Raw genomic sequence first — 72,089 nt, forward strand, 5'->3', positions numbered from 1 at the left:
CACCCAATTCACTGGCAAATGAGGGGGTGTTGATAGAGGTTTTCTTCTGACTCTTAACAGCCAGGTTTCTAACAGGATGGCAATCAACTGAGCTTTCCCGAGAACAAAGGTTTCTGTTCTGCTTATCCCTGATACGTGGACTATGTGAGGTTGTCAGGTCTTTACTTGCAGAAGTATCACTGAGTTCTTACAGGACACTAAAAGGTAAACTCACATCCATTTTCAAGATCTTGAGCAGAGAGCTAATTTACTTTGGGCTCTGCTTGAACAACTCAGAGTAGTTACCTATTCAGGTTTTAGGTTTAAGAAAACTCATAAAGACTCTCCAATGGTTCCTGAAAAAGTATGCCTCCATCAAAATCATATTATTTTTACCTCAATTAATTAGCAGATATTAGGTGCTAAAGCATTAGAAAGGAAGATTAAACACCCTACTTCTGATAAAGGTCATAACCATCTTTGCCTGATGTGCCAGTTGTTTTCCCAACCAGTGCCTAAAACCAAAAATTCCCTTTGATATCATCTTCTCTCTTCTCACTTCCCTCTTCCTCCAGTAGACTACGATTTCTGTATCAAATAAAGATTTATTATATGTGAGCCACCCATCTCAAAATAACAACAATAACAATTATTAACATCTGATTTTGTTGTTGTTGTGAATACAGATGCTTGACAAGGCTATCTTGTTAATATTTCCTGTACTTAATAAATTCACTGAGAACAACTTACTGCATAATCAAAATAGTGGTCTTTAAAGGAACCAACATTGTTATCCACTGAACAAAAATGTCTTTTATGGCCTTAAAAAGGTCACCTTGAAATTTACAAAAGCAGTTGCATGGCCAGCTTAAATTGGCAGTTAGAAAATTACTTCCACAGTCAAGACACTAGACTAAATTAGCATGTTATTGAAGATCCATTTAAGATTCCATTTACTACTCTGAGAAATAATTTGTCATTCCTATTGCTAACGAATATACAAAGCTTATTCCTGACATAGCAGAACTCTTTCTGCACCTCACCAGCAATATGCACCAGCATGACAATCCTGCTTCTGTCAAGCCTCTACCTCAAAGTTATCTGTTTTTTAGAGCTTTTTTAAAATAAGTTACTGAATTAGGGACTAAAACTTGCACAATAGCCTTGTTCAGCAATATAGAAGTAGCTTTACAGATTTTGATGGAACTACTTGTGTTTAAGGTACTAACTTTGTTAAATATTTCTGAAGTCCAATCTACTTGGACTGTACATATTTCCCTTAGGTACAATGGAAATATAGTTCATAAAGGCTGAAATATTTAAATCATATCTATTTCTATTTTAATTACCTGTCACAGTCCTAATAGACAAGCTAGGATTGAAAAAGTTTCACTTAATCTGCAGACAGATAACATGACCTGCTGAAGGTATTACTTAAATTATGCTGAAGTTTTTAGCAGGGGAAAAAAAAATAAAGACACATTTTCTTTCTGAAATACATGTGACGCTCTGAAGATACAATAATTTAATGGAAATTGGGAGCTTTGTCATCAGCTTCAGTGGGAGTGAACAGGATATCATTACAGAGCTGTAGGTACTTTCTGGAGAGTTTCTATCATAGTCTGAACAAGATGACATTTTATTTCTAGAATATTTTTTTTTATTATCTGATTCACTATAGTGCAGTTTTATGTTCCTAAGTGTACTTTTCTCCTCTGTTCAAAGAATTAATTAACAAGTATTTTATGTGAAATGCGTACTGTAAAGCTATATATACATACTGATCAACAGTAGCACATCACGATTTGGTTTCCTTCCTGTCTTTTGCATGTTACATGAAGGATAATTTTTCCAAAGCAGATACTTGACTTAGGAGGTTAAGTTCCATTTTCAGAAACTGCTTATGTACTTAGGCTCAGTGACTTATAATGTAACTTGGACTATAAGTCCATTTGGAAAAATACATCTGAGTGCTTTTGAAAATTACAGATGAAGCCAATTATCTCAGCAAAAACTGAGACTGAGACAGGGAGAAAAAAACAAACAAAGTATTATACAAAGAGATGAATGAGTAGATAAAAGAAAGTGCATGAGCTGAAAATTAGGTATAAAAAACATCTCAATCAATTAGAGGAACTAAATGCAGGATAACTGAAAAAGAGGAAAAAATGTTGTGTTGTTATTGATTGGAACTAGCACTTGAAATTTCCTGATTTTTTTTTCAGACTTTTTTTTTTTTTTTTTTTTTAAATCTTAATTATCTCTTCACACTGACGAATTGAACTTGGATTTTCTGGGTCAAACAATTGCTTCATAAATGTAGACATGACAAGTAGCCATCTTTAGAAATGCAGTATATTTGTTTCTCTGACTTTCTAGGCCTGTGCTCAGAAGTGGATATTCTTGAATTTGTCTTGAGGTTCCTATTCTTTGTTTAATCGTAGATATTGCCTTGAAAAATGTTTCAGCCACATTGATCCCTGCTGCTCCTTAGCTACATGAACTCAAATTTAAATGTTTGATGTTAGAAGCAGTGAATTGAGTAAATGGAGGAAAATGGATTTGTGTGGGGGCTTTGACTGTATCACTTACATAGATAGGATAGGGTGTATTTCACCAGTCCCCAGCCATTCAGGTATAATGTATTTCCAGAACATGCTCAGAACATACAGCAGAAACAAAGGTGGTTTATGCATGCATAGAAAATAAAGTAAAATAGCACTGAGCTTCCAATGGCACATCTCCAGAGTGAAAAACTGATGTGAAGTACTGCCAGACAAAGCCACCTGTAGGGTATAACATCAACCTGGTCCTAAAACACTTTCATCTTCTGTCTCCAGGCACATAAATATTAGCAGATTGACTACAGCCAGCTGTTGAATGTTCCTGTGAAATCCATGTGGTTCCCCACTAGTGTCCTCCATATATCTGCATTTGGCACTGTAATTTTAATTTAGGCAGTCTATTAGCTTTGTGGTGTAGAGCCAAACTGGGGGTCAAAGCCCCAAGCGATAAATTAACAAAACTGGTGCTTTTATTTTGCTGGAGACTTTAAAGGGAATAACATGCGCAGATGTGTGGAGAACAAAATAGAGAGGTCATACAAAAGAGAATAGCTAACTGCATACACTCAGCCAAAACAACTGATTTATTTTATTATTTATTTTTTTTTCTATAGAAATTCGTTGTTCTTTCAGATGCTGAAGGGAATAGTATTACACATGAAATGTAGTCAGCTAGACTTCTCCTTTTCCTTGGAAAATTAAATTTTCTTCACTTTTCTTTACAATGTACAGATTTCAGGTCTGAGTGGGACTGTGAAGACCCATTTTGATGGAGAGGCTGGGCTAGATGACCCCCAGAGATCCCTTCAAATCAAAGTTTCTGTGATTGTAAGACCATCTTTGTGCTGCTGTTGTTAACATAAGGCATAAGGTATTGAAGATAAGCAGTGCCTCAGTCACTCAGAGCTGGAAGATCAGAAAAGGAAAAGGCATCCATTCCTTCCAGAAACACTGTACTTCTCAGATGTGTGGCAAGCTACCTGTGAACTTTGTTGTGGAATTTTTGGCTGGTTTTGTTGAGCAGTTCTTGAGAGGAAAGGTCAACAAAGTGAAAAAAAAGACAATGTATATGAATTGATAAAAGAGAAATGACAATATTTTGCAGGTAAAATACTGAAAATCAATTGAGAATGCATATCTGGCCATGAAATTAAGACAATTGTATGCAGAAACAGAGACACCTCTATCGTAAGTGTTACTGGCTATTACACTAAGGATTGGCATTATTACAGGTTTCTTAAATTGATCCAGGAAGAAAAAGGTTTACTTGAACCACATCTGTTTGATCAATTCAGTTTATACTTGTATGTCTGAAAGTTTTTAGGTCTTAAATTTAAAATGAATTCTGTAGAAGTAAGGAAGCAGGCTGGAGTGTGTAGATTTCCCCCCCCCCCCCCAATTAATGTGACAAACTGTTGTCTTGAATCGCCACTCTTCTACAGGTGTTATATAACCTGTTTGTTTTTCTAACATTTAATGTTTTTTAACATTTAATTCTGGTTGCCCAGAAGTGAGCCATGAAAAACTGCGTATATGCCAAAGACTGTCTTGTCTGAGTGAGGATTCTGCGTACTCCTTTATCTCTTCAGAGGAAAACACACATGAGTTCTGTGTTCCTGGTGTTGGCTTTCACAGAGTTAATTGGTGATAACTGCACGTCATACAATTTTTCCTTTTTTGCCTCTTTTTTTTTTTTTCTCAGAATACCATCCAGTAAAATTGATTTTATCCTCTTAATAGCTCCATTTTTCTTTCATTTCTGTAGCAGAAGCAACTATAAAAGCTGATTGGTTCCCAGTTAGCGTAGCCTGTAAGTTAGCAGAGAGATAAGAAACCTCCCTATCTTTGTAGGATTGGCAGAAACAGGAATTTCATTTAAAAAGAAAATGCATTTGAGATAAAAAGACTGAAATGTTTTAAGGGCTATTAACTGTGTTTACTTCCCTGTCAGTCCCATTATAAGTGATAGGAATTCCTTCTGTTTCCAAAGTCCAGAAGGAGAATAATTCAAACATGTGTATATGTATGATGCTGTTAGTATATAAACATATAGGTTATATAGGGGCTGTGCTTCTGGGGTTTAGTTACAGGGGCTGGGAAATATGTAGTTGTTTATTAATGCTCTGTAAATGCCTAATATAATCATTTATATACTGGATTTGTGGTATTTGCCCTGAATATTTAATGTATTGATTACCAGTTAATTTGTTGTTAACAAGTTGATGTCCTGCTTTGATCATGAATTAAGTGACACGAACTGAGATGCTTTTTTTCCCTGCAGCAGTAACCATTGGAGACGTGCTTTGCTGAGCCAGCAGCTGGAGATGAGATTTGGCCTGGAGAGTCAGGAGTTCAGGTGGGATGCCCCAGCTCCATTGTGGAGCACTGCAGAAGTTAGAACATGCACTGTCCTTAGGAAAGGAGAAGCACTGCCCCTGCAAGAATATGGCTTCTCCAAAAAGGCCAAATCACCCTTTCCACCCCCTCATTCACTCCTCCTTTCTCTTGCACCATTCTATGTCAGGAGCTGGGAGGTGTGCATATTTTTTACTTCCCTTTGGTGAATACATCACTCTAAGCTCATCTCTAGTGAAGTTCGTAATTCCCATCCACAAGTCTCTTTGATGTTTGATTTGGCTAAGGGAAGATTTCAGTATCCCATTGCATTTTTATTAACTTAACAAATCCGACTTTTAAGAGACTGTACTGTGTAGGTCACAGGAAACAACACAATTCATTATCTGAGAGCAGCTTCTGCCTAGCCAAGGTTTTGGGTCAGTCTGAGTCCTTACAGAGCTCTCTTGCTTAAAAAGATTTTTGAGGATAACAAAAGATTTTCAGCTTATAAGAACATCAGATTTCCATTTTTACTACAATCGCAGGTCTACCAAAAACTCAATGGTCATCTTTATTGCTGGAAATTAAATCTATGGCTTTTTATTCACCTTGCATAGGAGCCATAGTGTGTGACACACCAGCTGTCTTGTAAATAATGAGCATTCTTTTCAAAACACAGCACTTATTTAACCAAACTTTGAGTCTCTGGCTTTGTGAGAAATGGAGTAAAATACTAACTTTCTGATACTTTAATTCCAAGGAAGAATAATCCATGTTGACTACCCTCTACTTCAAAAATTATAAAGCAGATCTCCAGCACCCTATCCTGCATTATGTGCATAGACATGGTTAAAAAAACAAAACACAAACTAGCTACAAACTCTTAAACTCCTAAATGTAACTTAAAGTCCTTCCTTAACTCATTGCTTGTAAATTGACCAGTGGCTAGGTAAATCCCCTTTAAAAAAAATGGTGGGATCTACTTCTGCATTCTCCATCGTGCACCCTTTTTTTCCCTGGGGACTGCTCACCATCTTTCAGCCTGATCAGAACTGTCTCCCCATGGGTGTGGTTTGTCCTTGCAATTATCTTCCTTGAGTCAGTCCCTAAGAAGATATCAATAAGTTGGATATTAACTATGGCAACGTCTACTGCAGCTTTATTTGTTTTATTACTTTACCACCTCAGAGAAATCTGAGGTAGGTCTGAATTGTAACAATCTTAAAAATGCACTTGCAGTTTCAAGTAAAATGGAGTGATATCACTGACCTGTGAAAGAGTTGATCGTGATCATAAAGGCTTGTTTTTGAAGCACACTATTTCAATTTCTTTTGCAACTACAATTTGCTGTTCATGAATATTGGAGTGATCACAGGGCAGTAAAAGCTCATGAGTAAGTACTGACACAAAGTCATATCAGAAACACATTGTTCCTATTTTTCCTATAAAAAAAAATGTCAGTCACTTCAGGGACTGGAATGTAAGCTATGTAGTATGTAACAAATTTCTAAACTTGAATACAGAATATCAGAAAAGGATGATTTGCCAGATGGCTAAAGTATATCAGCTGATCACTGAGGATGGTGTGAAAATATAGAACATTCCCCAGTTCTAAAACAGCAGGACTACTAATGAAAGAGGTCTATTTAAGCTATTTAAATTGAAATTTTCAAGTTTCAGCCAATACTTTTGAACTAGTAATACTTTATTTGTTTACCTTATTGATGCTTCTGTTTTGTCTGTATTTTTTTTTCCCAAGCTCCCCCATTTCCTTTCTTAAAAACGCTCTGAAAAAAACTCCACTGAAAGAGAGAGATCAGATTCACTATCTTCCAGTACAGAATTAGCACATCCTAAAACTCCAGAAAGCTTAAAGCCCAACAGTCTGGTTTGTATACCCTGGCTTACAAACTTATCCCCAGCAAGAGTAATGGGCATGTTTAGCATAAAGTTAAGTTATAGAAAATTCCATTTCTTTTGAATCTCTGTATTGTAATAACATTTTAGCCATGATGTTTGTATATCTTTCTCACAATATATGATTCCTGCCAGTATTTCTTACAAATGCAGAGGTTTTATACGCTGGAGGAGAAGAAAATGAGCTATACAGTTTCATAACTGCTCTCAACAGTTTGTCAGGGGAAAAAATGCAAACATGACAGAAAATGCATACTTTAAAAAGTAGGAATATTCAGAGATAATTAAATATAACTCTATGTAAGGAAAAACTCTTGTATTTCAGTAAGAAGTAACCTTTCATATGAGAGTGTCATTAGTTCAAAAATCAGCATTCAAAGTATTTAAAGAGTAAGTTATTACTTACAATTTGTTCATTACTGCTCAAAGACAGAACTTATAGACACAACTCATATTAGTTTTAATAGGAAAGGAATGCCATGGGGGATTTCAGAGACAGTGACTTCCTCCTCAAGCAGGGAGCCCCACAGTCATTAGTAATCTCGCTATACAAAATATTGTCACACAGGGGCCACATTTCAGACACAGGCCAGGCTATGACAAGTTTGTCAGCTTTTGATGAGTGTTTCAGCACTTATAACCAGTGAGACACAGCTGGCAAATCCATCCAACTCAACAATGTGCAGCCTGGAGAGCCACATCATCTGACTGTTGTTCAGACCAAGTGAGAAGCACTGGCATGGGAGTTGTGAGAGTGGGTTCAGAAGGGTGATCTGCCCTTCATCTTGGAGTCATCCTCATTGCCTGTGCAGGCAGCAAGCTGTTGGCAAGTACGCCTGTACCCTTGGGGTCCCCCATCCAACAGCCAGAAAGGAGGGGGTAACTTGCATGGGTGAACAGGGCTGGCAGGTCAGCATGCTGCCAAACCCTCCCACATGGGCTGCCTGGGAAGGCACAATGTGGCCAGAGAACAGTACATGCAATGTACTGCCCTGAACAGCTGCCAAGTACAGTGAAGACAGAGGCTTCACAGTGAGTTCTTGGGTTTGGAATTTGTCCCTTTTCCTTCTTGAATGCAGCTTTTGAAGGTGCATGCAGTTGTGTTTGACAGAATTATGGCTAGCAATGACCTTGTGCCTTTATCTCATACATTCTCAGAAATTCATGGCATGATCTATGAGGGGTGAGCTTGAATATATTATACATAAAGCATAAACTCTGCCACTCATAGGATAGATGAACGATGCTGATTTTGTTGCATTTGTCAGCTCAAAGAGACACAAGTACATCGGAGTCCAGGCTTACAAGTAGCAACGCGTTGCATTGGAGGGCTATACACCTATGTTCAGGAGAAAGTACAGAAGCTCATTAACACTTCAGTAAAACAGATGCCAAAAAAAATCAGTGCTGTCCTTGGAAAATGACAGCTCCTAGAAAGTCTAAACCAAGTAAAGTAGCAGGCAAGAGGACAATTTTAATAGTGTCATACTTTTGTCAGTACTCACTGACAAAGCAAGGTGAAATCTGAGCCATAACTTTCAACATGATGGAGAGGAGGAAAAATCACTTTGCAAGGTGCAGAAAAGTGAAATGGTGTTGATATAACAAACAAATATTGAAAACGTCACCTATCTTTCAGTGTACAGTATACCATGTACATTTATATTCCGTGTTTTCACTGGAATTATTACTATCTGAATCACAAGAGTTAAATCAGTAATTTTCTATGTTCTTGGCATCTTGTTTTTCTGCTCCTTCTGTTGTATCCAAACATCTCAACTGTTCTCATTTTTGTGGATAAAGATTTCAAAAGCAATAGCAATTCACAGTGGGATGGATTTTTTCCCCTTCACTGAAAAATCAAAACAAACCCAATGTGATCCCAACATTTTCTTCATTGCTCTGGGAGACAGCCAAACCCTATCTACTGAGGCTATTGATGAGATTCGTATATCATAATCAAATGGGAGAGAAAATAATCTGTGTTCTTCGTAATACATTGTGAAATACTGGGATAAACAAAGAACAGCTTAGAAGAGCTATTAAATCATTTGCACCACCAATAAAAAGAAAAGAACATTTAACCTTCCTCTGACACAGAAAGCCTCTCTGTCTGTACTGTTTGGCAGAAGGTTACTATGGGTAATGAACTAAGCAAAATGCTGGTCTAGCTGCCTGGAATGCAATTTTATAATAGCATCAATAGCAGAAACTTTGTTCAACCCAGATGAAGGAAATAGGCTAGATCCAAGTAAGGGCAGATGACTTCTTTATACTGCGGGCACTTGCATCCAAAACTACAGACCTTTGCTCAATTTCTTGTGCTCCACTCCCCACCTTACCTGAAAATTCCCTTTTTGTGCCTCATGCAAATGACCCTTCTACTTAATGTATAGGAATGAGATATGACATTAGGTAGATCAATGAGTCAAAGAAATATATTCTCTCTTTTTAAGAAGAGTACTTATTCTTTAGGAATAAGAGATACTGGCTATAAAGGAAGTTATTGCCACAGCTGATGATGTTCTGTGCCTTCTACAGCCACAAGGGGTTCAGGGACTTACACAATACTTATGCATGTATGTGCCTTTAAACACAGAGACAGTTAGGAGAGAGAAACCAAGCTCATGCTGTTGCTGATTCTCCTGTTAAAGTGGCAGCACTTCAGGGCATCAAGCACTGCAAGGAGAGGCTTCCACTTCAGGTTAAGATTCTTAGATTTTTATGTCCACACGTAGATGTTCATATGCATCAGATGCTTAAGTTTCTGCTGCTCTTGCTGGAGCTGGAGAGAATTTAAGCTGGCCAGCCTGTGAGCTCCTACTTTAGGCTGAATTTTACTTCTCTATGTTTGTTTAGCTGTTGGGAGCAGGTCCCCACTGACTGGAGGTTCGGTACCTTGGACACTACCAGAAAAGACCACAAGAGCAACATGCTTATACATGTAGCATTTGGCTGGGAAGGTGAAGTTCCTATGCTTTTTTCTTTTCTTTTCTGTTTTTTTTTTGTTTGTTTGTTTTTTTTTTTTTTTGTAAAAACCTCACTGTTCCAAATGAGAAAGAGGGCACTCTACACTTAGATAAATGTTCTCGGATGAAAGAAGCCAGGCTCCTTTTTTGTGTTCTTTCACAACAGTTTTCTTCACTATTGTGTCTGATCACCTTCTACATGCTTATTAACTGATATGACTAGGACCTGACTTACACAGCTCCTTTATTCTGCATTTTTTCACTGGAATAAAATTATAAGCAATCAAATGTCCCTTATCTGGTAAAAGCAAAATACCTTTTATTTCAAATGAAAGTTGCAGACATTTGTGATCAGGTCATGGTTTCTAAACCCATTCATTTCATTACTGGAACAGCCCTTGAGAAACCACTGTCTTCTGCAGACAGAAGTATAACTTCATAGTGGTAGCTCCATTGTGAAGACAGAGTTTTTCAGAGTGAAACTGTTGAATTCAAGCTTTGTTTTAGAGCACAAGGGTCTTATTTCATGTAAGTGCCAGGTAGCTCAATTATTAATTCATGGTTTAATCTGGAACATTTCCCATATTACTTACCTATTCTCAAATACTTGAACAAATGAGTAAAACAAGGAAATTAATTAGAATGAGTAAATAACCAGTGAACAGAGAGTTCTTTCTCAAAAAACTGTGGCTGGTATCCCAGGTCACTCTGATAATATAGATTCTTTCCAACACAGTCATGTCAGCTAGAAACTTGGCAAGGATATTTCTGTTTGCTATTCTGTAGCTCACTGCTGTATTATTGCTAATTTGGACTGAGGAAGTGAAAAGAATACAAAACTGAAAGAAAGAAAAAAAAAAGGTTTTCAGCTAGTATTGTTAATTGGAACATTTGATAGTCTTAGAAGAGTTTCAATCCATGTTATAGCTTAATCTAGTCAACCCTTGGAAAATGTAATAGTTTTGCAGTTGTTATCTATCTTTGCATAAATATAATTGTTTTCAAGTTCTTTTTTCTCTGCCAAGAGCATTGATAAAAATGAAAAGTTCCTCTGCAGAAAACAGTAATACTAATGCATTAAGGAGGTGATCTTTAAAAACACTGCTCTCTCATTCAAATTATAGAGAGGAAGAGCTAGTTTTGCTAACACAAAAAGATGTAAAATATAGTTCCTGCTGTGGGAATCTCATCTTATTTCTGTGTGTTCAGTATTCATACAAGAATCTAGTTTAATTTGTAATAGGTCTCTACAAATACCTGGCTGTCAGAGCAGTGTGGATTCATATATAGGTATATAGGTTTTGGCCAGTATGGGCAGAAACAACTGCTTTCTGAGATGCACAAGTGTCAAGCTTACCAGACACTGGAGTGGTTTTGAACCACTCTTGACTTGTTATCAGTAGAATTTTTCTTTGCCTTTCATCCACAAGGATTTTACTGTCTGGAAACCTACAACTGCCTGTCTCACAGTGTTCTCCACCTAGCTGCTCCTCTATTCTGTCTGCTTTTTCTGATTATAAAATAATGATGATTCAGACTTTATCCAGAAACTGAGATGGAAACTCTTACTGAGCCTGAGTTTTCAAAATCCTTAGAGGCCAAAGGACTTCCTTTCTTATAGACAGATACTGCATATTATTCTGAAGGTGATGTAAACAGCTTAAATCTCTTCAGAATTTTCTCTGGCCTCTCTTCCAGAATGCTTTCAGCTCATAGAAGACAGTTACAATAGTAAATACCTACGTATAAAAGTTTATATGACATTTATATTCAAACAAGAAATGAAAGGTTCATTCAGAAAACGACCAGTTAATTCTTATTTTAAGAATTATAATAACCAATAATGATTCAACTGATACAAATTCATCATCACAAATTGATTAATTTCTCAGAGACTATTTAGGGCAGAAATACCAACAGTATCTTCTGTTTCATAGAGAAAGATTAGAAAAAAAGTTACTGCTTTGGAGGATTTCAAATAAATCCTTTATCTTATATTCACTGAGAATGATATTACAGTTGTGGGGATGACAAATAGTCCATCCACTTGCCTTGGAAGAAGCAGGAATTTTATTCCTCCCAAAAATGTGAGGACATTTGTGTCTGCTTGAGTGAATGCAATGTTACCTATTATTTGAAGATTATTTTCCTCACCCATGGAAGAAAGTAATAGCTAGGTAGTTAAAAAAGATTTTCAAACTTTATTATCAGTAAAAACACAAAGTCTCCCTCACCAAGCACACAATTCAGCTTTTACTAGCTTACTAGCAGCATAAACTGTTATTAATACCTGCCTAAGGTATTAATAACACCAAGGTATTAATAACACATTCCCCTTTCTGGCATTTCTCTGGACTCCCTCTCACCCTCACATTTCATCTCACTATCAGCCTCAATACTTATTTGAATTAGGTTTCACAGAATCACAGAATCACAGAATTTCTAGGTTGGAAGTTTGCCTCCTTTCTAAGTTATAGTATGATCTTCTATCTCATGGCTTGTTCCAAATTCCCTTTTCGTTTGCATCATGACAGAATAGTGAAGGGAAAAACAAATTCCCCTATGTCTCTTTCTGTTGTTATAAGTTACATAGTGCTTAAAGTACATTACAGCAGGATGGCATACGGGTCTGCATCTCCTTCTCTTTGGCTTTTAGTTCCCATCACCACTTTTTTCCAGAAACTGATTTTTTCCTGACTCTATGGTGAGTTGGTTTAACAATGAATTGGAAAACAATCCAACAAAAGCACTGAATATTTTTCTGTGTTTTAGTGCTCTAAATCAGCTCATTACAAGTTTGCACAAGAGCTAGTGGTGAGAAAAATGAGATAGTGGGACAGCCCAGGGATGTCACACAGGGTATGGGCCTGTGAACAGGGAATGGGCCTGTGAACCCTGCTCACCAGCTCTTTGCCATTAGGTTGGCTCATCTGATTCTGCACTTGGAACACAATCCCTTTTTCTTTAGCATAATAAAACATATTAACAAAGTATGCATTAACAGGGATTTTATGAGGGATTTAATATGGGATTAAACTATTTAATTGACTGATTTCATTAAGATTGTTATTAATAGTGTTCAAGTTACTTTTGAAACTGACATCTAATTATGTGTTATATATGATGACTGTAAGATAACTTTCATAGGAGTAGATATAAGTTGCTATACTTTATCTCAATACGCAGTGCCTCACACTATTTATATTTATTTTTTATTTTGTTTATATAGTATAAATAAATATATATAAATAAATATATATTTATATTTATATTTATTTATAAATAAATATTGTCCTATTTAGGACATCCCTGCATCAGTTTCATAATGCTCATTTATTAACCAAAAACACAGAAAATATCATCCATTTTCAAATGTATATTACATCTTCTTCCCACTGTAGAATATCAGATTCGCAAAATAGAATAAGCATGTCAAGTGCAAAGTTAAATTTTGATTTACTTATTTTATAGGAAGCATTGGTCTTCAGTAATGAAAAACAATATGGCTAAATCCTCCTTGCTTTTTTTTCGTATAAGTAATCTTATTATGGACTTGCTCTAACATACCTGGAAAGATTTACCATGGTTTCAAAAGACCCTATATCAGTCTCCAAATTAATATATTTTATTTTCTTTAGAAGGGATATCCTGAAAGACCCTTTGAATAGGTAACTAAAGATTTCAGTCTTAAAGAAATAGGGGCATATATATGTAACATTGCAATATCACATATATTTTATGTAATATATACGCAATCAGCTCATCATACATTTTAGCTTCTGCAAAAAAGCAACCCTCAGCCCAACCCAGCATGTCTGAATGTAAAAACCATTCATATTGCTTTCCAAGCTGCCAGAGTAAATAAAACACAAAGAAAACAACATTTCACACGAAATTTCTATTTTATTTTATTTTTCTATTGCTAGGATTGTAAGAAACTGAAAGATACACCTTTATATTCAAAGATTTCTAAAACACTACTTGAGACTTTAGGCTTGCTGTCACTGCATTTATTGATAATGATTTCCATATTAATGATATTCCTGATTTCCACTGATTTGAAATCTAAGCTTGCCTTATGGATTTCAGAAAGTATGTTCCTGACTTCTGCTTTGCTGACTAAGAGGCAAACAAATTTAATCAATTTTATTGTCTTTTATTTTATTATTATTATTTTTTTCTTCATGTAGTCTATATCTCTTATTTTTTCATGTGGACAGAATTCTAGAGAGCTGTTCAAAGACAGAGAATGTTTCCTGACAAGTCTGAGGCAGAGAAGGAAATAAAAAACATCAAAAACTAGACAATGTCAGGATGATCATTTCATACTGTCACTCCAGACTTCACTGCACTTCCAGACACTGTTACAACTGTGCTGACTGACAACATTTCAGTGCAGCTACAGATTGTTTATTGGACCTCCAGCTGTTATGTCAGAGAGTAAATTGGAAGAAAATGATAAATTTAGATATTATTTATTTATTTATTTATTTATTTATTTTTTCAGTTAGCATTCTTTAACATATAATCTTACCAAGGGAGAAATATTTTATTTCCAAGGGAGTCACTGTATGCAGAATGCAACTATCAAATCACTTTTGTCCTTTAAGTCCTACAGGGGATATGCTTATGTGTTTTGCTGCATACCAGTGACAGAATATAAGGTAATATTTGGTGGTAATTCTTCCTAAAACACTAGTCATGCCCTTCAGCATTATGCTGAATCTTTATACCCTTAGTGATGTACTGGCATCTATACAGGTTGTGGGCATGGATCTAAAGGTCAGAGATAACAGGTAGATAATGCTTTCAACCTCAATTGCAAATTATTGCTTAATTGTCATCTGTGCCTTTGAAAATGTTCCCCTTAATTGTTTTGCTGAATTGGTACCTATGTGTGGCCTAGCTCACTTCATATTTTACAGGGTGAAGTGCAGAGCTGAAGATTTTGCAGGATTAAGAAAAATTCTCCCTGATACACCAGCTCTTTTTCTTTGTTGTTTGTAATGTCAGTGAAGTTACCAGAATGTTATTCCATACCATAACAGAAACAGAAAACTGTAGAATACAGAAAAATAGTGCAGGACGGTGCAGGGATATGAGCAATAACTCCACTGTTGGGGAACCTCAGGGAACAGAACTAGGTTTTACATAAATCAAAGGAGTCTTAGTGTTTCAATAGTCTTGTTTGTTAGGGATGGAAAACAGTTGTTGTATTAATCAGTTGTCAGTGACTGTTTTTTGTCTATGTTACTAAAATGATTGGAGGTAGAGGAGCACCACCTCAGTGAGCAATAGTTGAGGCCGTGACTTTCTAAAGTCCATGCTTGTTACTTTTACCTGCTTTACTAACTACTGTAGGGAGAGGAGTTGGGGAAACTCCTGACCACTTTCAAAGTCTAAATATTGAATAGATGTGAATAGCATATCTAAATAATTTATTAATAAAGAACGGGTAATGATAATTGCAATAGGGAAATATATCTGTTGCAGAAAGGACAAGACTGAAAAAAATCTGTAGTAAAAAATGAAAATGTCTTTGAAGACAATCTTGTAGTTGTACTTTCCCCACTAATCCTTCATTGATTTATGTCTATTAGCCCTCTCTTTGCCATTATTTTCATTATTCTCTTCCTTATCATATGATGACAATCTCTTCTCCTTCATTTTCTTCCCATTCTACTATAAGGACCATTTGACATTTTAGACTCCTTGCAGATGCCAAAGCCATTAAACAGTCACAAATGGCTTGTCTTTGTCTTATATTAGTTATTTATCATGAACAAACATCATCCAAGCTTGAGATTTTCAATGCTAAAGCATCCTTATCCCACTCACCACTTAGTTTTACCCAAAGACTGAGTTTTTATAGGCAGGACAAACTGCATAGTAAATGTTCAAAGCAGTAAAATATCAGTACTAGCTTCTCTTCATCTTGTTGCATTGCTGGCAGCCATGTTGAATCAAAATATTGTCTCATTAGTGGTCCATTTTGTGGATGTTACCAGTAGAAATGTAAAAAAAAAACTATTTATTATTGTTTTTATTTTTATTATATCAACACAGTATACTATGTAGTATAAATAAATTATAAAATAAATCTATCCTTTTGAACGCAATAATTATTATGCTAAGTATGCCATATGTAAAATGGAAAGGAACCATCCTGTACTCATCGATAATATTTCTGTCTTCAGGACAGAAAACTCAGGACTAGTTTTATTTTAAAATATTGTTTTTCAGGGTTAAGCACCATGAGAAAAAGCACTACCTGTTGAAGGTGTCAAATTTCTACAATTTAGATTTATGCATGCAATGTCTGCCTGTATCTATACACCAAAGTCTTTTGTGCAGCTACTGTTTTGTCTCTTTTGAAACATTAATATAGAAACTATTATAGTTGCAAGGTAGCCAGTACCTGGAGAAGCAAAATTTACCCTCTCTATACAAGACAGAAAAGTCTGTATCTCACCATCAACTGGATCTAAGGTCCTTAAAATATAAGCACGCAATTGGGAGCAAAGTCTATTCATATAATCATAGAATGGCTTGGGTTGGAAGGGACCTTAAAGATCATCTAGTTCCAACCCCTCTGCCATAAACAAGGATGCCAACCACCAGATCAGGCTGCCCAGAGCTTCATCCAAGCTGGTCTTGAACTCCTCCAGGGATGGGGCATCCACAGCTTCTCTGAGCAACCTGTTCCAGTGCTTCACCACTCTCTGAGTGAAGAATTTCCTCCTAATATCTAATATAAATCTCCCCTCTTTTATTTTAAAAGCATTCTGCCTTCTCTTATCATTATCTGCCCAAGCAAAAAGTTGCTCTCAATTTTATAAGCCTCCTTTAAGTATCAAAAAGCTGCAGTGAGGTCTCCCCAGAGTACTCTCTTCTTCAGGCTGAACATCCCCAGATCTCTCAGCCTTTCTTCGTGGGAGAATTTGTTTGAATGCCCTCAAACCAAGCAGTGACCTGAATCTCAGATATTGTATTTCTAGAGCAGGGTGATCAACTGCTATTTGGAGTTCAGACAGACACTCATGCTATCATTTCCTCTTGTTTATCACTAACATTGTTGAACCTATTTCTTCAAAGGTGTTCATCTTGTCATCATTATACAGTTTACTTGCCTGGTCTGCAGAGACATTAACTCTTTCAGCAAAATATCTGCACAATTTAGTCTTTGTTTGTACAAATCAGCATATATAGGTTATAAAGAATGAACAGCCATAACTATTTGCACAGTTATGCCCATTCTCACTTCAAAGTGTTTGTAATTATGTCTTTTCAAACTCAAGAAAGCTTTGGAGAAGGCAGTAGAAAATATCACTGTAGTTCAGTGTATAATAATCAGGGACATAAAAAGAAAGATCAGGTAATTGTTCCCCAATGGCTGTCTCATCAGTATTTCAAATATGAAAACTCTCAGTTAAAGTCATGAAAATAACACAAAATTATGCACATAAGTAGGTAATGACATGTAGCAGGGAAAAAGGTATTCTTTCACGATAACTGTAGAAGCATCTTGCAGAAAAATTGCTATTTATAGATACTATATTATTCAAAAATGACAACTACAACAAAAATCAAGCTACTTCTAAATATCTTTCAGCGTATAACCAGCTGCACTGAAAAACTTAATATAAAAAGCCAAAAATATGGTACCACCTTCTCACCAACTTGAAACAAAGGGGATTCAACTCCAGATGAAGACACTGCCATTAAGATATCTGAGAGTATCTGTGGGTGAACTAAATGTTTAAGACCCCTCCAATTAGTACAGATTTAGTTAATGGAATAAAAAGTGACAGCTTAATAGACACCAACATTCAATCAGCTGAATTGCTTCCTCAACTGTATTGACAAAGTACTAAATTTAGTCACATAAGTCTAACTCTCTCATACAGTTTTGGTTGCACTACAATATCTCATATGGCTTCTGCCTACCCCTTAAAAGAACACAAGTCTTTGTTTATCCCATGCAGAAGGCTCACATATTAAAGGGTGTTTCAAATTTCACTATGTGCCCGTATTTAGATAAATGTGTTTTTTCTTGATTCTTAACTAAAATGGCAATTGTATTTTATTCATTTCCATGTTTGTGCCTCGGTTTGTTCAGTTCAAACTGCTATGGCTGCTCATGGCCTGAAGAAGCTGGCTGTTCATGTTTTGGACAAGAGTACACTTCATTGGGTTAAAAGCTGGTTGGGTGCCCAGGCCCAAAGAGTCATGGTGAGTGGAGTTAAATCAAGTTGGATGCCAGTCACTAGTAGGGTCCCCCAGGGCTTAGTATTGGGGCTAGTTCTGTTCAATATCTTTGTCAATGATCTTGACAGAGGGATTGAGTGCACCCTCAGCAAATTTGCAGATGACACAAAGTTAGGAACGAGTGTTGATCTGCTCGAGTATAGGAGGGCTCTGCAGAGGGATCTGGGAGGCCAACTGGGATCTGAGGCTAACTGTATAAAGTTCAACAAGTCTGTGTCAGGTTTTACACTTGGGACACAACAACCTCATGCCATGTTACAGGGGAAAGAGTGGCTGGAAAGCTGCCTGGTGGAAAGGGACCTGGGAGTATTGGTCAATATTCAGATGAACATGAGACAGCAGTGTGCTCAGGGTGTCCAAGAAGGCCAACAGCATCCTGGCTGTATTCCTGATACAAGTATCAGGAATAGCATGGCCAGCACAATTAGGGAAGTGTTTTCTCCTCATATATTGTCTTCGCTTTTGGGCCCCTCACAACCAGAAGGACATTGAGGTGCTGGAGTGTGTCCAGGAAAGAGCAACAAAGCTGGTGAACACTCTGACGAGAAGTGGCTGAGGGAGCTATGGTTGTTTAGCCTGGAGAAGAGGAAGCTCAGGGAAGACCTTATTGCTCTCTACCTTAAAGGAGGCTAGAGTAAAGTGGGAATTGGTCTTTTCTCCCAAGCACCAAGTGATAAGATGAGTAAATGGCATTAAGTTGTGCCAGGGGAAGTTTAGGTTGGATATTAAGAAAAATTTCTTCACCTAAAGTATTGTGAAATATTGAAACAGGCTGCCCAAGGAAGTAGCTGAGTCACCATTGCTAGAGGCATTCAAGAAACATGCAGATGTAGTGCATAGTGACATGGTTTAATGATGGACATGGGAGTGCTATTAAAGGTTAAATTAGATGATCGGAAAGGTCTTTTCCAATTTAAATGATTCTATGATTCTAAGATCTTTCTCCGTTGATCATATGAGGGACTTTGGCAGTTACCTAGGCTTTTCCTTAGACACCAAACATTTGTATCATATGTATCAAACATATGTATCTTCAATGTGAATAAAAGAACAAATGATTAAATCATAAAAAACAGATGATATACTTTTAAGGGTTTATTTTAATACAATGAACATTAAACCAACTATCATCTATTTTGTACTACTTCTTCCTAGTATAAGTACATGAATATATAATAGATATATCACCAATGGTGACACTCTTTGAATACAATCATAAACTTTTAGTATGGTTTGGTCAAAGGGACCTTAAAGATCATCTAGTTCCAACCACCCTGCCGTGGAGTAGGGAGAACCAAAAATAATGAGTCATACAGCAGAACTACATTGTGACTTCTCTGAAAGATATGGACATTATGTTCATTCTACACGTTTGCTTCTTCTCTTTTGTTTTATTTACGACACCTTTTAGTCAGAGACAAAATTACAAATGATATTGAGTCATTACTGACATCTTGTAATTAAGGTGTATTTATGAGTAGATGGGCCAAATTCTTATCCACGATAACTCTGTTGACTTTAGCCTTGCAGAAATGATGCAATGAACCTGATTTTAGATTGTAATCATAGTAACAGGTATGTTCAGAACTTGATTTCTCCTAAATTGTGGATGCATTCAAGTCCTCTCCAAGACTCTAATTTGCTTTGTAGTGTGCTTACCACTTGTACTACAAGCTGGACATATTCAGCATCCAGCTGGAGGAATGAGTGTACTGTAGTTTGTTTTTCTTGAGGTAACTGTGACCCCAGGGACTGACCACATTAATATTTAGGATTCTTCTTGAGTTGCCTTGACCTCTTCATGTGAGCTGCCCTTCTCATGACATACCTTGTGACTGTACAGAGGCTAGTCACCTTGTATTTCTTAATTTTGAAGCAGTAGCTTGTTAGGTGTCAGTCTAAAGTTCTTCATCTTTTCTGAGGTGTTTGTGGTGGTCAGACTGGAAGGACATATGTTGGAGAAGGACTAAAGGTTTCACAGCTTAATAAATTCAGAGCATCCTAAATGTACCTGAAAGGTAAATAGAAACATAGGCTTTGTCTGCTACAGTTTGAATGATTACCTGTAACAGCACTTTTACTGTGGAGTTAGGTACCATTAAGCATCTATTAAATTTTGTTATATACTTAGACATTGGAAACTATGTGTGGCTTTAAAAAAAATAATATTTTTTCTTCTACTTCTCTGTGCTGTCTAAAGAATAGGAGTATTACAGAATAATAACATTTCTGTTTTCATTTGCAGTATTAACCTTGACCATGGAAGCACTTTTAAAAATAAATAAATAAATAAATAATTCTGATGCCATTATGTCATATTCTAATTAGACAAACAAATTTAAATCATGAAATGTCAGACAAAGCTGTAACAAACATGATATATTATGGAGATGCATTCTCTGAAATAGTCCCTAACTCCCTCCCTTTTTTGAGACCCTGTCAGGCTGTCTGATAAGAAATATTCATACAGTGATTATCTTCTTTATTACACTTCCATTTTATCACTGAATAGACTATCTCTTCTCCTTTCATAATTGTCTTAAGAACACTGTTACAACAGCTGTGATTGCATGTATGGCAAAGTGACATTAGGAAAGTGATTTGTGTGTTTCTAGAATGCTTTAAGGAAATTAAGCTGTTGGAAAGAAGAAAAATGGACTAGAAAAAGCTGGTGTCAAGGTCCTGAGAGCACTGGTAGGCTTTAATAACTTGTATACTCTGTGTACAATACTGAATTGTGTTTTTGTTTTTTGATGTTTGGACCTTTCTGGACTACAATAATTAGTAGCATATACGGGTATTTTTTTTTTTAATTACTATTATTATAAAAAAAAAAAAATAGTCGTCTCCCAGATTTTTTTTTTTTTTTGCCAGGTCAGGCATCATGGTGAATTCTTGATGTTCTCTCTCTTTATTTCTGATTTTTGTATTCATTTTAATGAAGAAAATTGCTTTTGCCTACTCTATTTTGCATCTGTCATCTCTCCATTCCATACTGCCATTTACACAATAGCATTTTTTTCATGTCAATATATTTTTCAGATGAAAAAAGGTAGATTACATATGAGATTCAGAATCAAAACCATTAGTCTTCCAATTAGCCTGAGTGACAATTTCTATGCATCAAAATCATTTTCTATTACTTTATATTTCTGTTTTACAGTTTTGTTTTGTTTTGTTTTGTTTTGTCTTTCAAATTCACTTTTTTTTTTTTATTTATTTATTATTTTTTCTTTTTCCTTTCAGCTTTCTCAATCTGTGGAAATTATTTTGCAAGCAAAAGGGTCAAACGTATCGACATTACCTTAGTTTACCACGGTACATGTTTGCCAGAAATTCCACACCAGAGTTTTTCAGATTTCTCTCGGTACGTGAATTATGAATCCCCCACTTCAAAAGAACATGCAACATTTATTTCCCTGTCTAAAAATGCATAACATCTATAGGGTAAATCTAAAGAGTACAGGCAGAAAACAGAATATTGGCTAAATTTTCAGCTTTGTTTATTTGTTTGCTTGGCTTGTTGGTTGGTTTACTTCAGTATAAAAGCTAAAAATACAGAGGTGTCAATTATATATATTTACAGCACTTCTCCTTGTGATGCATATTGACTATATTCAAAGCCTATTTTTGTGATAGGAATGGCAAACTTTTTTTTGAAAATAGAAAGAGATTTCATTATTCACTCATACCCATTTGTCTTGCTTTATATGTGTCCAGGTATTCCTGTATTGATCACTGTATTGTTCTGGTATATGTTAAGCCTTGAGGCTACATATCAGCCGCTTGCTGTTCAGTCAGAAGTCTAGTGAAGAATTAGATGTCTTACCTCACTAGCTTTTCTGCAGGAAAATCTTAAAATATGTTTGTTGGTATTTGAGAAAGGGAGAGCTCCAAAAAATGTAACAGGCATTTATAATGGAGCATGATCCTCTTTGAAGTCCTATTAGCTCCCAGGTGAGATTATTAGTTTGTGTGACCATCTGTAGACAGGAAAATTATGTTCTAAAGGATTTATGTTGTGATGTTGTGTCTTTTGCTGCACACAGAAAGTGATAGAATTGAGGAATATTCCCCCACCTGCCCCATCTTGTCATATATCTTTTATCTTAGGAAGCAGCAAGTAGTGTTGTCAGCTCTATTAACAACATCACAAGTCTTGCTGACACATGCATTAAAAAAATTATCACAGTCTCCTGTGGTAATATTCTTAAGTCTTCAAAAGGGTTTCCATTTCTCTTTAGTTTTAATAGAACTAGGCTTAATTGACTACAATTGGTATCCTTTTTCCTTTTCATAGTGCCCAAGAAAATGAGAGGCAGTCAATAAATAATAATAATAATAAAAGAACTAGTGACAGAGATAAACAAAGTGTTATAATGGGAACAATTTGCTTACTTGAGGTAAGGAAAGAAGTAAAAGAGAAGTAGGAAGAGGAAAATGCCAGAGGTAAGACAGGTGATTTCAGAGAAAAGCCTAATGGAAACAGGAAGAATTTGAGGTGTAAGATGGTACAGAGAAGGGCTGGAAGGGCAGAGAAGAGCGTGAGGAAAAATCTCCAAGCAGTGAAGAAAATGTGTCTATGCTGTTGAACATACATTTACATTTGCAGTGACCACTTCACAATTAGCATGATGTAATCAAATGTATTAGTGCAAAACAAAATAAGAACAAAATAAGAACATCCTCAGTGACCATACTTCACCAACTAATTTAAGCCATAGTAAGCCAGAACCAGAGTAACTGAGATAGGAGTAGACAGAATCAAGGCTAGATCTGAAAAATATGCTGTCTAAAGAGATAGAAAATGACCATCTTATAATTATTTTATCAAGATCTGAAAAACAGTGAGATTAAGTAACCTGCCTACATTCATTTTAATTTATCCATTAAAGAAAATCTTTATTAGGCATTTTGATCTACTTTCCCAAAATCCCAGTGTTAACTCTCTTTCCTTAGCTAAATTCAATAAATCAGGGGAAACAGAAAGAAATTTAGAAGAACAGAAAGGAATTGAAAATAAAGATAGAAAGTCAAGTTGGAATGAGAAGGGTTCATTAGGCAAGAATTCAGATGTTAAACTGTGATATGTTTAGATATTAATACTGTGATATGTTAAGCGTCCATACTGAGAAGCTGCCTCTTCTAGCCCACTGCAAATGTGCACAGAGCATATATTATGCTACATTCTCATGATACTGTAGTGTGTGCTGGATGCTGCTACCATTGTCAGAACTGCATCTGCTGTGTTTAGTGAAGAACTCTGTAAACCTGGTTCCAAAATTGCATGGTAAGAGCTGGTAAATAATAAGAAATGGAAAAGAGTGTAAGGAGCATCATGACACTTTAAACCTCATCTAACAGGAAAATACATGGTGAAAAAGAAAAGTGAAGAGCAAAGTGGTTAAATCTATCTAACAAGCTGATAGAAATAGTGAAGTGTCTGTCTGAATTCAGAAGTCCTCTTTAGTCAGGCATTTTCTTTTTACAAATCAATCAATAAATGAATAAAGTAATATATTGCCTGGAGTATCTCCTTTAAACAAGAGGGTCTGCTTATCTTTCTTAGAAATTTCACATGTCTGGAAACTTAAGACTTTCACATTTTAAATCAGAAAGTATAGATTATAAGAGTTGAGGTCTTGATCAATATGGCTCAGTCATTCTCCATTATCTGTTAAATTTTCCATGTAACTTTTTTTAGAAGGCTGAATAGGATTTTCATACCAGCTTTCATTGTTGATCCATGTAATTGCCTTTAGTCCTTTATGTTACATGAAAATCCATCTTCTGAGCTGTGTGATGACAGAAAGGCATCTTTGTTTCTCATCATTTCAAACAACCCTCACCAGAAAGAAATCACTAACAGGTATTCTGCAGATTACTGATTTACTCAGCCAAAACAGAAATGAGAAACACCAACTTTAAACTGCCTCTTTTCCCATAAAACAGCTGTATTATCAGCTCTGAAATGGACATGTCTGCACTCATAGTAAAGTTTGATAAAATACAGTCTTATTGACCTGAACAAAGCTTTTGCTCTTTTTCCTGTTCATCGTTCATAGTGATATCTATCGAGGGCATAAGCCTTTTTATATTTTTAAATGAAAGCTCCTTCTGAAGATAACCTATCAACACTTCAGCTATCTGCATGACTTGTGCACCAAGTCACATTAATTTAACATATTCAAGCTATTTGCATATTGACTTATTTGTTATGAAAGATGGGATCTTTAATCATTTTCTCTGAACAATCCCTTTTGCTTTTTGCGTGTGGGAAAACATCAAAGAAGAGTATTCCTATGGAGAGCAATAGCATGAATTCAGTGCTTAGGGGTCCTTGAAAAACGTATCGTGCAACAATTTTGCCTATTAATTTTCTGAGAATTCACTAGATATCAAGAGAGCTGTTATATTCAGTTGCTTAGCTGCTTTTGTCTGCAGTGCAGGACTTGCAAAGATGTCTTTCATTCTGAGACTTAGCACACTAAATATCACCTGATCTGAAGATGTTTGAGGGCCTAGAGCCTCTTGCATAGAATAAATGCCTTATCTAAAAATAGCAGTACACTTTTACATAGTTCTTCAATTTATGTCACTTAACTTTGTACATAAATTAAGGCATAAGAAAAGCTAAAGGCCCATCTTCATGGTGACAGAGAAGAAAATTCAAAGCTTAAAAAGAAAATCCTCTGACATTCCTACTTAAAATCACCCCAGTATGTCCAAATATTGCATTGAAGATGGAAGAAGGTATCCTTCAACAACAAAGATGGAAAACATGAAAAAAAATTAAAGCTGTAATGTCATGCTGAAGAACAGAATACATTAAAGCTGCAGTATCTCATTGAATATTCACTTTCATTCTATAGATTTTAAATAAGGCCTTTAACTTAAGATTCCTCAGTGACTAAATCTCCTTTAGTGTATACTAACTGAATCTCTTAAATTACTATTCCTTACCATACTACCTTTAGTGTAAATTCACTGAATCTCCTAAATTACTATTCCTTACCATATTAGGAAACTAATAGATTGCAAAAAAAAAAAAAAAAAAGTCTAGAAAATTAAAGGTGAACGATATCGAAACTAAGTACCACCATGGGCTGTACTGAATACCTCCATGGATTAGCAATGACAAAGCACTAGACAACAACAGTCCCCTTTCCCATGTTATGTGAATATCATGACAATGCGGATAAGTGCAGTTTTAATGTCTATTCAGTGCAGTGGCTTTCAAGTTGCAAAGGCTCTGAGTTACCCATGTCTGTAAATAAAACCAAACTATGTATAATATCAACACCAAATTAGTTATTAATCAGTAGCTAGATCCTCACGCCATAACAATACCTAATACTGTACTATGGAGTTGCCATTTGAAAATTGAAGGTACAATTCCAGTTCTCTTAAAGCACAATGTAGTAAGGAGTCTTTCCATGCATATCTGCAGATTTCTTCATTTTCTTGGTGATCCTTAACTCCATTTGATTTACAAGCATATTTATGATTTAAAGTTTTGCCCATTTAACAATGGAGGAGGAGAATATGTAGCAAGGACATAATGCATTGGAAGCCATAGGATGGTCTTCTGACTGACTTGCTGAAGTTGCTTCAACCCCTTTTCTGGACCTTCACAGCAAAACGTGCAGAAGAAACACAGAGGTAAGGTCAAGCAGCCTTCTGTAAGATATAGCTATATTGTCTTATAGTTAAGAAAATGAGGACGTACTTCTTTCCAGTCTATTACTTGATCTTTCTTTTGATACAGCTGGAACTACTAACAATGGAAAATTGGAAATAAATTTTCATTCCATGCTGATGAGAGAAATGAGAGCATTACAAATATTTGGGAGCTTCACTCCTATGATTTCAATATCTTCGTGACTGAGGGCAGACAGAATTCAATAATGAAGGGCAAGGCAGGGCATAGAGGGAAGGGAAGGGAAGGGAAGGGAAGGGAAGGGAAGGGAAGGGAAGGGAAGGGAAGGGAAGGGAAGGGAAGGGAAGGGAAGGGAAGGGAAGGGAAGGGAAGGGAAGGGAAGGGAAGGGAAGGGAAGGGAAGGGAAGGGAAGGGAAGGGAAGGGAAGGGAAGGGAAGGGAAGGGAAGGGAAGGGAAGGGAAGGGAAGGGAAGGGAAGGGAAGGGAAGGGAAGGGAAGGGAAGGGAAGGGAAGGGAAGGGAAGGGAAGGGAAGGGAAGGGAAGGGAAGGGAAGGGAAGGGAAGGGAAGGGAAGGGAAGGGAAGGGAAGGGAAGGGAAGGGAAGGGAAGGGAAGGGAAGGGAAGGGAAGGGAAGGGAAGGGAAGGGAAGGGAAGGGAAGGGAAGGGAAGGGAAGGGAAGGGAAGGGAAGGGAAGGGAAGGGAAGGGAAGGGAAGGGAAGGGAAGGGAAGGGAAGGGAAGGGAAGGGAAGGGAAGGGAAGGGAAGGGAGTTAATAAAATGACCATTATCCTACCCTCTTTCTCTTTCAGTATTTTCTTTTTCAGAAAACCATGAACATTTCCCTCTCCAGCATGTTTATTCTTCACTGATTTGTGGAACCAGAATGTATACCTCAAGGCATGTTTTTCATAATGAAACTGCTAACATGGAGGAGTTAGCAGGCTTTTTTTTTTTTCTTTCTTTCTTTTTCTTTTCTTTTTTTTTTTTTTTTTGGAAATCAGATCTAATTTCTTCCAGATGTTTGTTCTTCTAATGGAGAAAAAGGAAAGTTCTATAAAAATAAATAAATAAATCCAATTTAAATTTTACCTGTCATTGCTTTAAAACAATTTCAATAACTGCTATGTTCTTTATGAAGGCTGTAAATTCCATTTTAGCACTTTTATAACCGCTTAAGCCACAGGCAAAGTGTATACAAAATGTGATGGAATTATACCATGAAACAATCTGACAGGACTGCAAAGACATCTTGGCCACTCTGCTGCTTATTTTCTATAATTTAAATCCCCCATCCTCTATTTCAACAAGTAAACTGTAGACAAAAAAAGAGAATGTATGGGCTAATATTTTCAGGAGTTACAAAGAGTTACAAAATAAAAGATTTCCAAGGAAGGACATAAAGGTAACCTTCACGAAGACTAAGATGCACACATAATTCAAATGCTATTTAGTAATATGATGGAAATTACATTTGTATATACTGTCCTACTGTCCTAGAATAAAACATCGAAGACAAATTTGGTAGGGACAGACTAATTTTGTAGAAACCATGATATACTGTGATTGATCAGCTCTTGATTCTCTGAGATAGTATCAAAACTATACCATTGACATGATGTTTCTTATAATTTGAATAAATTTGAGTTCATAGTTTGAATTATGTTATTCATAATTGACAGACCGGCATAAGAAAAGATAAGAATGACATCCATCAATACTTAATCTTTATGCTGCATTGAATTGCATTAGTATCTATGAATGTTTACAACTCTAGAGACTATATTGGTTTTATGTAAAAGACTTGAACAATTCCAGCAGACTGCCCGCATTCGATGTTTTCACATTTCTAAAGGTTCCCAGATTTGGCCAGGACTACATCTACAATTTCCATTGATCTATTTAATTAGGAAGCAAAGAAGTCACATCTGTAGTATGCAATGATAAGTATCTTTATAGGCAAAAAGCTTTTAAGAATTAGAATAATGATGAGCAGAATAACCTCACATTAAAGCTTAGGGGTCCTCAGGGTAAGTGAAATACATTAAGTAGGTGCTTATTACAATTATGTTTAAAATAAACTTTTGTTATAAATCAGCAGTGATCTATCAGATCATTCTCTTGGGCCAGACTTCATGGTAAATGGAATGATGGCTCTAGAATTTACTACACAAATCAAAATGTCAAGAACAGCAGAGCTACAATTAACCCACAGTGATAAACAAAACTTTGTATCAATAATTAATAATTAATAATTTGATGATGTAAGGAATAATACAGATATCCACATTTCACAAAACAAATGAGAGTTTATTTACCGTTCAACTAACTTCATCTAATACCATTTCATCTGCAAAGGTGCTCAGAAATTAGTGTAAAGATAACCTGACTGAGACTGTTCTCCTGTTTTGGCAGTGTTTTCAAATACCTGGTAAAATGGGTGTTCATTTTCAGTGAAAGAAAAGGCTCAATGTATTTCTTTAAAATCAAAAACAACTTTTGATTGGGATAACAGCAGGAAGTAAGTTACCAAACAATAAAGACAGAGATTTTAATGAACATATTCAGTCTTCTGCATAATTTTAGCCTAATAAAAAAATACAATGAACCAAAATCCAGAGTTTATTAAATGACTTGATATTCCCAACTTAATTTTAAATGCAAACTTTTCTTCTCAGAAAAAATAAATAAATCAATAAAATGTGCAATGGAAAGGTAGTTCTTAATGTTATTTTGCTGTTGCAAAACTGGCCAATAGCCAAATTTAAATGGATTTGCTTTATATGTAAAACCTATCATGCAGTTCTAATTAAAATCTGCTGAAGCTTTCAGCTTCATTTAAAAGAATTAATCTTCTGACTACTCTCCATTCTCTTTTTAAAAAGAAACTATCATACTGTCTTAAATTAGATAAGATGGACTAACTTTTAAAGCATCAGAAAATAAAACCCCAAATTTGGTCTCCTGTAGACGAAAATCTAGGAAAATTTGACAGGATTTTTCAGTGACAGAAGCCTAGCCATCTGTAAATATTCAATATCAGAATGTGGAAAACATTGTTTTAAACAAAACATGTTTAAAACAATCAATATTTAATTATTTCTTCCCATTGGCAGAATATATCCTTTTTACATATGAGTACATCTCACTGATATGGATACTGACTAACCTGACCATATATATAAAATATTTAAGTCTGCTTCTGTCTTCTACTTTATTAAATAATAATAATAAAAAAATATGGTGTGAGTGACATTGCTAAAGTGATTAACTGTGGCAGCTTTTATAAGAACTTCCTTGATCTCACTTTACTAGATGAACAATAACTGGCAAGATAGCAGATGCTTAAAATTGTTTAGACCATTTCTAGTAAATCTCCTATTCAGTCTTCCATGTGTTTTATATAGATAATATATATCTACTATTCTGTATAATTCATATTAAGATAATAAATGGTTAATAATGATACAGTAATGTAATGAATAATAAAATGAATGCAAATAATAGTATAAAGGTTACAATAATGAAGATAGATACAGATTAGATACAGATACAATGCAGATAGAGATAATATAGAAAAAAATATTTTTCGTGGGTGTATGTGGAAACGGTAAGTGAACTGGTCAAACAACATAGACTGAACTATTGCCAGCAGCGATGGTGATGACCAGTTCTACCCATCCTTTGCCTCTGAAAGCCAGTGTTAACCTACGCTTGACTCACTGATGAATGGTACTCAGGTGCCAGACACATACCCAATGACATACTGGAGGCGAGGGAACCCTTCTGAATAGTTCACAGCTAGGGTTAATTCCCGTTGATAAACTAGCACATAATTTATGGATATCTTTAGAATTACCACACTGAAAGAATCCCCAAAAACACTTTCTTTCCCCTGTGGCTGACTAGGACATCCTGATCCATCCTGACCTCAAGTATTTAGGATGGGCTGGTGTCATATATTCAAGCTGGAAGCTCACAATTGGGCTATACCAGTGCAAAAACCCGTATGTGATGACTGAAGAACTTAAAAACTTCAAAGCACAGCTGTATGCTATAGTTGATCTTCTCAGCAGCATTGTCACCAGGAATGCAAAGTACAGGATACAAACTATTCAAATATTGACTTTCTAGGGGATTGCAAGTGAAATCTAAGAGAAGGATTTTTCTACAAGGCACTTAATGTCCCATAAAAGCTGCCTAAGAAAGTAAAGAGATTTTAAGGTATCTAAGGAATGAGCGAAAGCAGTCACTGGTAGTGTCAAAAGAGGTTATACCATTTTGAATCTTAGTGGAACTCCTCCTTGAAGTTGATCTCGTTTAAATGTGTATTAATGATGCACTTAGGTTTTAATGGTGTTAAGTAGGAGTGGGCTGTGAAGTTTGCTGATGATATAAGACTGAGAGCTCTCACTAATAAAGGAAAATTTCAGAATCTCATACAGAAAGTATTGGGTGATCTTGAAGGATGGATAAATAGAACAGGGGATAAATGTAAAAACTGTAAATAAGCCTTTCTGCTATACATTAAGAATTAGAAATGACTGAAAGAGTTGTGACTGTTGGAGTATTAATACTATATAACACTTAAATATCTAAATACAACCTTTGAATGCATCAGGGAGGTCTGTCTTGTAGATATGAAACAAATGTGTGATTTCTTCCCCCCTCCATCCAAACAATTTACTCTGCTCTTCCACATTTAATAAAAATGAATTCAAACTGAAGCAGGTGCCAAGAGGACTATATGTAGAGCCTATCATTCAATGGGAGAAAAGGAGATACATTTTTTAGAACAGCAAAACAAGAGCTGCAAAGAAAGATGTCTAATGTCTATAAATAAATCCTAGTGTTAAATATCAGAGAGGTAGAGAAGTCTTTTCAAATGTAATGTTGACACAGAATATATATTTGATATTTATTATATATAATTGATATATATATCAATTGATTATGCACATTTGTATATGACAATGCTCAGAAGAATGCTCCTTAATGCAGAAAGGAAGGTTTTAAGTAATTTTCATTATAAAAAAAAAAAAGTAGAAACAGAAATATAATCACTTCTAAAGTGATAATGAGAAGTTTGTGAAGGAGATTTCCATTTTTGAAAACTTGGCATAGCTAGAGATTGGACTCAAGGGCCAGGGAAGTGCCTTCCTACCCCGCTATGTTTGTACAATATCTAAACTACTGCCTTGAACATTAGGGTTAAGGACATAATGATTAGGTATAATAGTCTAGCTAAAAAGGAACTGTGCAGGGTAAAGGTCATCTGTCTGAGAGTAAGTTCTTTGGCATAAGCATTCAATGACATCATGAATTTCCCAAGATCTACAACCTGAATCAGTTCTCCTAACTACTTAGCCACTGAGTATTGTGGATGAGATTCTGTCCCATCTGGCAATGGTAAAAAAATAAAAATAAAAAAATAAAAAAATCTCTCTTCTGTGGAAAGAGATAAACCTAGTATGGCTCTATCAGTTTGGCTCACTCTGTGCTCCTGTGTTCTCCTGCAGGACTCTGCCCCTATTCAGTAACACAATCTACATGACAACTTATGCCCAAATTTATTACTGGAGCATTTCAGCAGATTCCCTCCAAGAAGAGACGCAACACAAGCAACAGGACAGTGCCCTCCACATGCTGTTCTGATTAAGCATTGTAGAGCCTGGAATGTCCCAGGTTTCTGCTTACCTCTAACACAATTGGTTAGGCATTATGAAATGAAAGGTGCCTCCATGCTCTCATTTTCTGTACAGAAACACATCTCCAGTAAAATCAAAAAAAACAAAAAAGTAAAGTCCACTATTTTGAAGGATAGCTCTCTCATTGAGTCAGACATTTTGAATCAAAATAAACAAAAAAAAGGAGGCAACAAACAGTTTTTCGTTAGGGTTACCTGCTAGGTTCCAGGGGAAAAGATACTCATGTACAGTCTATACAGCTATACAATATAGCCACTACACTCCAAAAAGTCTTAGTCCTGAACTGTGAAGGCAAGAGTCAGACTGTGGCTCTAAGGGAGAGTGTTTCATCTTAGCACAGTCAAAAGAAAAAGAAATTTCTATTTCTGCAATGCTATTTATTTGCAACAGCAACAACTTTTCTTTGCTCAATATCTTTGAATCAAACTGGCTCTGTTTACAACTAAACATCAGCTTTTTCCCTCTTGCTAATGATTTTTCATCTTCTCCATTAAAATTGAAATTCAGTGTCTGGGCTGTGACCAACAGGGCTCTGAAAGAAAAATTCCTTCTTCATGTATATCTGGAGTCCCAGTGGATTTTTGCCTTTTGATGCAATCAGAATGGTTATGTTCTGAAGATCTCTGTCCATTTTACTCCAGCTGAAGTGAGTTGAAGGTGTGGGTGTTCAGAGGCTTTGCTAAATCAAGCAGCTCTGTTGATGATGGTGATTCAGAAGGGAACCCATACCACACTCCCATATTTGCATCAGCTCCTTGCTTCTAACAGCAGGATTTAGAACACATTTATTTTTTGTCACTGAATTCAAATGTGACTGAATACAGAGCATATCTGCTGAATAAGAAGGTGTATTTCTACATAATACCTTTTCAGAACTGAATAAAGGTCAAAATCTGTTTGACTTAGATTGCATGAAATAAATTCAGAGGATCATTTAAGACAGAATTCAGCCTCAAGCTGCTGTAAGACTACAATTACAAATGACTTTTTCAGAAACAAAGGAACACATTACAATATCCTTCACATACACCCTATAAAACTGTTTCAAACTGCACCCAAATGTATTTAATGCCAGATATTAAATAGTTATCGGAGTGGAATCGCAAAATCATAATGCCTTATGTCCTGAATTTGGCTGAGATAGAATGATTTTTTTTTTTTTCATAGTATCTGGTATGGGGCTGTATTTTTGATTTAGGATGAGGATAATGTTGGTAGCACACTGATGTTTGAACTATTGCTGCCATGCTTATGCATTAAACTGACTGAAGGGATGCTCCATATGATATGATATCTAGCTCAGCTCCTTTTTTTTTTTTTTTTTTTGGTCACTTTTTAGTTCTCTCCCACATGCCACTGGGAGTCAAGAGAGCAAATGGCTGTGTGGTAGTTAGCTGTCTGACAGGTTAAACTACAACATCTTCATAATAGGTCTAAAATTAATTATCTAACTTGAAACAGGATTAAAAAACACATATACAACTGATTGCTTTTCATGAACTGCTCTGAATTAGAGCTTTGAGAATACAGTCAATGAGGCATCATATAGAAATCATACTGAAGAGATTTAATGGTCAACAAATATACAGTATGAAATTCAGAATTTCCACATTGGAACTGTTTGATTTCAGCCACAATGGCCCATTCCACAAACTTCTGGTTACACAGAGGACTGGTACACTCCTCATTTCATGAGAACTGTCTCTGCTCTCAGCACACACACATGAACACACACTGTGGTGGCCTGCATTCAGGCTCTGAATGATGTATAACGGAAGGAGCAACTAAATCCTTCTAAAACCATTAAAGTCACATTTTCATTGTTAGTTTGCAGCACAATACCCCTGTAACCACAATTCTGGCTGCTGTGAATGCAGTAATATAGTAAAAATGGTTCAAAAATAATTTATTGGCTATTTCAATTAGTCAGTCAATTAGAATTAACAGATGTTTCATACTGTAGTACAGCATTACAGAACAACAATATGACACAGCTACATTGATTTTATCTTTACTACCTTTTCTGTGTAGCACCAGGCTACATGTAGAGCACAAGACTAAATGCAGTTATGAGTCTTTAGAGTTAGTAACTGGACATGGCAAAAAAGTATTTTTAAGTTCTTGCCCTTAAGGAGACCAACACATTGAAAAAAAAATCCATTATTATAAAGTTTTTGGATGGTTTCCCAGATACACTGTACAAGTTGATAAACACTTAAGAATTTTTCAGCCAAAACAGAAGAGGTGTCAGAGGAAAAAGTTGACCTATTGTGGCACTTATACAGCAGTGCATCATCACAGTGATAGCTTAACCCCAAAGTATGGTATTATTCAATATCTGCTTTTGTATTTAAATTCATCAATTCCAAGGTCAGGAGCAAACTCTGAATACATAGAGTCTGACCTCCTCTTGAACAGAAACTGTAGGATGCCCTGAATGTGGTTTGACCTGGAGTGTGTATGCAATAATCCCAAATGTAGAGTACTCTGTAGTAATATTACATTTTTTTTCATGCTTGCAAAGCACACATAGCTTTCTTCTGATCTGAGTTTTTCTAGTTTTAACATTTTGCCCTCAGATCTTGCCAATAATTTTGTCTTAGTTTCAAGTTTTTGGTCTTCATGTAAGTGTCTTTAGATTGTGAACACACCACCACAATAAACTATTAATTAAGAGTTTTTATTAATAGTAATTAATAGTAATTAATTAATTACTATTCATCTGCTAAAGTTACTCACTATAAGGGTTTATTTCTCAATCCTTTAAGGCTTCATGCAACCTCTCTAAACTATACACATACCTATAGCACCAGATCTGAGCTTGCTGTTCTCAATTCAAAGGTGATATAGTGATATAACTTCCTTATTTCTTCACAAATGCACCTAGCAATAACATCACAGTTCATGCCTGAGCTTTACGGTCAAGGCTCCTCAGAACAGAAAAGTTTTCCTTCTTCATTGGAAGAAGGAAAGCATCCTTTCATGCTATGACTATGGCTTCATGCATGTCTATAAGTAAATTCAGCTCTTTGTCTGCAGCTAGCTTGCCAGACAGTCTTGATCACCTTGCATAAAAGACTTCTTTTCTATTATTCACTATTCTCACAACATTTTTTATCTGCAAACTTTATGAGTAACATTGTACTTTTTTTTTTTTTTTTTTTTCCAAGCATTGAAAAAGAATGTAATAGAGTCAAATACTGATCCCCATGGAGCACATAGACAAAAATCTGAAGAACAATTTTTCATTTACAGTAATATTTTAGGACCAGTATTTTAGTTGGCCAGGTTTTAATTAATTCAGTATGTGCCATGTTGATTATATTTCTTAATCAACATGTCATATGCTAGCAAATGAAATGCCTTATAGAAGCCTAAGTGTGTTCCATCCATTTTATTACCACTATAAACAAAATGGGATTGCTGTATCATCTTTTTCGTTTTTCTGCCTGAGACCATTATCAGGCTGACAAAACTATAATTACACTTTTGTTGTTGCTGTTTATATTGGTATGGAATTGCATCTTCCCTTGACTTCTAGAATTCCTAAAGTCTTTCAAGTATTGAATCAGTGTTGAAAATAGGCCCTAACAATTCAAGGACATCATCGGCCAGCTCTGTTAAAAGTCTTGGGTGCAAATTCCCTGGACTTCATTATTTTTACATGTTTGTTTTTATTAGCCTTTGTTTAAAATCTACCTACATTTTTTTAACTGAAAGATTTTTGTGCTTATACCACATTCAAGGCTACAAATTGCAAAGCTGCTATGAATCTGTACAATAGCACCACCTCTTCCTCTTCACAAGATACCCATTCTCCCAACCATCAATATCCTCTGATATGCCCACATCATCTGCCTTTTTCCTAAAGCACCAACAATGGCATCATCATTTTCCTAAAGCGTCATCAATGGCATTTTGTTTAATTAACATTTTGCCTTTATTATTTTATTATTAAAATTTTCCTATTTCCACCTAGTTTTAAAATATCTTTCTTCTTGCATTGAAATTTCTCTCTCTCTCTCTTTTTCTTTGTCCTTTTATTTCTTCCATTATTATTCCATATCTCAAAATATTTTTTTTTTCAAAATATGTTCTGAAACAAACACGTATTTTTAAAAAGCACTTTTGAAAGACAGTGGTGAGTGAGGTGTGCTTCCTGTTCTGTTTAGTCTAATCTAAAACTCATCAGAAAATACCATATTGACTGAGATAGAACCTGGTTGTTCCCACTAAAATAACCATATAATATCTGATTTATATTTTCATTAAATGTACACACCACTTTTGCATGCCATAAATATGCAAAAGGTCCATTTTGTTTTAAAATATGAAATGTGTGTATTAACACAATACTTAAACAATTTTCGCTTTTAAATGTTAGCATTTGGAATGAAAAAATTCAATTTTGCCTTCCAGCAATTATACTTATATGGAAATTAAAAAATAAAAAAAAAAAGTGTTCAAATGTTCTGAAAAAAAATTTACCTTTGTAAACTGAAAGTAATATTCAGAAAGTTGTGGTTGTTGGTTTCACCTAAAATATGCATACATACACAAACAGGTTCAGTTGTATTTTTGATGAGAAAATTTATTCTTAGAGACCTTGCAACAGACTTGAAGACTGATTTTCATTATTGGTTTTTCAAAAGAGCACTCTGTAGGAATGGAAGGATTTGCTAACAGAGAACTTACTACAGAATCAAGACCATTATTTGTAATCTTAAACCTTTTTTAACAATTCATCCTCATTACTGAAGTCATTTCCTTCATACTGTCTTTGTAAAGACAGTACAATTCTTCATACAATTCTCTGTCAGTTTTGTTTGTCAAAGACCTTGAGACTTCTAAGAGAAATTTCATCAAACACAGAACTTGAAAAACATCATGATTACTAAGAGATTGTAAGATAATACAACCTGTTCAATATTAATATTTATTTTGCACAGTTTGTAGTCTCTTTGTCTCCTTTTGCTCCCTAAATACCCACTGTGAACCACAAAGGAAAATGGATATTGTCTACACTGTACTCTGGCTATCAGCCAGATCTGTATTCATTTTCTACAAAGTACAAATTTTGCTCCATAACCCAACACTACAATATGAGAAATCTTGGAGCTTAGAGTAGTGTAAAGACAGAGTAGTGGTCTGTTATTGCACTACTTGCCTTGTCCATCAGGAAAGGCTGCTAAAACCTCATTTTCACTGCTGCTAAAGCATGCAATACCTACCTCCCCATCTCTGTATTACTGTTCATCATATTTGATTTATAACAGAAAACAATATTTATTTTTCAAGTCATCTAGGAACAGATGTGGCAGAGCACAACTGAATGAAGAAATACCACAGGGTTCCTTTCAACTGACTAAAAGGGCATGTGAAATAATAGCCATAGCTCTGTATTTTGCTCATGGGAGCCTAAACCTGTAGTAGAGGGCAATGTAATCCTGACTAACTTGGGAAAGGCAACATTCTGCCAACTGTAGTCCTCAAATACCAGATGATAGACGATATTCTTCAATTTTGTGTGTATTTGTTGGTAAAAATAAGAGTAGAAAAATTCAACTTGATATATCATATTGTGAAACTGATGATAAACTTTTTTTTTTTTTTCTTTTTTTTTTTCTTTTTTAAGGAGTTCTGTGTATTTTCTTGCTGGGATGTATAATGCAGTCAAATCTGCACTAGAGCAGCTGAGGCCCATCCAGCCACCACTGATGCAGGACTGTAGCTCTACGTAGGTTCTTGCAGCTGCAGACAGAAACACTGAAATGCCAAAACTCCCCCAAACCTACACCAAGCTATTGCAGTAGCACCAGAATGCTGTTTTTGATGTGACTGTGACTGGTTTTCCCCACAACCACCAGCAGTGTCTTTTCCCAAGCCTCTTGGTGAAGAACATCTCCAGGACAAGATGCTGTCCGAGCAACGCTGTTCCTACTTCTCTGAGCTAGCTGTATGTGCGCAACCACACTCAGCCTCCAACTCAGAGACTGGAAAGTGATTTACCCATGGGCTTTTTTGTTCGTTTGTTTGTTTGTTCATTTGGTGTGTGGGGGGGGGGGTTATTTTTTTTTATTATTATTATTATTTTTTTTCCAAACCCATAGAAGACTCTCCTCTTGTTCTCTGCCAGTGTTCCAATGTCCTTGCAAGCCCATTAGTTCTCCAGAAACAAAATGGCAGGAGGGATTAGTGTAACCAAATTGTATACAAGCCCTGCTCTTTCCTGTCCAGTTTTGTTCGTAAAGTGAAAAGGATAACACAGTTGTTGCTGTCAGGTCTGGGGTGAAATGCATTTGTGAATGGGACTAATTATACCTAATTTTTGTACCTTTTTTTTTTTTTTTTTTTTTTTACCCCCACTGGATGACTATTACTCCGTTGCAGAACATGAACAAATAACCCCTGCAAATCTGCAAGTAATCTTTACTGATGAATCAGTAACAGCAAACGCAGCTCAAGTAATGCAGATGCTATCAGGGCTTACACATGATGTATGTAACCGTGCAAAAGGAACAAAAGAAAGGTGAACACTGGATTTCTATGAAAGTTCAATAGGAAATAAAGATTTCCCAAATTTTAACCAAATCTTTGTTAGAAGGTGATGTTTTAGAACAGCATTTAAAAAGAAACTGAAGGCATATTTCAAATTTCCAGTTTGCAATACCCTAGTTTTTATAAAAGCAGAGAGAATGTTTTAAATCTAATATACCAAGGGATTACAAAATTCTCTCCAGGGCTCTTTATTAAAAATGTAAGTTTAATGCATATACATTATATCATAGCTACATACATGTATACTTATTGATTTATACCATCATAGATAAAAATTATTTAATCTAATGGAGGAAATAGAAAACAAAATCTTAAAACTGCAGAAAGTACAATATTATTTATCTCAAATTAGAAAGTGAGTTGATACTGGCAGCTACCTTTGAAACTATTACTGTTGCCAAGATGTTTTTCTTGTTTGTTTTCTATAAACAAGAGCTGCAGATAAAAACACTAAATCATCATGTGGAGTTTGGTTGCAATCTGGTACTGTTAAATTTTTATAAGTGTTTTTATTTCTCATTCAGAGCTCTTTAAAACTTATGTCTTTGATATATATATATATATTTTTGGCTTGCTTTTTTGCCCTCAAGGTGTTTTCAGTATGTAATTAAGAACAAAAGATAGTTTATTATTATTTGTGACAAAAAAAAAATAAAATCTCTTCCTTACAAGTACAAAACCAAAAAATGAACAGAATGCCACTACTTCTAAAGACAAAAAAAGTAGTTGTGTTAAAATTCCAAATTAGCATGGAAATATCCTAAGTGAACAAGTCTACATCTCTTCTCTGAAGTAATTGGTTCTGACTGTGAAGCGTTATTTGTACTTGAAAATTTCATATCAGGTTAAAAAAAAAAAAAAAAGATCGCTTAGTGTTGTATACCAAAAGAAAATTTGCTGCAAGAGGAATACATCTCAAGTGATTTTTCCAAGAGGCATTATTAAGGAGGTAAAGTCTGGGTCTATCTAGCATGAGTTATTTGTACACAAATAATTCTGTGGACTCCTGCCACCTTCTGTAAGTACATTCATTATGAATACCATCTTGTCACATCTAGTCAGTTTAAGTTGGAAACTGTCATTTATGACCCCACTTACTAGTCATCTGTGTACCTTACTATTAATGATTATTAATGATTATCACAATGCCTCTAACTGCTGTCCTGCAATATTTGATGGACAAATTAAATGGGAAAGCAGGTGATCAAAGTTTTTCTTAATTCTTCCTGAAGACCCACAAGTCCACATCTATCTTTTTACATTTTTATTTTTTTTTAATGGAAAAGTAGAAACCTTAGATGTTGTTACTTGAAGTTTTCATAGAAGTGAGAGGAAGAAACGTCCTTCCACCCACTTCAGGACTGAAACCTGAAATAATGAACTTCAAAGACTATAATGGAAGTAATCACTAGTTTCTCCTTTTGTGTCCTTTCATTCTTCCATCTGTCTCCAACAACCTGCTTTTTATGAGTCCATAAGTACCTAAGAATTCACTCATCCACCAATCAACCATCTAACTCCATCATTCTAGTGTTTTACCCATGAAATTCAACTTCTCACTCCTTTATCTCACAAGTTATTCTAACTCATCTATTAGAATGTTTTTCTTTGTCTTTTTTTTTGTTGTTGTTGTAGTAGTGTTTTGTTTGTTTGTTTGTTTGTTTGTTTTGTTTTGCTTTTTGGTGGTGGGTGTTTTTTTGTTTGGTTGTGGGTTGTTTGTTTGTTTTTTTCATCTTCATGTCTATCCCATCAGAAATCATAGGTATTCTGCTAAAAATCTGAATCTCTTCTGGCTAAGAAATAGAATTGGAATAAGAACACTTCCTCTTTAATATTGTATTTCTCTTCACATTCTTAATATTATCTTTCCCTCCTATTCAACACTTAAAACTGTACCTGTGCATTTTGTCTGAGAGAATGGACAGGCATATTAGTAATGGGGTTTTACTACTATGGTGCATTTTTCATTACCCTTTTACCTTTGAGGACAGGTTTTTTTTTACACTTCAAAAACCTCTTAGGAGATGTGGGTCACAGCCTTATAGACACAGCAAAAAGAGTGAAAGAATGGAGTTAAGAGTCTATTATATATCAAAAGCAATAAATTTCACAGTTCCATTAATTTAACATTCAAAACTGCTAGGAAGGTCATATGAGATAGTGTTCCCTTCATAAAAACATTTTCAAGGGATGAGACAGCATTAAACTGAAGTCCTTGACCCGAGCAGGTGGTATTAAATTCTGTCTCAGACCAGAGCCACGTGATCTGGAGACGGTTGCCCGCAGTCCAATGGTGTCTCCCAGCACCTTAGATGGGTTGCTAAGCTCGAGGCACAAGATTTGGGAAGTGCTTACAGCACATGGGTGGTGTAACCACAGGGAATATGCCAGCCACCCTCTTTTCTCACACCCTCTTTTCTGTTGGAACACTGTTCAGGGAGCTCCCTGAAGCTACCAGCTGACACAGATGAACTCAGTCCTTTCTCTTCTCTACTCCAGATGTATTCTTCAATTTCTTCAATATTCTTAAAGCCACAGAACTCTTCTGGGGCAGGAAGAGTGACTTTGGAGAAGCATCAATCTGCTGGAGGGTAGGAAGGCTTGGTAGAGGGAACTGGAGAGGATGGGTCGACGGGCAGAGGGCAATGGGATGAGTTCAACATAGCTAAATGCCAGGTCCTGTTGGCCACAACAACCCCATGCAGTGCTACAGGCTTGGGGCAGAGTGGCTCGAAAGCTGTGTAGAGGAAAAGAATCTGGGAGTGTTGGTCAATGCTCACCTGAAAATGAGCTGGCAGTGTGTTCAGGTGGCCAAGAAGGCCAATGGCATCCAGTCTTGGATCAGGAATAGTGTAGCCAGCAGGCCCAGGGAGGCGATCGTTCCCCTGTACTCTGTTTTGATGAGGCCATATCTCAAGTACTGTGTTCAGTTTTGGGCTCCTCACTACGAGAAGAACATCAAGGCCCTGGAACATGTCCAGAGAAGGGCTACAAAGCTGGTGAGGGGCCTGATGGAGTCCTATGAGGAGCTGCTGAGGGAACTGGGGTTGTTTAGTCTGGAGAAGATAAAAGTCAGGGGATACCTTATTGTTCTCTACAGAAAGGAAGGTGTGGGGAGCTGGGGATCGGCCTCTTCTCACAAGTAATTAGTGATAGGACTAGAAGGAATGGCCTTAAGTTGCACTAGGGGAGGTTTAGGTTAGAAATTATGAGACATTTCTTCTCCGAAAGAGTTGTCAGGCATTGGAACAGGTTGCCCAGAGAGGTGGTGGCATCACCATCCCTGGGGGTGTTTAAGGATAGGTTGGTTGTGGTGCTTAGGGACATGGTTTAGTGGGTGATATTGGTAGTAGGGTGATGGTTGGACCAGATAATCTTGGAAGTCTTTTCCAACCTTAATGATTCTATGATTCTAAGTTTGGATGTTATGGATGTTATCCAAATTAAAAAGTGACCACCCCAAGGATTTGGCCACGTGGTGGGGAGCAAGAGTGTTGGGTTCCAGGCTGAATTTCTTGAATACTTTGGTGTTTACATACAAATAGCCAGTGGAAGAGATTAAATGCATTATAGCATGGTGTTAAACCCGGGGCAGTTCCAACTGTAGGAATAATGAGCATGCTGACTACCACCACCAGACCCAGACAGGTTCTTTCTACTAATTAGAGTTCTCTTGTGAGAGCACTGTAAGGAAACAAAAGAATTAAGATCCATGAATGACACAGGCTCATATAACTTACTTGTTGGACAAAAGGGAGCTGGCACATCCATACCCTCTGCTGCTCATGATTGTTGTATTATTTAAATTTGGTAATCATGCTGTGCAAATGCTGCCAAATCAGGCTCGCCTCCTGGCAAACATGGAAGAAGAACACTTCTGCAAGTAATGTGGATCTTGTCTATGGGAAACAGATAATTAGTCCAGTGCTGTCAAAACTAGATATTTTTAGCATGGCCAGAAACCCAACTCCAACACCAGTATACTTGACATAAAATACCTGGACAGATTTTAGGTCCTTTCTCATAATCAGCAGCTTATGTGAGGCATTTAAGAACTGTAATTTTCAGTTCTGGTATTTCAAATTATAAATTGCTTAAGTTGGGACATATAATATTTCTGCATTTTTAGTTCATCTCAGATAAGGTTGTAATAAATAGCTCAGTCTTCAAAATAGGACTATAATCAAAGTTTACAATTTATTAAAAGAACAGAGGTAAGCAAACAGTGCTGGGTGCACCGGGAGTCTCTGCTCTACCAACACGCACACCAGTTACATCAAGCAGCTGATTTTTATGCTCCTAGACTAATACATATTCATTACTACTTCTAAAAAAAAACAGGGTTATTATAATTAGTTTCCAGAATCCAAACCCTCCTACTGGAACATGCGTATCAGTCTCCGGTGGTCCCTCTGGGGGTCTCTCATGCTGGAGGCTCATAGTCTTCCTCCCTCTTCTCCTTCTCCTTTGTCCAACTTGGCTGTATGTCAGAGACTTGTGCAGTGTCCCCTGCAAGCTTTGTCTTTTAGTTGTTCTTCAGCTCTCCCCATCTCCTTAATCTTCTGGCCAGATATCAGAGACTTGCATAATGTCCTATGCAATAGTCATAATAATTAGCAGTTATTCTGAAACCCCTCAGATATCAGAGACTTCAAGGAAAAGCCTACAAATACATTTCCTTTCAAGCTCTCTATTGACATGAATTGCTAAAACATTCCTTTGCAAGATACAAGAACTATATACATTAACCACTCTGTTTTTCTTAGACTTATGCTTATACAAGGGTATGTAAGACAGAAGGTCACATTCATCATACCATGCGGCCCTAGCATTGTTCCATACTGACACGAACCAGATGAACATGTTTCACAAGGTGTCAGTGCTTCACAGTTCCTGCCTCCATAGTGATGTTGCCAACAGCGTTTCCCGCTTCTTCATGATTCCGTCTATAAAGATTTGAGATGCTGAATAGTATTTTGATATGAAAAATCATATCTATTTCCATGGCCAGCGACTATTAGGTCCACAACCAACCAGCAGTGAAGATGAAAAAGAAAGCAAACCATCTGGTCAAAAATAAGTTTGAGGAGTTGCAGTACTGAGTCTTGTCGAACATCATTCCTAACACCAGAGGGAGCTGTGCAAAGGCATAAATTCTGAAAAAATCATAAATTCTGAGAAGCACAGACTTTCATGGCAAAACTGGCCTCAGCAGCTAATACTGGTGTCTAAAACACTTAAAGATATTGCCATAAGGTGAGCTTTTGTCATCTCGTCTTTGACAGGAAGTTAGAAAGATAGCTCAGTAGTGTATGCCAAAAGGTTTTCTTTTCTGTTCTCTCACAGATAATTTAATCAAATTCAAAATAACTTTTTAATATAGCACCCTTAAAAATAAAAACCTTTCATACATCTATTTCCTGTCTATCACTGATAGTTTTTAGTTTACATGTATTTCATATTTTCACTTAACTTGAATTGTCACTGTTAGAGAGAGCCATACATTTTTCTTTTTGATAATTCATCTATTCACAATTTCATTCTACAGAGATTTTTATATGTTTAATATTATTGTATTTCCTATCAACAGGGAGCTGAGCTCTTCTGCGGTAAGTGGAGCTTAGTGTTGTTTTTTTGTTTTTTTGTTTGTATTGTTTATCTGTATTGTTTATTTGTTTATTTTTGTTGTTATAGTGGTGGTTTCATTTGCATTTTTTTTTATGTTTTCCCCATAGTTCTAAAGGTATACAGCAATATTAAAAACTTCCTGATCAGTATTACAGACAAATTTTGTCTTTAATTTCAAAATATTTAAAATTATTATTAATAATAATAATAATAATAACCCTTATCAGTTATTTCAACAATTGTCTTAAGGTTTGCTTTATTTCTTAAATAAAAGGCAAAATATCCGTTGATCTATTAAGCTTGCTCAAGCACACTTTGTAGCTATTTCTGTTTTTCTCACTGGCATAAATTCTGACACTGGGTTTCTCTGCCAGCAGATGACAAGAACCATCCCTTCCCAGACATGTAAGAACTGACTAAAAATATGTAGAGCCTCCCAATGCATGCTGAGCATGTCCAACGTATATTATTTGAGCCAGTAGTAGGGCACCAGCCTTCAGATTAAAGAGAACTTAAACATCAAGTAATTTTTTGTGGATTTTTATTCATAACTCTTTTATTTATTTATTTATTCCTGCTGACCTGTCATTATTTGCTGCAGTGGCCTGTTAGACAGATTTGCCATTTCCTACTTCATTTGTGATTAACATGCTGCAGTAATTTTCCTAAAGTGCTTACCTTTGTTTTCTTGTCAGACATTTGCCTACATCACCCCTTGTTTGCCACGCAGGAGCCCAATTAATTTTAAAAAGTCCAGTCTTGTCTTTATTCATCTATTGCTTATCATTTCTGTGCAATAAGTTCAGCTCCGTATGAAATACCACAACCTTGATTTTCAACAAGCATGTGGTTATGATTACTGATGTGCACACTGGGTATCTGAATGTGAAAATGATCATCATCTATTTGCATGTGCAATTATCCGTTCTGCATATACTATCTGCAGGTGAAAGTTTCACAGGCTACAGTGGTAATTTCACATGCAAATTAATCATGTTACTACACTTGCATGTTTCACATGCAATTATTTACCTAAGACGTCTAGAAATCAAGACCTAAAATAAACATTTAAAATAAAGGTGACAATCAAATCCATCAAGCTGAGGAAATTCTAATAATGATGTAACGCTGTGAAATCTCATAGCACATTGCACTCAACAATTATGCAATAGCTGCTGTAATACAAGTGAATAACACAAAACTGAAGCAAATTTGTAGATGGGTTATCACCTTAGGAGAATCAGTAGCTGGTAAATGGAAGACTTTGATACAAACTTTGACCTTGTCAAAACAGTTGAGGTCACCTCCTGTGAAAGATGCGAAATGAGAGCATAGGCTCATATTTAAAGGAAAACTTAATCCGTTGCTCACTTGCAGAAGAGCTGAAGTTGCTATGTTTAATACACTGTTGAAGCTGCTGATGGGTTTGGGCTAGGCTTAAATACATGGCTGTTAAAGTTACTGATTCTTCACTGTTTGAAATGTTTATATGGCAAGTTTATGTCTCACACAAAGATCAACAACGTGGATGTTAAAACCCAGAAGTGGGTCAGGTGAAATAATAGCTTTCATCCTGACTTGAAATAATTACTTGAATTTCTATTCAGAAATAAATGTCTGCATCAGGCCTTGCAAAAGCAGCAAGTGTGAAGAGAAAGGATTAAGAGGGATGTCTTTGTACTTTGCTGAAAGAATTTCTTCTGCTGAAAGAGTTTCTCCCAGGTGAGACCAACACAAAACTTAGCTTCTTTCATTAAAATCCAGGGCTAATATAATTAACATATTGAATTTGGGATGTGCTTGGTTCCTTTCAGTTGAAGTAATCAGATCAAATTGTTATCCCATTTGTGAGTGTGACACTTCCTGCCTTACAGATAAGTCTGTTGTAAAACATTTCATATTAAGCATTTGTATTTCAGTTAAATTATAATGTGCATTTCAACATCTTCTTTTCCATAATAAATCACTGACTTTCCAGAGCTTCGTGACACATCTTTTGTTAGAGGGCAATATGGTGTATGTTTTTGCTGACACCAGGTTAATCCTTGTTTGAGTATTTTAAGTTTTCTGTGGCAAAAGAACATCCCTCTGGCTCATTTTTTGGAGTACTGAGAAACATATTGTGAAGATAGACATGTTCATTCATTCTCCTTTTCATTATATTACTATAAAGATTTCTTATGCTTTGTGTAAGATAAAAGGAACACAGATTTTTAGAGGACAATATATATATAAAGTATCTGCCACCAGTGACATTGCATTAACTACTCAGAAAAACACATCTCAATGCAAGTCCAGCAGCGCAAGAGAATGTGTCATAAATAACTTCTCTAAACAGTTTAGTTATTAAAATACTCCCTGGTACAGTTTTGGTTCAAAACAACTAGCATAGTCCCAAAGAGTCCCTAGACATTACTTGGAAAAAGCAGAGTTCAGGGACCATTTGCTGTACTTCAGCGATGAGCGTGCTGGCCAACATGCAGCAGATAGCTACCCATCAATGCTCACCATGTTTACTATACTAGTACAAACATAGCTGGAGCACCTGGGTCTCCTGAAAATTAAATTATGCTCTTAAGTTACTGAGTAGTAGTGTTTTTATAGCAGCAATAGTCCAAGGGTATGAGAGAGACAAGGTTTATAAGCACAGAGAATATTTTCTATCACACTAATACATGCAGTTAGTGAAAAGGGGAATACACTTAAGGCTCAAAATGCCTTAGAATAGGTATTTTTTGAAAATGTATTGACTGAACAGTAACAAAATTAAAAAAAAAAATAAAAAAAAATAAAAACAATAACCATGTTTAAGAAGAAATACAGGAAAAAAAAAAAAAAAAGAAAAAAGAAAATGAACATGAGATTGTCTATTGATAGTCTGTCCTTGTCCATTCTGTCCCTTTACACTGTAGTCATCTTTGTGATATATGAGAGCCTGGTTTTAGTTTGTCAAGAAATATGACTACAAAATAGATGCATGGAACTAGATCAGTCTGGGTCACCAAGACCAGTCATCATTTTGTCAGGTAATCCCTTTCTTAAATGTATCTCTCTTAAAACTGATTACGATTCTTGCTTTCCCTTTTCCCATCATAAAAGGGTGTTTCAGAAACTCAGTGTTCTTAAGCTTAGAAACTTCCTCCTAAATTCTACCCCAAATTGATTGATCAACCATTTTCAACTCATTTGTCTTGTGATTGATTAGTTTAAAATGTTTTTACCTTCACCAAGTTGGTGACTGACCTTCTTGTATACTTCTAAAGAGAAATCATACCTAGCATTTTGTTCACCTAATAATCCAGATTTTTATAATTTTCCTTATTGCAATAAATAAATTTCCCTGATTATATTGCTGTGTCTGCTGTAGTTCAAAGTAATCTTTCTTAAACATGGGGATAAGAACTGTGAATACTGTGAGAAAATCTTACTATTTCTTTTTGTGTCTTACGTGTCTGTCATGGAAATATCTGACTTCCTACACCTTACAATTTCAGTTGTCTTTTCTTTTTTTTTCTTAATGACCACATCACATTTTTTTATGTCACATCATGTAAGTGACTCATAGTCATCTTGTGATTTCTAATACACTCAGTGTATGATACATCTGTCATGTGTTTGTTCATTCTCTGAGTCTTTTCCCAGGAGGAGAAGCATGTCTTGAGATGTGTTAAGCTTCAGTGGCATTTTCCTTTATTTTTTTTCTTGTTTCACATTTTGCTCTATGGCACGTATTGCAGCATATTTTTCCATTTTTTTTCTTAATATTTCCATTTGGTTGAAAAGATGATGCGGTCTGTGATCATTGATGGCTCCTGTATAGTCAATTCTTAAGTCTCAAACCAACTATTACCATAACACTGTCCTTCACATAGTTTTTTCATAGTAAAGTGTGAAATGTTCAAGAAGTGCAGTTGCAGATCATGGTTTTATCCTAATATTCTCTAATGGTCCTTTAGGTATTTTGTCACTAAAACAAGAATTTTGTCACCAAATTCTTGAAGATATAGACAGAGATCTAGCATCAAAGAAATATGATATAGACCCCACAGCAGCTACAAGCTTACATTAGTAAAGAAAGTAATATGCAGTATGTTGTATCACCTGTGTTTAGCACTAAAGACTTCATGCCTTGTACCTCAATATACGTATATTGACATCATACAGTCAAGAGGAATGTGTATCTATAGTCAAATCATCCTGAAAAAAAAGGTCTTCATTCTCTTTGGTGATAGCTGATGTGGTCAGTCACACTTAAACGGGCAGCTGCCTGATTTCAACAGGAGTAAGTGTTATGGAAAGAGGACTGCACTATCCATAAAGGATGACAATTCTGTATTAACAGAAGAGCCAAATGCTCTGAGTTCCTGTAACCTAATCTGAAAAGGAAAAAGGTTAGTGTGACATTTTTTGAATCAAAAGCCCTCTCTTCAAAGAATCTAAAAGGAAGTCATATATTTAGATGACTGAAAACAAACAAACAAAATAAATAAAACACTTTGATATTGATGAAGAGGGTATCTGAGTAGAGGTTTCTCAATGTATTTTTAAATGGCAATTTTTACATTGTTTCTTCCCAGAAAGAAGAAGCTCACTCAGAAATTCAAAACAAGTTAAAATATGAAAAACAGTAAAAAATATGCAAATATGAGAAGTGATTATTTTAAAAATAGTGAAAAACAAAGTATGTAAAATACCTCAGTGGGTTAACTTTAAATATTGGGTGAATTATGCAGACTGTTTTCTTGTTTTGTTAATGAAACAGCAAGACCTAAAATATATTTAGTGTTTCATGAATATTCAATGAAATGTTAAATATTCACAGTGAGGTTTGGCAGTGTGAACTTTCTTGAAAACTTACCAACCTGAAGATTTAAAAATCTACCAAGTCAAGCCCAAGTGCTGATCAGCTGCTCTCTTTGCCCAGAAGGATGACTTCCAGTGACTTTTCCTCTTTTGGTTAGGTAATTCAGAAGAGCATCTGCTATGGATGAAAGAGTTTATGACCTCAGTCAAATAATATCTTGACCAAATAGCAGATGGAAGTGCTTAAAGGCTCCCCGGATAGGCTGATTGGCTAGTAGAACTGAACTGGAGTGTATATTGTTATAAAACACAACTGCTTGTTCTGTCACCCAAAACGGGATCTTCAGGGTGCTCAGTGAGTTTTAAAATATTTTTTCAGCTCTGTTAAACACCAATTTATTAATAAAAGATCAGTCACAAGTAGAATTAGAGACTAACTGTAAAACATGGTAAAATGGAAGCTGTTTTATCAGACAGAAAATAATAATAATAATAATAAAAATAAACAGCAATATAAAACACAAAAGTCTGGTTCATTATCTTAAGCTTTTTCTTTACTCAGGAATATCATGAATCCACAGAAAGGACAGAGGAGATGCTTCTTGCCCCATCATGAGGTCAGCACCGTGCAGCACCATCTTCCTCCCACACTTGCTTCTAAGACTGATCAGAAAATGATCCAGCCTCACCCTCTCTTGTAACTGCAATCAAATCCTTTTAATGGTGGATATTTTTAAGACATAGCAACTGTATTTCAAACTGGTGCTGGTAGCAGTGTTTTAATTAGTGCTGTGAGTCACATCAGGACTCTGTGCTGCCCTTCTTCTGGAAAGACGCAGGCATGGCTGAACAGGGTGCCTCTGCTGCTCAGCAGCTGGAACGTGCAGACTATCTCATTATTACACACTCCTCTCCATTGCTGTTTAGGTTAAAATCATAGACTGCAAATTCGAAAGCTGAGAGGCAAACATATTCTTCCTACGTTGTTACCCTACTGGAAGGGAAGCATAGCTTTTTTAAGGAGAGCTGGTGCAGGGAGTGGTAATCCTATCAGTTGTCTTACACAAACTTTTTCAGGTATATACGTCAGGGCTGGAGATGTGATGCCATGTAAGAAAGTGAGATGACAGATGCCTTGGTTGCAGGCAGAAAGCTGCTGAAAGAAGCTGGTCAAATGGCTCCAGACAGTGCACTCCAGCTTCAGTTCCAGTGTCCACCATTAGACATGTGCTCTGTTTTTCATGATGGTGATGCCAAGTGCTAAAAAAGACAAACTGCTAGCAGATTTGTGGGTTTTAGCAAATCTCTTATATATATGTATATTTATATATATTTACTTATATATATATATATTATTTTCAGATTTTAAGATTCTCCAGGTCAGTGAAAAATATTAACATATTAACCTAAAGCAAAAGATAGAGGCAGTAAGTGTAAATTGATCTATGAAAGCATGCACTTGTACTTGGGACTTCCTTTGTTCAAAGAGAAACAGAACTTACAACTTAAAAAAAGAAACCAGCCTGAAGTCACAGCTTCCCTCTCTGTTGCAAACCTAACTCATGTTTCCAAGCACATATTAAAAGTATGGAGACTACAGCCTGAGATGAATACCAAGCATATCCAAGGGATTAATGCAAAACCTGCCATGTGTCACAGTTCAGGCCCAAACCTGATCTTTGACAGCCCACTGGTGTTTGTACTGCTAAAGCAAAGCAGTTTCTATAGTAAATGGCAAACAGATAGGGAAATGTGACTGGCATTCAGCAAAACTCATTGTTAACATTCAGCATACAGGGCCATTGGTAATTATTTAAACACCAAAAGTTTAACAGTTTAACTTATATATATATATGTTTATATATATATATATTATTCTTGATATTGTGTGTTGTGGTAGCACTCAAGCTCTCATTCGGGTATTAGGCATCGGTGTACAAGCAGTTTGGCAACCTATAATCAAAAGAAATTCTTTGATGTATAGAGAAAATATACACAACAAGCTGACTGGGTAACTAAGAAAACAGTTATGGTGACATTGTAAGATGTGGTAGCATATTTTTGCAAATTTTTATCAGATGAGCTGAAAAAAAAAAATAATAAAAAAAATCATCTAGTCCAAATCCTGGTAGAAGATGATAGATGAAAAATAGTTCTTGGATTCTCTTGCATTTAAGCAGAATTTCACGTTGTTCGTCTTTACATTACTGAAAGTTAGGTTTCTTGACAAATATGAAATCCTGGCAGGAGCTGATATTAAAGGTAGTCAAGTGAAACCTTTAGTGCTTTCTCTTTCTATATTGCCAGGACAAATGATCCTTTTTGCCTCTCTTGAAAAGATTTTAATTGAATTTGGAGCCAATTCAGGACTCCTGAATTTAGACTCAGAAAATCCAGTGGAGGAGAAAATACCAAACAGCATTTGTAGACCAAATGAATTAGCAGCAAAGAGTTATCCTCTGAATGTTTAGTGATTTTGATTCCTATTTAAGTCACAGTAAGCTGTGATTGTTCAGTGTAATTGGTCCCTATATCCTATATTGGGTTTACGTGGCAAGGTTTTGGTAGTGGGGGGGGGTGGGGGGGAGGGGGGGGGGGAAAGGTAGGGGGAGGATGTTGCAAGGGCGGCCTCTGTGAGCAGAGCCCAGAAGCTGCCCCATGTCAGATCCCCATGTGAGAACCAGCCCTGCAGACCCCAAGGTCAGTGCAGCAGGAGGGCAGGAGGTGCTCCAGGCATGCAGCAGCAGTTCCCCTGTGGCCCGTGGAGAGGCCCCTGGTGGAGCAGGCTGTCCCCCTGCAGCTCATGGGTCCCACACAGAGCAGATCTCCATGCTGCAGCCCGTGGAGGAGCCCACATGGAGCAGGTGGATGTGGCCTGGAGGAGGCTGCAGACCATGGAGAGTCCCTACAGGAGCAGGCCCCAGGCCAGAGCTGCAGCCCGTGGAGAGGAGCCCACGCAGGAGCAAAGGGTCTGGGGGGAGCTGCCACCCATGGGGGACCCGTGCTGGAGCAGTTTGCTCCTGACAGATAGATGTACCCTGTGGTATGGAGCCATGTTGGAGCAGTTCTTGAAGAGCTTCTGCCTGTGGGCAGCCCCTGCAGGCTCAGTTCAGGAAGGACGGCATCCCATGGGAGGGACGCCACGGGGAGCAGGGGCAGAGAGTGACCATGAAGGAGTGGTGGAGATGAAGCATCAGGGACTGACCATAGCCCACATTCCCCATTCCCCTGCACCGCTTGGGGTAAGGAGGTGGAAGAGAGTGGATAGGGGGAAAGTGTTTTTAGTTTTCTTTTAGTTTCTTACTAGTCTACTCTGTTACTAATAGGCAATAAATGTCATTAATCTCCCTTTGCTGTCTGTTTTGCCCATGACAATAATTGCTGAGTAGTCTCCCTGTCCTTATCTCAACCTTTGAACCCTTGTTGTTGTTGTTGTTCTTATAGTATTTTCTCCCCTTTTTCCTTTACCTTTGAGGAGGGGGACTACTGAGAGAGCTTCTGTGGTGTAGTTTGGCTGTACAGCAGGGTAAAACCACCATAGCTGTCTGAGGGACAATATTGCCCTTTAATAAGAAATATTCCCATCCTTGTTAGCTCTGGAGCAGTGCTGGAAAACTGTGTAATGCCATGATACCTAACAGCTTGATTTTATTTAGTACAGAAAGAAGAGAATAATGAATCTTATAAATTTATAGATATTCAGGAACCATGGAAGAACATTACGGATGCATAATATTTTTAGGAAGTATCTGTTTTTGATCTTCTTTCTTCAGGCCAGTCTACCAGTGTACTTGCTGTGTCACTAGAATCAGCCATTCACCCCGGAGAATGCAGGAAATACTTTTCTTGCTGTCCTCAAAGCTGTGATCAAGCAGGAAATGTCAGACCTCCATTTTTAGTAACTTGCCATAAACCGTTCAGGTTCTAAAAAGCCTTATGTAACTTTAAAAATATTCTCATGTAGGAACCTATAAACACCATCATTATTTCATTTGGCAACTCAAGTGTAAAAACACTATGATTTCCTCTGGTCAATCAATGTTTTGTGATTGATGGACAGAATGTCAAAAAAAAAATACTTGAAAAATGGCTTGTGATTTTATGCAGACTTACTGGAATAATAGTAAGAAACATAGCAACGTAACCAAATCACAGGAAAACTCCCTTGTCATTTTCAGATATGTCATAAATCTTGCTCGGATACAGAAGGTCATTATCAGGAATAAAATAACAACCTCTATGAGCAAAATCACTCCACCTCTATAAGCAAAACCACTCCTCATACCTGAGTTCAAAAGTGATCAACAGTGAAGTGAATAGTCTTTCCTTAGGCCAAATGAAGTAAAAATCAGCAAGAGAACAGCAAGGTGGTATGATGATGACATGCTTGTAAGATGTTGTTTTTAGCCATCACACCTGAGATTTAATTGCTGCAATTTAAAGGCATGAGGAATCCTTTCCATGAATGTCACCAAGGATGAAAAACATAGTAGTCACTGTCTGATGGCAGATCCTCAGCAGACATTTGCTGTCATAGCACTGCAGCACTCACTGGGGCATGTACTAGAAAAATCTATTTTTTTTTTTTTTTTTTTTTTTTTTTTTTTTTGTTTCTGATTACAGTCTCCCTTAAATTGTATTTTGGGGTAAAGCAGACACTAAAAGCAACACAGCTGGAATGTGTGTCTGGGAAAAGGGGCCCAAGTCTTCAGTATTGCTTAACATGGTTCTGTGTGTCCAGTCTCTAAGGCAACTTATTTTATGATTGATTATCAAATGCACTGGACTCCACTGTGCCATACTGGTGGCACTTTCTGTCACAGCTGAGATAGAATGACTAGGGATTTAGACATAGGACATGGCTTTTGGATGTAGCATTTAGCTGGAGGCTAGTGAATGTGATACCAATCTAAAGGAGGCATGAGGAAGGATACAGAGAAGTATAGGCCTGTCGGTCTGACCTCAGTACCAGGGAAGATTATGTAATAGATCATCTCAAATGTCATCACATGATACATCTAGAGCAAAGCTGGCTCTTTTCACAGGTATCACATGACAGGATGTGAGGAAACAGTCCTTTGTTGCTCCAAGGGAGGTTTAGATTGGATATTAGGAGGAATTTCATCACAGAAAGGAAGGTTGGAATAGGCTTCCCAGGGAAGTGGTGAAGTCCCCATCCTTGAAGGTATTCAAAAGATGAGTAGACATTGCACAAAGGGACATGGCTTAATGATGAGACTCTGCAGGTCAGGTTGACGGTTGGACTTGAAGGTCTTTTCCAACCTGAAGGGTTCTATGATTTTATGGAACTGCTTCTTTGTCAAACTCTGGTGGGATTTCTGATTCTTTGAATACTATGGTGAACTGCTGCAGCTTTTTCCAGGTTTATAGACTTTCTGTTGCAGTCACCTTACTTTAGGTATTGGGATATCTACTGACAGTGATATGCTGAGATTAGATTAACACTTACCTAAACAAAACAAAACAAAACCTGAAAGCTTAGAACAAACTATTAAAATGGCATTAGTTACCCATCTGAACATAATACCACATGTTCAATTATCTTTATCCTTTTGAAATTCATACTGATTCACTATTGCACCACTGTTAAGATTAAAAAAAAAAAAAATGTTATAAGCAATATCATTTTAATATGCGTATAATATACCGTGTTAAATGGAAAAGAAATCAAATTTGAAAAATATCCTGGTGTCATTTGTCAACTTTCTCTTTCTTCTTTGACAGTGGATTCTGTGTTTTTCCACTGCAATGTAAATTAGCGTTTCCACAGGATGCCATCTAGAAAAAAGGATTTCTCCTTACAGTGTGGTATATTGTAGTAACTAGTTATATTGTAGCATTCAGGGACTATTAGAAAAGACATATGTCCCTCACATGTCTAATTCAATGCTCTACTCTCCAAAAGGTACCAAAAGCCTGCTTGTTTCACACAGGGAAATTATAAGAGCTATGACATGCACAAAAAAAAATGAGTCAAGAAAAGAAATGAATAAATTTGGGAAAAACAGAAAGCTAAGTGAAACATGAAAAGAAAATTCTACATTAGATTTTCCACATAGTCTATGCAAGCACAATACATATAATGCATCTTATAACAATGACATGTATTAAACAAAGCAAGCATAATGCATACAAACATGCCTAAAAATAAATCTGCTAGACTGAGCAAATCAGTGAGGAAGAAATTTTCAAAATGATAGGCAAACATGACATTTGGATTAGAAGATTGCATATCATATTTCATCAAGCATAAAGTATATATCTGAAAGAACTTGGATACCAGTAAATTTTCTGTCCCATCAGAAAAAAAAAAATCTGATCATGAACAGGGTGGCAATGCATGAAATACTAAATAACTATTTAATGTTGTCAGTCAACAAAAATAGAGCAATAAAACAAATGTTTCCCAGCAGGTGGCAGTGAATTGAATGTACGCTTCAGGGGAACTACAGGCCTGTCAGTCTGACCTCAGTGCCAGGGAAGCTCATGGAGCAAATTATCTTGAGTATCATCACATGGCACTTGCAGGACATCTAGTTGATTAGGCCCTGTCAGCATGGGTTTATTAGAGGCAGGTCCTGCTTGACAAACGTGATCATCTAAGAGAAGGTGACACACTCAGTGGACGAGGGAAAAGTTGTGGGTATGGTCTACCTACACTTTAGTAAGGCTTTTGAAACCGTTTCCCACAGAATTCTTCTCAAGAAACTGGCTGCTCAAGCCTTGGACAGGTATATACTTTGTTGGGTTAAGAGATGGTTGGGTGGCCAGGCCCAAAGAGTCGTGGTGAATGGAGTTAAGTCCAGTTGGAGGCCAGTCACTAGTGGTGTCCTGCAGAGCTCAGTACCAGGGTCAGTTCTCTTTAATATCTTTATCAATGATCTGGATGAGAGGATCGAGCGCTCCCTCAGTAAATTTGCAGATGACACCAAGTTAGGAGTGAGTGTTGATCTGCTTGGGGGGTAGGATTGCTCTGCAGAGGGTTCTGGATAGGCTGGACCGATGGGCTGAGGCCAACTGTATAAAGTTCAACAAGGCCAAGTGCCAGGTCCTGCACTTGGGGCACAACAACCCCAAGCAGAGCTACAGGCTGGGAGATGAGTGGTTGGAAAGCTGGCTGGCAGAGAAGGACCTGGGAGTATTGGTTGATAGTCGGCTGAATATGAGCCAGCAGTGTGCTCAGGTGGCCAAGAAGGCCAACAGCATCCTGGCTTGTATCAAGAATGGCTAGCAGGACTAAGAAGTGATTGTCCCTCTGTACTCAGCTCTGGTGAGGCCACATAAGTACAGCGTTCAGCTCTGGGGCCCCCAATATAAGAAGGACATGGAACTATTAGAATGAGTCCAGAGGAGGACCACGGTGATTACCAAGGAGCTGGAGCTCTGTCTGGCTAAAAAGGAGGAGTCTTTTCTCATAAACAGTGGGAAAGGAATTCACACAACATCACAGAAACTTGGCTGTATTCTCATTGCTTCAGAAGTCATACCTCATGTTTGCCTAATATTCAGGCTAATATCCACCCTTTGTGTTTTCAAAATCATAGGTGAAATATTTTAAACATGATTGCTGACAAAGCCTCTTTAATGTGGTTAGTGGGAGATATATGATGCAGTCCTGTGAAAGAACAGTGTGATAGATGGATGCTATGCCAGGCTTACCAGCCAGCCTGATTTGTATGCAATGATTCTGTCCTCATTCTGAAACTCCTGCATTATGCCAGGGATTATGATTGTTCTGAGACTCCTGATCCCTAGGAGAGGCATGCAGAAAAATATCTGAAAGTGCTACAGTGAGGCAAAGTTGTAAAGGAACAGCTGGAGGGACCAGACATCAACAACAAAACAAGGAAAAGACAGTCCCATAGGCCTTAGATGGATAATTGAATGACATCGTCTGTCCCTAGCATTCCTGATATCCTACCATTCTTTTTTCCTTGTCTATCACTATGTCACTGAAGATAATAACCCTCTCTTTAATAATACAGAAAAGATGTGTACTTGACTATTATAATGTTTTCTAAATCACTCTGCCTTCATCATTTGTCTACTGCATCCTTGAAAATATACTGGAAACTGAAAAATCCTGTTAGCTGACATGCTCTGTAGTAAACAAAATTGGGGGGAGCAATGGGGAGTGTCTGCTTTTTGTTTGTTTGTTTTCCTTTTTGTTTACATTTCACAGTATCTGTTTCAAAAACGTGATCTGTATGGCTGCCCAATAAATTAAATTGTTTAAACTTTAAAAGCTATTTCCAAATTACTGTTCTGCAGTGTATGTATTAGTTCATTAATAATGGATTTCCATGTGATGCTTCTTTATTGCTTTTTTTAATGAAAGAAATTTAGCCAGTTGTTTTCTAATTGTGACTTGATTATATTCCGGTTTTTACAATAGACTTTCCTAAGGTAAAATTAAATACAATTATCTCTCTGCAGTGTCACATGCTCTGAAAATGTACATCTAACTGGTTCAGAAAGCTTGCTGCTTGTGCATTCACACGAGAAGCTGAAAGCAGCCCAGTAGAGGAATTATGATTTTGGGAAGCTATGTTTATTAGAACTGAATGCTGTAGAAAGTAACCAGGCATACTGGCAAAGAATAATAGTCACAAAATAAGTCAATGAAAATCATCTCTTTTCTAGGTACATTGCTGGAGAAAATCAAATCAAAACAAAACAACAACAAAATGCACAATTGGTTTAATTGCCATAAGTGTAAAATTCAGCTGTTTGGAAAATACAGCTAAGTAAAGGCTAGCTTCAAAGAGACTGCAGATAGGTGCATAGAAATGCATATATAGATGAAAATTCTTTGCTAAAATTATTAAGATTTCAAAGCAGATTTTCTCATAAGTCAGGCAATGACAGAAATAAGATTTGTTGTAGAAGCCTGTGTATATATTATTCAAAGGGTTTTCCTGTAGGACCTTGCCTCATGAGCCTTCTCTTCATAGGATCAAGCAGGGATTCAGATAGACAGCACAGTGCACTCAAACACTTAAAAGATTAGCAAGTAGCTGCAGAAGATTTTTATCTTCTGTGTGGGTCACCATGCATAGAGGGATAGAAACAGACACTTCGTAGTGTGGCAGCAATTAAAAAGTTATATATATTAAAAAAAAAAGTTATATAAAAAGTTATAGTTGAGCTTTGTATGGTCAAAAAGACAAACAGTACAAATGATAAAATATCAATATACCTTTAAATTGTGTGTAACATTTGCAGACATCACTCATTTGGTGATAAGTATGAAAAACATGTCACACTTTTCCCGCAGATTTGTCTCATAACAAGGAAGATACGAGTATTATTCAAAAACAGAAAAAAAGAGAAAAAGCTTCAGTTCTTCTGAACAGCTGAAATACCCCAGCAGAGGTTGGTAACGCATGTGTTCTGGTTTTGATTGGCTATGGTCTCATAGCTCTGATCAATAAACTAATTGAGCTGTGTCAAATTGGTCTTCTGGGCTTTTACTCCTATTAAGAACAATTCATACTCAAATTTGGAATAAAAGCATAGATGAAACAGGAAGGGTGATGTCTCCTCTGTGAATAGCCTAGATGTGATAGATTCTGTCTCATCTCTGCTCATGGCTCATTCTGGATGGATAAAGGCAATTAAGGCAATTTCTTTTCACAGTTTCCACTACACTGATGTTGCTCAAGCTCTTATGTTGTGGACCAACTTTCTTTATATTCTGCAACAGTCTTACACGTTAGTCCAGCTCTACCAGTATTCTTCAACCGCTTTTCTCTGTTCAAAATTTCATTGCCTTCCTGAAGGTTTTTTTTTTTAAGTCCCACATTTTCCACTTTAATTTAAGAGGCCTTGCAAAACCACAGTCCTCTGTTCCTTTCACTAGGAGATACCGTGACTGTGAAATTTGAAGGGTGGATCATTAATTCTTACATGTTCTTAATAGAAATAATAATGGCAGACAATCATGTGAATAATATATTTATATTTGTTGTTGTTGGCTTTCGGTGACATTGAGCTATATCAGAACTGGTTTTAGAAGATTTTACAGGAGTTTCTGCTCCGGGATTGATGAGACCTTTTCCTTTCTGCTTCACCATCGACTTAACAGTGTCTTGAGAGGTTTATTTCAAAACAAATTTCAGTAAGTATGCACAGGTTGTAAACTTCCAGTAACATTAAAAGTAAATGCAATAACATTAAATGTGCCTCTCAGGGAAGGATAGCTATACACAAGGTTGTACCTTCAATTAGTTCAGCATCTGCCTACCTCTTTTTTTTCAGCCCCCATACAGGTCCTGCTTACATTATCACTTCTCATAACGATGCAGAGAGTTCCTCTGGAGATACTCAGTCCTGTGTACACTACTGAGAAGCTCCCTTGAGAAGCCTGCTGGGCACAAGTGTCAGGATCTAGGTTTGCACTTCTCTTCCCTTTGGTCTCCACCTATTAGTTTAGAGTTTGGGGAAAGACTTCTGCTGTTTTGCATCAGATGTACGCAGAGAGATGTTCATTCCAATGAACCTCGTGCAGTAGTGCACCAGGATGAAATTATAGTTTAGGAAGTGCTCCATTAACATTTATTCTATTAACATCAGAATTTTTTGTCCTTACCCTCAGCAACGCTTTTAAAAGATGTTAATTTTAATAATTATGCAGCTACACCTAAATTTTTTATGCTGTCGTAATGAAAGAAGACATATGTTGTACTGCTGCAAATTATGCAAACCTTTGGGTATGATTAGTACTTAGAGATACTGGTTTAATAAAAGCAATTTTCTTTATGTTTGCAAGATTTATCCTCACATTTACTGATTTTAAAAATAAATAAAATAGAATGCTGAGACTTCCTGGTAGCAAATACAGTTCTTCAAATTATGAATTTCTTTTTGGAGGGGGGACAACATCTTTTGCAATTTGTACACTTAGGTCATGAATTTACTAGAAGTTCCCTTTATGGTTATGGTTGGGAGGTAAAACTTCTTCAGTGACCACCCTTTTTCTGTCAGCTTTACTTTTCAAGTGAGGTAGATTTGGCATTTAGTAAATGCACCATGGCATTTACTGTCATGACCACTCAGTATTTCATTCACTACAGAGTTAACTGGTGTTTTTGCCAATCAGTATTGCAACATTTCCTACCAACAAATAATAATCCTTAGTCTGCTTTTAGAAGTGATTTAAAACTATGCTAACTGAAACTCTGATTTGCTGAAAGAATGTGATGGGAAGGCCTCTGAGTTAGGCTCTGACAGAAGCATGTTTACTATGAATTGAGGACACAGAAGACAATCAATCAGCTGCCATTACTTCTCCAGAAACAACCCATAACTCTTGCAAAGAACAGACGAGTTGTCCTGTAATTGACCCAATTGATAGGAAAGGGTTCATAGGACATTTAACATGTAAAACATTGGAACTGACCATTGAGGCGTGCAAACAGAAGCAATGAGAACATGGAAAGAATTTGCTGGTGAAATGCTTAAATCCGTGGTAAACTAAGGTAGGTGTGTGCCACTCACACAGTGAGTCTCCTGCATGGGAAACAGTCTTGTGGGCTGGCTGTTTCAGCTACACTTTTTAGTATGTAAGCATTTTAGAAAGTATTTGCCAACACTTATTACACTTTTCTCTTTGAGCATCTGGCAGTAGCTGATTAAAATGACTGAAGACCAGCATCTGAAAGTCAAAGTAGCATGTAATTGCCAAATAGGATATAAGATTTAAGAGTGTATTAACACAACAAAAAAGACCCAATGTGCCTTTGCCTACATGAGTTCAGAGGGCCTGTCTATTGCTCTAGCATGGTCCAGTCTGTTTCTTCCCATAGGCTGGAAGAGAAACAGTGCTGGCTGGAGATAGCAGCCCGGTAGGGTTCAGCTCTGTTGATACCATCGTATTCCTAAATCTAGAAAGCTTGGAGCTGAATGCTCCTTAACCACCTATGCTGACAGCCTTCAAAAGAGTAAATGTAACCAACTTTTGTGGTCTTTGCTAGGTAGCTATTTCTCAGAGGGTGGCTCTGCTTTCATTATCTCAAGTCTTCTACAGCTGGCATTTCACCTTTGCTGTTGCTTCTTTTTAATTTTGACTTTAATAACTTCCTAGACTTCAGGTAAGTTATTACCAAACAGAAATCAGACAGATATTTATGAAAAAATAGTATACAACTCCTGTTTTCACATATTTAGTGAAGGATATCAGACACCTCCTCAAATAGAACACTTGATCACTGTTAAACAAACTCATGCAATATCTAAACCAAAACTTATTTAGCCAAATCAAACTAATCTGTCAGTATCCATAATGTTAACAGTTTGAAAATCAACAGATTTATTGTACTACCCTTAGAGCAGTAGTAACTTAAAATCTGTGTTTAAAGAGATTTAATTTTCATTTTAGCTGCAAAAAATATTAGAACTCATTTCAATATTGTCTGTAGAATAAAACTGAAGATTCACTCCTACACTTTCCATTATATATTAAACACTGAAATCAACTGATAAGTACTATATGAAATAATAAGTAGTAAAATGGATATGGAATATTCATAATTCTGGGAGGGGATGCAAATGCATATGAAAGAATTGCATGGCAATATGGCGATAACATTTTGATTGCTAGAATCATAGAAACACAAGACTGAAAAGGACCTAAAAGATCATCTAATCCAACTGTCCTCCTATCACCAATACTATGCACTAAGCTACTAAATCATATCTCATAGCACCTTGTCCAGGTACTTCTTGAACACGAGGAGGGACGGTGACTCCACCACCTCCCTGGGCAGACCATCCCAGTGCCTGACCACTCTTTGAGAGACAAAGTTTTTCCTGATGTCTAATCTAAATCTCCCCTGGTGCAACTTGTGGCCATTTCCTCCAGTCCTATAATTAGTTATCTAAGAGGCTGACCCCCTCCTCATCACAACGTCCCTTCAGGAAGTTGTAGAGTGCAACGAGGTCTCCCCTGAGCCTCCTCTTCTCCAGACTAAACACCCCCAGCTCCCTCAGCCACTCCTCATAAGACTTGTGCTCCAGACCCCTAAGGGTCTAGCTTTTATATATATAAAAAAATCATGGTATTTTTTCCTAATGAACGCGATGTTTTAACTTTAATATAGGTGGCAATTTCTCCCACAAGTTTTGGATTAGCACCAGTTTTCTTGTGTTCAGTAAGTCTGCAATCATAGCCAGTGTACTGCCCAGCATATTAGTCAAGCCATACTTATATTCCTGCTACATGTGTTCTTTATTAATGCATCAAAATATTTTCCCTGCAAACTGTTAAAAGACAAGTAATGAACAAACCTTTCAAAGAAACCACACAGCAGAGCTCTGTATTAGCAATAATAATCAATACCTGAATTTCCCTCAGGAAGAAATTCAGTCTATAAAGTTATTTGCCTTGGGAAGCATTTGGGCAACAGGCATTCTTGTTGCTTCAAACCAACAGCAGGGAGTCTGAAGCATACTGTTAACACCCTTTTGAGTAGATGTAACTACAGTTTCAATCTATTGAAATTCCTGCTGTATTGCTTTTTATTTAATCACAATCTTTATTGACATTTATTCATTGTAACTGTACTTTATTCATTTATTCACTTAAATGTTTATACAAAATTGAATATATAAAACTGAGTCAACATCTTTTATGAGCAACAAATAAAAATTAAGCCTGCATGCATTGCATGTGCATATCTATTCAACAGATGCCCTGTTATTGTTTGATGAATGTCTGTGCCAGAAAAGAGCTAGAAGCATATTCTGTTTTGTTGAGAAATAATTGGTTGTTAAAAGATTTTCAGTTTTCTATTCATCAGATACACACACACACACATATGTGTACATGCATACACTCATTTTATAGTTTAAAATGTCATTTTTATTTACTACAGTCAGAATTTTGATTAAAAGAAAGCATGATGGGTCAGATTGTCTACTAAAAGTCAGATGATTTTCACTGCTGCCAGTCATACCAACAGAGTAGTGTCAGTACACACCGAGTGTACAGCCAGTGTTTCTTGTAATTCTACCAAGCAAAAACAGTAAGTTCTTAACACTAACTCACTTTTCTTTCTTAGATTTTTTTCCATACCAGTGTAGGATATAAATTTCCATTTTCTACCAGGGAAGAGAAAGAGAAAAGTTTTCAAATCCACACTTGTCATTATTTGGTTGTACTAAATTCTGCAGTAGAATTCCAAGGATTAAGCCAGTGAGATGGGAATATGCCACCAAATTCTACTGTGTGGGCCAGAGTCTACATTCCCCATATTTTTGTTCTAAAGGAGTCAGAGGTCACAGATATACTGTCCCATTTTGAAAATTTTATATAAGCAGTCAGAATTATGTTTGTTCTCAAGTGAGAGGGACTCGACACACTACTAGCAACACTAAAAACTCCCCAAAGCCGTGACTGGGTGCACCAACAGGGAGATGCCTTTTGTTCTGCCAGGCAATGTTTCAAACTGGTCACTGGAGAGGGAGCATGTTACATCTTCAGTAATGAGACCCATGAATCATATCTCTGCATGCATCTCCAGAGTCTTTTCTCTTGCTTCTCTCCTCTGGAAGGATGTGTTTGAGAATTGTTTCTGGTGCAATGCCTCTGTGTACCTTCAGCATTCTGGCCTCTCATCAGTACAGAGGTGGCAGAGGTACAGCATTTATCTGAGGTTTTAAGTGCTGAGCTTAAAAGAGGATTTTTGAAATATATATATATATATACACACATAATATATATGTAAATATATATATTTATATATAAATATAAAAATAAGAATCAGGAGCAGGGTTTTTGGTCAACAGCTGCCTTTTCAGGCACTTAATTGAAAGTGACTCATGGGAGTCACTTAAAGACCCTCTTTTCTGTCAGCAAAATCCTTATGGCCCTTTATTACTTAATTTTTTGAAAGCAGTGAACAGTTCTGTGTCTACTTTGTTTCTAAAATGCAGTGAGACACACAAATACCTTTACTCTTCCTTACCTATTCAGTTCTGATCTAGGGCATCTGTGCTAATCACATGGTATAAACCTACAGGAGGAGATATCCCTGACCACTTGAGAGTCAACACATTCATTTGCACTGACCTTGGGCCAGAGACACTATGTATGGATTAATCGACAGTAAATTTGAGCAATGACTTGGAGTAAATATTTAAAGGATTTATATGAATAAGAATGACATACTCACCAAAGACTAATAATAGTACATCAGATTGTATCCTATAGTTTGAATAGCAAAAACAGGGTGGCAAAAGGAGAAAGGAATTCCAACTACTCTATGGGTGTTTTAACCCTTTACATTTAGAGGACTAAAGTTACCTGACTTCAGTACCAAAACACAGAAAATTGTTTATGAGTGGACAAAAGTGCGTCTACCCAGCTTGGATTTAGACTTCTCTGTCTCACAAAGAAGGTAGCTTTAAGCCAATTTCTTCACTTCAACAACTCCTAATTGTCTTAGCAGTTTTGTATTCTGTGTTCTGTGAATCCCATTCTGGAGTACTTTCAGTAAAGAAAGTACAATCATTAAAGAATTTATTTAATTGTTGTGTGGAAAAAGTGCTTGCCTTACCTGTGGCTCAGGATGCTGATAAGAAGAATTGAGGAAGTAGTTTGGCACACAGTTGCACAGAACCAAAATTTCCAGTGTGAGTCCGGACCTCTAAGATTATCATAAAGTGGAGGAGAGGAGAGGAGAGGAGAGGAGAGGAGAGGAGAGGAGAGGAGAGGAGAGGAGAGGAGAGGAGAGGAGAGGAGAGGAGAGGAGAGGAGAGGAGAGGAGAGGAGAGGAGAGGAGAGGAGAGGAGAGGAGAGGAGAGGAGAGGAGAGGAGAGGAGAGGAGAGGAGAGGAGAGGAGAGGAGAGGAAGAAAGGAAAAGAAAAGAAAAGAAAAAAAAACTCTTCAAAATAGTATTTCATACAGTAATTTCAGACTGATGGAACTAATTGTTGGAATTATAAATTGCTCAAAGTAATGGTCATAAGGACTTAAGTGGCAACTAAAGGAATGAGGTACAGACTCATATTTTAGGGCCACTAGGGACCATTAAGCTCATCTAGTCTGACCTGCTGCCTAGGACAGGCCATCTAATAGTCCCTGTAGAGAAAAGGGAATATTCTTCCCTACAGTACAAGTTAGCATTACTGAACCCCTTAGCTTGCAGCTGAGCTTGTAGCTGTTAAGACATCCAGTTTTGATTTAAACAGTTATAGTTTACCAAATAAATAAATAAAAATAAAATAAGTCTCCAAGTTGCTTCTCATTGGAAGGTAAAGAAACAGTAAAGACAGTGCTTTTCTGAATTATAAAGGTGTGAGTTGCACAAGAAGCTGTCTGAGTCCAGTGTCAACCAAAGATGTATTTCCTTGTTTATTTCCTTTATTCTTCTATACATCACTGAGGTTTTAAGTAGGTTAATTCCTGAGGCTTTCCTACCGATTTCAGTCAATATAACTTTGGATATATTCCAAAACCACTGCATCTAACAGAAATTTTATTGTCTTAAACATGCTTTGGAGTCGAACCAATGTCTAAAGCATTCTCTAAAATATTAACCCATCCAATGGTCTGTAAGATGCACCCTTTGTGACTAATTTCACACTTTTCAATAACTATTAAATCTAAATGATATCTTGAAATACATTTTATATCCTAAAAAAATAGAGGAGAAAAACTTAACTGTAATACATGGTACCTAACTTTGCAAAAATAACCTGCTATCTGCTGCCACTTATTCTGAAATAAATAAGCAAAATTGGCAGTCAAAAACTGTTCATAAAATTGATCAAAACCATATTACATATATAACATGAAACACATATTAGTTGAATCTGAACAAATTATGGAATGCATATTACATTAGTACTTCAGTGTCTCTCAGAAGATGCACTGGGTAGGTCTTTGTGACAAAGAGGCAGTCCTGAGACTGCTTCAGGGGAGGATATAGTCTACTGAAGTGATGTGATACAAGGCTTGATGTCTAAATGATCAAAAATAGCTGTAAGAGAATATTGCCGAGGTCATTTGACTCCCTCCCAGAATTTGTTCCCACAGTAAGCAAGAATAAATGGAGTATCAGAAGCTTGGAGATTGCCTAACAGAATCTAAGTATGTTCAATAAACTGTTGACCTCTTTGTTATCAAAGCTTAAGGCTCAATTCTCAATTACCATATTGCACCCCTCTGCAACCTTTCTCATCAAAGGTCTGTGGTAGGATAGAGAGAAACTTCTATTGAGTGAACTTTTCCCTATCACTCTAGTTTCAGTTCGGCATGAATAATTCAGTATAGAAGGAAAAATAATTGGTATTAGTCACAGGGCCATCTCTCACCGATTACTTCCTCCATGGAGTGGTTTAGGAACAACATTACAAATATGTGAATCTCAAAATAATTTTTAGTTACACTGATCAGCAAAAAAATCCACTCTGCCCTATCTCCATCCATACTTTTTGATATGTCATAACTGGTAATGGTAGCTCAAAAGCTGTTATGAAGTATATTTATGGTAATTTCAAATCAAGTGAAAAGACATTTGCATGGCTATACCCCAAAGGTAGGAAACACACAACTAGCCAGTAGGAAATGCTGAGGAGAGAGCATAAGGCACTAGATGATCTTGAAAAAAATTTAGCCTAATGATATTTTTTCTCAGAAATGCCTCATGTTTTGTCCATTTAACAGACCATACCAGACCTAAATTGTTTCAGTGTGGTGTAATGTAATTTTGAGTAAGGTGAACCTTCATTTAATGTCATTGTTCTATGGTAAAATGATGATCTTCTATTGAGTAAAGGGATTTGATTGGTAACAGGAAACAGTACAATGGGCAGAAGCATCCAGTGGAGAGCTTACAAAGAACAGATAATGTTAGATGAATGTAGATAACAGCCTTCTTTGACACAAACACTAGTCTGCATATTTTTAAAATGACAAAAAACATTCTTTAACTGTCATCAGCCAAGAATCTAGCCTATTTTCATTAGAGTTTCATTTGCGATATGAATATTTTTTGTTAAAATATGTTCAATGAAGTGGATGAAGAAAATGTTATTTTCAATCCTCAATGCAAGAAATTTCAAAGAGGTGCCTTCAGCCTCGCCTATGAACAGATTTAAGAGACGTGCATTGAAAAGTCATCTCAGGCTTCCAAATCTTCTGTACTTAGTTTTATAATCTATTAGTAAGAACTGAAATATTAAAGTGTGATTTTTACAGTTACACATCTTAACTTGAAACTTGGACAACTATTATTCATATGAAAAGTGTAAATTGTAAGTACTTTTTAACATTTCTGTGTAGCTTCTGCAATACCTGTGCATTACTCAAAAGCATCACACATTACATGAATTGTATGCTGTTACTGCATAAGATGGTTTACAGTTAATACCATCAGCTGGAAACTGTTTGGTCCCAGCCCAGCTAGGGATTGTGAAATCCTCACAAGCCTCACAAGCTTGCAAGATTTGGAATACATAGAGATTTTACAAAGTGCTTTTTGGTGCCTGCTGAGTGGTTTCCCACTAGCTACATCAATTCACCACACTAATCAAGTGATGGCAATAAACAAGAGCCATTTAAGTACTATTAAAACTGCTTTCTGCCTCTGGATATGGATAGGTAACTGCCAATGACTTTAAGTGAAAGCACTGATGTGAGCCTGGGCCTAGAATCTCATTCTATGCAGCTTGGTTTTACTCTCTTCTTTAATGGTTTGGCTTGAAGTCCAAAGACCTAAATAGTATTTTCAGTGTCTTTCTCTGTCTGCAGAAAAACTGCTTTGTCAAAATGCTCCATCAGCATCCTCTTGACCTTATCTTCCAAATGCAGATGTTTTTCAGTACTGTAGTATCCTCAGCAAATGGGAGGTGAACATCAAAAGAGAAAATTGCTCCATTCCACATGTATCCCTGACAAGACTACACCTGGAAACACTGATGCTGCAGATCCATCAAATCAGTGTACAAGGTAGAGACACCTCAGAGCCCTGCACATGTTGCATGGTTTCCTTCATCTAAAATTTAACTGGGCTGACAGAGGCCCATACCACACAATTGCTATGGTCCACATGCAAATGCAGAGCTAGAATCCGCCAACATCATGCCAAACAGAGAACCACACAGATGTATAGGCATGGTTTACACTCCCCACTGTAAGTTCCATAGCAAAGCCTCTCCTTGTCTCAGACTCATGGCACAACCTGCATATATCTATTAATTGTAAAACTGCAGAGTTGGGCCATCGTTAGCTAATAGAGTCATTTCTTTGAGTAGTGACTTTAGACTGAGACTCCCCAAAATAAATAAATAAATAAATAAAACCAAAACATTGTCTAGCTGGTAAGATATCAAATCCACATTGCAACTTCTACAGTAGGAATTTAATTCTAGGTTCCCAAATGAGGTAACTAATGTATGTCTGGAGCCAAATAAATGCAGTATCACCCTGCCTAGTGCCAAGCTTTTTAATAACTGCAGGGCCTCAGGGGTAAAACTTGTCAGACTCTTCATCTGGACTTGCCTTTTTTGTTTTAACTTGTTTAGTTGAAACCACCATTGCTGGATGACCAGGTGGACATTGCATAGTTTGTTTTAGATTTGCTTACCTGCATATGATTTTGCAACACCTATTGCTTTCATAACATTGATATATTTCCTGAAAGTAATAGATACTGGCTACAAGAACCTATTTGGGTAGTTAATCTATGTAGAATGAATCATCTGTTACTGCAGGATAACATCTTGGTGTAGTGCAATGCAAGGATGCTAGCAGAGGCCACAGAAGTGTTGAGCCACAACCCCAGAGACTTCAGGGCTATATACAACTTGCTTATTATCCATTACTTAGGTTTACAGGAATACAGTTTCTGGAGCTGGGTAAAACTGGTTTTAGGAGTCACCAGGAGAAAAAGGAAATAAGTGCTTGACTTATGTAATACACACCATCTACAGTAAATTCAGAAGTAAGGTGACATTGAAGATCAATGAAGAAAGAACTAGGCATAGACTTTATTAGAAAACAAAACTAGCTCCAAATTTATACTTGTGTGTGGTGGAAGAAACCATCAACATTACAGCTGATGTCCTCCCAAGTCCTCCTCCTGTCAAAGGACTTGGGACATCAAGTACAGAACTAGTCCCTACACCCATGCACATGTACACAACCTGACTGAAACCAGCAACTTTTAAGAGATGGAGGGGCAGTGGAAGACAGAATAGTCTGTCTGTATTGAATGGGTAATTTGGACTATGAATGTCATAGCATTGTAATTGGTCTAATAGTAATAACTTCACTGGATTTTAACAAGGTGATTGTAAACTATCAATATATATTATATTTATATATATATATATTTGGTTTAGCGTATAAGGTGCATTATCTTTTGCCTATTACAAGATTTTGAGAATAACATCATTGCATAATTGCAGTTATCCTCATTTCCCTACATAGCCAAGAGAAATAAGAAGAAAATATTGCCTTCCTTTAAAATACCTTTGTATCATTATTGATTAGAGATGAATCCCAGGTTGATTAGATTCCTATACTGGAAGTCTTAGTTTAGTAGGAATGAATCCTCTAACTCTCACTCTGATTTCCCATAAGCTTATAAGACCTCCTGATGGACTGAGCAAGAGCACACTTTGTCACATATTCCAGACTACCTAAATTGCAAGAAAAAGACCTTAGCACTAATGCATCAAGTAGACCAGGCCTTTTCTTATCCAGAGAGCTGATCACACTGAAGTGACCTATTGGTTCTAGGCAAGAGGGTGGATAAATCTCAACTAAAGCATGCTCATTCACTTACTTCCAACATAATGTGTCTTCATTGTGCTATATGAAGTTGTATTTGTGCTCTAAGGCAACATAGAAGTTGCAGATTAAAGTTAAGAATTTGAAGCTAGAGACTAAAAGAGAGTGGACAGGGTTAGGTGGAAGAGAGGCAGGTATGTGAGTGCCATGAGAGCAGAGAGCACAGATGAACAGGAGTAATGGGGTAGGGGAATAAAAATTGTCATACTGTGACTGGAAAAAATATATGGGTTAACGAGTGAAAGGTGAGTAATAAGAAAGAAATTATGTAAATATCAAACCAAGACATAGGAGGACTAATTTATGAAAGTGCTGAGTGCTCATGTCTGCAAGGGAAGAGTTCTGTGCTTTTCTTTTCTTTAAGAATGTGTGACTATGATTAAAACAAGTTATTAAAACTATACAGTCATCGTTAAGAAGTTCTTCCAAATGTCTGTTCTTCCAAATTTCGGGGCCTGGAACATCTTCCCTATGAGGAAAGGCTTAAATACCTGGCTCTGTTCAGCCATGAGAAAAGGGGGATCTGAGAGGGGATCTAATCAATGTTTATAAATACCTTAAGTGTGGGAGACAAAGGCTAACCTCTTTTCAGTGGTTTGCAGGGACAGGACAAAGAGTAATGGTCACAAGATAGAGCACAGGAAGTTCCACACCAACATGCGAAAGAATTTTTTTCACAGTGAGGGTGATGGAGCACTGGAACAGGCTGCCCAGGGAGGTTGTAGAGTCTTTGGAGATATTCAAGGCCCATCTGGACGCCTACATGGGCAACCTGCTCTAGGGGACCTGCTTTGGTGGGGGGGGGGGGGGAGGGAGAAGTTGTACCCGATGATCTCTTGAGGTCCCTTCCAACACCTACAATTCTGTGATTCTGTAATCTGAGTCAAAGATTGGCTTCAGTACTTTGAGAGACCCACCATGAGATCTATTATCCTGATTCACAATCTATTTAGTGCCTCAAACAGAAGTTTAAAACATAACTAGATCATGGTCCAAAATGACCTTGAAGATTTCTGATATGTGGGACACTTTAATCTGACAAAAAATAGCATAATGAGATTCAGTTTCTGGATAACGTAGAGAAAGAAGAGTATAAAATATGAGGAATAATAATTAAAACAAACAAACAAACAAACAAACAAACAATGAAGCTAGTTAATAATTGCTGCAGTTTATCAAGAGAAGTGTCAAATGTATCATACTAAAACTTTAATACTATGTTTTCTGCCTTTCCAAAAAATAGGATGCAAACAATAAATGTTAGGGCAAAAAGGAAGAATTCCTTCCCACAGAGGAAATACTTACTGAGTCACACTGTCTCTCCAGTGATACGCATAATACAATATGTATTTTCTCATCTAGGCTTAAAATAAATGTATTTATTACATGACTGCATTGCATGATGAACCAAAGATCAGCACATACCATAACATATACAGCATGCACTCACTGAACTAAACATGCAGCAGCTGTCTTTGGGGCATGTAGTTTGCCTCTTTTTTTTTTTTTTTCAGCAAAATTAATGACAAGTGATTATTATGTATCATTTTAATAACATCATATATCTGCATTGCTGCCTAATGAATATAAATTAAAACACTGTCCTGCATTTCTAGTCTATCATAAATTAAATAATAAATAGATCAAAGAAGAAGGAAAGAATAAACTACAATTATAATGTGAAAATTGTTTACATCCTGGCATATGCAATGACATTTCTCTTTTTTGCTTTTGTTGTCATTTGCTTGCATCTGTTTGCAATGTCATTATTTCACAATGAGTGAAGGTTTTAGATTTTCCAGGGACTATATTTCTCACCATGGGTAATATAGACTGTTAGAATGCATTTTGTAACTTTTTTTTCCAAGCATTAAACATAAACAATTAAATATTTAAATAAATATATGCCATTAATTTTGGAGGAGTTACATCCCATTATATCAGCGATTAATTTACATCCTAACTTGTATGTTCATATAATTCAGTGCATCTTAAAAGACCACTAGAAAGCCTTGAAGGAGAAGCCACATTACTTTGAACACAGTCTGAGAAATGTGAATCAGTTAAGAGTGATTATAATTGAGACAGCAACAACTGAAAAAAAAAGGGGAAGAGAAATTTATTGTGCTATTAAGTTAGTAACATTCATGTTTCAAAAAAGAACATGTTCATTGGTTTTCCTTGAGTCAAATTCCAGAAAGGAATTTAGGATTTATATAAATTCAGATATTAACATCTGGACCCTTATTTATTTGTAATAGATTATTTAGTTAAACGTTTAGAAAGAGCATGACAGGACCTGATCTTGCCATTTGTTGTTCATGCTGCACATAGTCCTGTCACAGTCACATGATTCAGATTCATAAGACACGGTATATATATACACACTATTATTCAAATAAAAAGAAGGTAAAAATCTGGTGAACTACTGCCTACCTCTTTTCCAAATCCATAAGATCCATGCTTCAGATTAAAATACTAATATAATATTGCATTCTGACTGTAATCTGGAATATTCAGATTAATTTTCTGTTTTTGGATTTAGTAATATCTGCTCAGTTTTCAGAAAGTGTTTTCTCAGAAGAGTGAATTAAATTGGAATTGTAAATATTGACATCCAATGTGACTAATCATGTTTTGAACACACCAATGGAGTTTCAGAGTTTGTACTCAAAATATATTAATTGCTATATGGATTGTACTCAAACAAGTGGAATTTAGTGGAAACAATTGCAAATTACAGTCCTATTTGTTCTTTAATCTTATGGCTTCACAAAACAGCTGAAACTTTTCCAAATATACTTGCTTAGAAATTTCAATCTGTCAGAACACAAGTGGATTTTGTAACTATTTTTTCTATAATGATTCATAAAATATATGATGTCT

Source organism: Netta rufina (assembly GCF_964035555.1).
Source record: "Netta rufina genome assembly, chromosome: 3".
In the NCBI taxonomy this organism is placed as follows: domain Eukaryota; kingdom Metazoa; phylum Chordata; class Aves; order Anseriformes; family Anatidae; genus Netta; species Netta rufina.